The sequence below is a fragment of the Rhamphochromis longiceps genome, linkage group LG17 (assembly GCF_057381845.1).
Source record: "Rhamphochromis longiceps isolate RC_006_pf linkage group LG17, R_longiceps_female_GT1.1, whole genome shotgun sequence".
Lineage (NCBI taxonomy): Eukaryota > Metazoa > Chordata > Actinopteri > Cichliformes > Cichlidae > Rhamphochromis > Rhamphochromis longiceps.
Window position 1 is genome coordinate 41725503 of NC_140573.1, and position 72089 is coordinate 41797591.

Sequence of the window (72089 nt, forward strand, 5' to 3'; positions counted from 1 at the left end):
CCACCACCAGTAGGTTGCCTACAGGTGGTGGTCAGAGGGCACCGTTGCGGGTGAAGCGTCTTGCCCAAGGACACAACGACCGAGACTGCCCGGGGCTCGAACCGGCAGCCTTCCGATTACAAGACAAACTGCCAACTCTTGAGCCACGATCGCCCCTGTCATTGATATTCAAACCAAGACACTTTCAGAATTTGACCTTTCAAGTTAACCAGTGTAAAATCTAGCTTGCAAAATGCTTGGTGAGAATAGAATAGAATAGAATAGAATAGAATAGAATAGAATAGAATAGCCTTTATTGTCATTGTACAGAGTACAACGAAATTGGAGTGCCACTCCCTTGGTGCAAGTTTCAATAATAAATATAAATGTAAAATATAAAAAGTACAAAAAAAAAATCGTAAGTACTCAAACAATAGTAAGTACAATATATACAGGATAGCAGCATTAATATGATGACAGTATGAATAGCAGCATAATATAATGACAGTGACGGTATGGTATAGGTTCAGTTGTTTTTGTGCTTATTTACTACGGTGATAGCTCTGGGAAAGAAGCTATCCCTGAATCTGTTTGTCCTGGTTTTATGTGACCTGTACCGTCGGCCTGACGGTAATAGTTCAAACAGTTGGTTGCTGGGGTGAGAGTGGTCCTTGATGATATTGCCAGCTCTGCTGAGGTACCGAGAGTTTGCAGTGACCTCCAGGCTGGGCAGAGAGCAGCCAGTGATCTTCTGGGCTGTGTTGATGACCCTCTGCAGTACTTTCCTGTCCGCAGCTGAGCACCCTGCATACCATGTTGTTATGCCGTACGTTAGGATGCTCTCTATGGTGGCTCTGTAAAATGTCACCAGCAGCCTCTCCTCCAGGTTGTTCCTCCTGAGCACTCTCAGAAAGTGGAGACGCTGCTGGGCCTTTTTTTTTTTTTACCACCGCCGTGGTATTTGTAGTCCAGGAGAGGTCATCAGAGATCTGCACGCCCAGAAACCTCATGGAGTGTACCCTCTCCACACAGCTCCCGTGAATGTAAAGTGGGGCCGGGTCTGCTCTGCCCTTCCTGAAGTCCAAGATAAGTTCTTTAGTTTTCGTGGTGTTCAGTTGGAGGTTGTTAACTGAACACCACTCAGTCAGTCTGTTGACCTCATCTCTGTAGTCCGACTCATCCCCCCTTGAGATGAGTCCAACCACTGTGGTGTCATCCACGAAAAGTGAGTAAAGAGAGTTATTTAAAAGTGAGGTGAAGGAAGTATTATTAGAAGTGAGTGAAAGAATTCATGGTTTTGTTAAGCAAGGCTGTCTAAGAAATTGACCACATTTAAAGGGAAACTGTGGCTCAGCTAATTTGCTTTCCTGATCAACAAAAGAAGAGAGAGAGAGACAAAGGGGTGTGGCAGAGAGAGAGAGAGAGAGAGAGAGAAGCAGACAAGATGCAAGAAAAATTAAAGCTGCAAGCAGCGTTATGAGGGCCCTCGCACCCCGGCGTGTCGAGCCACGCCCAACACCTAAAACCAGCACGTCCGATGTGATGTCACATTGATGGAATTCATGCATTTAACCACCAGCTAACAATTCAACTCATTCATTCATGATTAGTTAGTCGTTCCACTAGGTGGCGCTCTAACCATTATGTACAAATGGCATAACAAACACTTCCAAGCTCGAGTCTCATCACACCTGAGACGTTTGGGAGAGATTGGACATTGTGTTTTTGAGTGACAGCAGATTACTGCTTTTTGGCGAGTGATTCAAACTCTAAGTGCCACCATAACCACCCCGTTTCCCTGGACGTAAAAAGCTTCGCAATTTAACATCACAAAGGTCTTTAGATTCCACACACTGGAGAATGGTTCAATATGATGAAATCCCTTGGAGGAGTTCGTCAAAGTATGAAGCCTGAAAAGAGGGGAAAATGTCGCCAAAATTACACATTAATTTTAAAATGGCTGACTTCCTGTTGGATTTGGGATATTGCTCCAAGAGACTTTTTTGTACATCTTGATATTTTCCATAAGCTTACCAGGTTTCAGACTCATAGATGAAACACAGAGCTGGGGCTGATGTTTTGAAATTTTGTAGGGGGCGCTGTGGAGCAATTTCGCGCTATTCAATGAAAATGATCACATGACAACAAAGCCTACATCCATTTGGAGGTGTGTGCCAAATTTCAAGCCTCTATAAACTTTCCAAGCCCCTCAAAAGCCACTTCATCTTTCATGGTGAACCGCGTTGCCACCAGGGTGCGCCGTTCAGTTTAAAGTCACAATTTTTGCACTGAAGCATCACGAGGGACTGATGGTGATATTCACCGCTTTTGAGGTGGCCAAGATGAATCTGTGAAAATCAGTACAACAAAATTAAAGCCATGACATTTCCTGTTGCCACTAGGTGGCGCTGTCCGTATTTCCGACAATGGGCACATCAATCTGTTCAGGGCGGGTCTGACATCATGCCTGTAAAGTCTGGTACTGATCAGACTGGATTTCATTGAGTTATACTAATTTGTTTCTTCATGGCATGACATTAAAGTTCGCCACGCCGCTGGGGTCACACCCTTTTGCGAAAAGTCACAGTTTTCACTGTAACCCAAGACCAACTCCTTAAGGCTTTTCTGGAGAAATTTGAGGCTGCAGATGTCACCCATCACTATACTGTACCCCAAAGTGTAAAACATGACATTTCCTGTTCCCACTAGGTGGCGCTGTCCCTTATGTCAAATATGGCAGTTGAAATATGTTCAGGGGTGGAGCCTTATCATATGTGTGCTCTTTGGTCAAGGTCAGAAAATGTATGACAAAATGAGAGGCAATAAGATTTTCATGGCGAGTCATCGAAATTCGCCATGGCGCCACGGCCTTATAGTATTGTGAAAACTCAAAAGCTCCGCAATTTAACATGGCACAAGGGTGTAGTTGACACTGTCCAAATTTGAAGCTTATAGGACCAAATCCCAAGGAGGAGTTCGTTAAAGTTCGAGGCATGGAAACGGTAAAATCAGAGCCAAAATGTCACCTTCAATCCAAAATGGCGGACTTCCTGTTGGGTTTAGGACATTGCCATAATAGACTTTTTTGTTCGACTCTGAAAGTTATATAGGTGTACCGACTTTCAAACATGTAGGTCATACCCATACCGGGGGCTCGCGTTTTTCATTTTTCTAGGTGGCGCTACTGAGCTAATTTTCCCTGGCCATGTCTGAGAACATTAAAATACGTAAATTTTCACCAGACCTGACGCGTGTGCAAAATTTCATGAGTTTTCGAGCATGTTTAGGCCCTCAAAAGGCCAATTCATTTGCCGAAATAATAATAATAATAATAATAATAAACAGAGCAATTACAATAGGGCCTTCGCACTGTCAGTGCTCGGGCCCTAACAAAGAGGAAGCGGTGAGGAAAGGTGGCAAGGAAGAATGGACTGAGTGCTTTCTAAAAGTGTGCCAGTGGGTTTCGGATGAAAAGCCACCCCCCCCTCCCCTCTCTCTCTCACACACACGCACGCACGCACGCACGCACGCACGCACGCACACACACACACACACACACACACACAGGCAGGAACACTTCATGCCCTTAAATGTATGTCGACCAACAAGATTTTTATTGTCAATTGTTCAAACATTTATGCTTATATTAACTTTTTATTTTATTTTAGAAAAGCCGCAGGTATTGTTGTTCCCCCCCCCCCCCCCCCCGACACACACCCTTCTTTACGTTTCTTTTTCTTTGCTTTTTTAATTGATTTAAATGTTAATCGGTTTTACTTCACTGGCACCTTTCCCGCCGGACAAACAGGTTTCTCTCCAATTGTCTGGTCTCCCCTTACATAGCAGCGGGGGACAAGTGTTCACTCCCACTAACAGAACAGGGAGCCAACGGTGTTTGTAAGACGATCAGCTATCGATGGATTAAAAACATCCGCGGAGCTCCGGTGGGTTTCTGAGCGCACGCGCAGATATTTCAGCGTGGACGTGGAGTTTCTGGAGCGCGCAGATATGTGGATCTACCTGTGACCCACAAAGAGATGCGCTGTCAGTCGGTCGATACTGGCCGCCATGTGGACAGGGCAACAAAATCCAGATAAATTAGATTACTGGATTGACCGCAACAGATTATAGTTCTCCTACTTCCCCGATGCTTGACGACAAAACAATCTGAAAAATTAGACGGAATTTGAAGGGAAACAGGGAAAGGTAAGCCTTCTGATTTAATTAGTGTGTTTATCCCATTTTTTTCTGCGGACTGTAAATATTCAGATTATAAAGTAGTTTAAGGATTTCTGCAGGAGGCAAGACGAAGGTCGCTATGTAAAGGTGAGCTCCGTCATTGAAGACGCACGGGTCATTCGTGTAAATAACGAAAAGGATTTTTATTTGACGTTACATTCTAGTGTACACTGAAAAGAGAAACCTTCTGGCACTTGCTTCACCTGATGCATCAGACAGTGAGTCTATTCAAAGAGCTTTGATTGTGTTTAGTGAATGGATGGGCCCAGCAGCTTTAAATACCAGGTACAAGACTCCTATTATTATTATTAGTAGTAGTAGTAGAAGAAGAAGACCACCACCCAAACCATTAGAGATGGATTTTCGTTGTTGTTTTGCTTAAATTATTTCTTAATGGTCACTTTGATGAATTTGTAGTTACAACAAACTGGTTATAAAAATGTATAACTTACTAACATATCACATTTCAAAGCTTCAGTCCACACCTGATATGTGATTCTAGTTGTGTCAAACATGTCAGCAAATGCAATGGATCTTTAATGGTGCAGCACAACTAATACACTGATTAAATAAACAAGTGCGAGACTATAGCAACAGTGAAGCTAATGCAGTTGTTTTTAATCCGAATTACAGTCTCTACTCGTTTTTCTGCGCATCAGTCCCACTGTGATTGTGTCTAACCTGCATGCAATGTTATATAACAGCCAGTCACAGTCTCTGACCGCAGGGCCCGAGCAGGAACTTTAGCAAGAAGCAAACTCACTAATAGGGACGACTTTAATCAGGTGATATTTAAATGGACGGCACAGCCACAGGGAGGATGTTGTGAATATCTGCCTGTGAACATAAGCTCATCATGGTTCAATCAATAGATAGTAACACCCTGGCTGTACTTTGCATAAAAAATATAGTGTTAGATGAATGTAGGTACTTTCATGTGTGACTTTGTGTTACAATATGTTAAAAAAAAGAGTCCTTCCCACTCTGCATCTATGTGAATGTGTCCTGATTGTGTTAAGACCTTTGTGTTCAGTTCATTTACATCAGGGGTGTCAAATTCGTGGCTCGGGGGCCACTTGCGGCCCACGTCACTTGCGGCCCGTATATTGACGTGAAGAAACATAATGCAATTTGAAGGGACTTCTTATGTTTGGGAGGATTTGTTTGTTGTTGAGTGCGATGCTAAAATAAGTTCTTTAAAAAGCCAAAAATGATTCAATATGAAGGCAACATGAGCAGAGAGCACAAACATGCTGAGGGATCGGCTGTCTGCTGTCACAGACTCATGTGTGCACTTAATACAAACAAAACAATAGCAGAAGTGATGCCACGTGTGAAAGAGAGAACGAGTGTCATTATTTGGTATTTCAATCAAAGGCTTCAGTTAGTTATGAGTTTGCAGTTTTGTCTTGTTATACAATATTTGAAATGTAAATTCTGGTGAGGGGGATGAGGGGGGATCGGACTATGTGACAGGGGGCGTGGTAGATGGATAAATGTTTATCTTTTATGCTTGTAAGCTGGTTCAGGTTATGATCCAGCCTCGCCAGTATTTTATACAAATGGAACAGGAAATAAAATGCGTCACTCCTTCTGCCTGATCAAAATGATGCCTTTTGTTGTGAGATGAATGGGCGACCCTCACTTATGTGAAAATGCCGCTCTCAGCCTCTTCCTGTCAGTACAGGCAGCACCGCACTGTTATTTGGAGAGTGGATGTGCCAGTATAAGCAGAAAGGACTAAAAGGGCCAAGCAGGAATATTGTTTTACGTTGTGCTTATAATCCCCACATGAAAACAGGAGCTGATGTAAAGTTGAGAGAAAAACGCAACAGTATAAAACTGTCTCTGCACAGTGCCATAGTTTCCTGTTTTTATCCAGAGACAGATTGTGCTCTGTGGACTTAAACAGAGAGACTGAGAGTATAATCCTTTCTAGTAGGGAGGAAGGTAGGATAATGCAGCCAGCAGAGACGCTTGCAGACCCTGCATGGCTGCTGTTGCCATAGCAGATAATCAACCAACAACTGATACTGCAGGAGGACCTGTGTAATGCACAGCGACACCTTTTGGGGGCTGTTTAGTTACAAAATTGTTGCAGAAGTTTCAAAAGAAGCAAGGAAGTAGAAAGGTGGTTGTATTGGAATTGAAGAATATGATATACAGTAGAAGAAGAAGAGCGTGCTGTCTATATGAGCTTAATTTACACCAAAGTAACACTGGCTTTTCTTTATTCATGAATATCCTTCAATAATCACTGAGCAACGCTTCAAAAAAAGCACCTTTAATCACCGATGGGTTGTTGTGTGGTTTTAACCAGTAGTGCTGCTGCGTGTTGCTCCTGCAGAGCGATCACATGGTGGACAGCTTTAACTCAGGGAGCTATTACCATCCGTTCATGTCTATTAATACCACGAAAGGCCGTGCTGAGTAAAGATGGTGATCAGTTACATCTGACAGAAAGCAGCAAGGCTTTAAGTTGTAAACAGATGCCGGGTTGTAAAGGCACCTGAACTTGTTTATTTCTCTGAATGGTACATTTAAGCTTCCCAGATAGTCAGTTGATGTAGAGAAGTCTTAAATGACATGCAGCATATATTTACTTAATATTTGCCATTTAACTCTGCTGTTTCTCCAAATGCATGTGCTTGATGCATGTATGCATGTGTACTGTGCCTTCATCTCCTCATATTCATCTTCCTGAGCGAATTTCTAATGACATGAGCAGAGAATCATTTTGCCATAGTTTTGTGTTCTTATTCTGGCTTAACTAGAGAGCTTGCTTGTATGATAAAGGTTCACATTGCTGCCTGTCTGCATCTCTTCAATGACCCTCTTCGCTCGTGTTTCTTATGTGTGTTTTTATGTGACTATATTCCCTGCAGACTGGCAGCCATGCTGACCAGCTTTCTGGAAGGTCTGCTCTGCTGCTTCACCTCAAAGCCGACCAATATTGTGGTTCCTGTAGAAACCTCAGAACCTGCTGATGGCTACGAGTTTGTGGAGGTAAAACCGGGCCGCATTCTGCGAGTTCGGCATATCATCCCCGACAGGCCGGTGGTGGAGGAGCCCACCGGGCTTGGTGGGAGTGTGAGCTGCAAACGAAAAATCACAGTTTACCGTAACGGACAGCTGTTCATTGAGAACTTGGGTGACAGGGCGAGTGCAGAGCTGAAAAGCTGCCAGAATGGAGAGACAGAACCCAACAGCACCATGGAGGTAGAACTGACGGACTGTGGTAATTCGTCGCCGCCCGTCAGCATTCCTGAGGCGAGATCAGACTCTCTCACGGCTGGAAACAACGGCGCATCCGACACAGCAGCAGCAGTGGGTGAGGCTTCTGCTGCTGGACAGACTGACCAATCTCAGCAACCCAGGAAGCGCAGGCGGAAGCCCAAGCGCACTGTGGTGATTGACTGTGAAAGGAAGATATCAGCCTGTAAAGGGACACATCCAGATGTGACGTTGTTCTTCATTCACGGAGTCGGAGGTTCGCTGGATATCTGGGGAAGCCAGCTGGACTTCTTTTCTCGGCTGGGCTACGAAGTGATTGCCCCGGACCTGGCAGGACACGGAGCCAGCTCAGCACCGCAGATTCCTGCAGCGTATACGTTCTATGCGCTGGCTGAGGATATGAGAATCATCTTCAAGAGATACGCTCGGAAGAGGAATATCCTCATAGGACACTCTTACGGGTGAGTCCCAGATCACAGCGTTCAAACAGAACACGGTCCGGAGGTCATCCAGAAGTGTTCAGGAAACCTCAGCGCCTCTTTGTTTCAGTCATTTGTCAGGCAAAGATCTGAGATCTTACTGGAGGTTCTGAAATATAAGAATTTACTCTGCAGTTTCATTAAAATTCAACATATTTAGATTTCATGAAGATAAAACAAGAATTTTACCAAACCAACTTCAAGCACTTTAACAGTCACAGCAGTTATAAAGTGATACACAAAAATGATTAAATACATTAAAAACAATCAAAAGTACAAAAATAACACCAATTAAGCTACAATAAAAACAAATACACTGGTTCAAAGACCACAAGGGATGAATAATTAAAAATGTTCAAAACTAATTCTAAAAATAGTTTTTTTAGACACATCATAATAAGCTATGGAAAATAAAGTTGCCAGTAAACAAAAGGTGTAGCAACATACAGTGGGACATGCTATACAGTAACAAAAGATATGTTAAGAAGAACTGTTAAACTTCTATAATTAGAGCTATAATTAAAACCACAAATGTAAATTATACAGCACAGACATTTAGTATGTGAATAACATATATATTTAATTTCAAAGGGACTTTCTAGTCTAACTAAATAAATGATTCTTTGCCCTCATAAGCATGAAACAATAACTTTGAGTAAAATACAACAGAATAAATGGTAAACAGACTGGTTCTTATAAAGTGCTTTTCTACTCTACTCAGCACTCAGGTAGCTTTATACAACTTACATGATTCATCCAAGCACTTTTTTCTATGCATATGTGCTTTCTGACTAACATTTACACTGATGGATGCATCAGAGAGCAACTTTAATTCATTTTTATTTAAATAGCACCAAATCACAACAACAGTCGCCTCAAGGTGCTTCATATTGTAAGGTAGATCGTACAATAATAGATACAGAGAAAAACCCAACAATCATATGACCCCCTATGAGCAGCACTTTGGTGACAGTGGGAAGGAAAAACTCCCTTTTAACAGGAAGAAACCTCCGACAGAACCAGGCTCAGGGAGGGGCGGGGCCATCTGCTGTGATTGGTTGGGGTTGGGGACTAACTTGGGTTTAGAATCTTTCCCAAGGATATTTGGCACCACCCACAAACCGCCAGCCTTCAGTTAGTATGTATGCTCTGCCTCCTGAATAAACCTGTAAACTGAATCTATGCCCATCCAGTGAACTCCTTTTGACCAGATTCTAATAAGTGTGTTTTGCATTGTATGTAACAAAAATTACATGGAAAGTTTACACGTAATCAAATTCCTGTAATTTCCTGCAAACAAATGACTTGAAGTCGGCATTTTGTGCATAAATACTTTTTCGAGTGTAGTGAATATAAATAATGCTAAATTTTATTCTGTCTGTTATTTAGCTGGGTCTTATGCTACACTAACTTCCTTTTACTTCCTGTATAGCCATTAAAATCAGTGTTATTGCTGTTAACTGTGATAATTATTGCTCAGTTTCTTACACACTATATTTAATCCAGACTTTAAAGACGTGCTGACTTGTGAAAATGTGAGCAAGTGAAAAAGTGAGGCACAATATTTGGACTCACACATAAAAAAAGGCCAATTCTGAACAGTAGATTTCAAAGATGACTACCACAGCATGATTACCTGGTTTTTTCAGTCTGTCCTGTAACCGGCCTGTTGTTCTTTTTGTCTAGTGTGTCGTTCTGCACCTTCCTGGCTCATGAATATCCAGAACAAATTCACAAGATGGTGATGATCAACGGCGGCGGTCCCACAGCTCTGGAGCCCAGCCTCTGCTCCATCTTCAACCTGCCCACCTGTGTGCTTCACTGCCTCTCCCCGCTGCTCGCCTGGTGCTTTCTCAAGTAAGACAGCGAAATTGAAAGATCCTCCAAGGAAGGAGGCACGACTCAGTTTGTTTTCTGTTTCTCTAAACAGTTGAAGTTCAGGTTTGTAGCCTCCTAAACATAAACGCAATGAGTCCAGTCAGATGAAATGTGCACACAGTTGGGTATTTTGCAGTGTTATACATTGCTTTTTCAATATTACATCATAGTGCCAATATTTATTTAAGACCAATCGTATTTACACATTTTGCAGAAAGAGTGTGAGTAAGAGAGTTTGACAAAGAAATAAAAGTCGTGCAGACAGTAAAACTGTCTGTAGTAGCAAATCCTGTTTATTGTATGTGTAATATCATGTATGTAGGATAATTCTTCTTATGTTTAATCTGCTGTTAAATTAATGTTTAAAATAATAATTTTTTCTTTGGTATAAATGTCGTCTACTCTGCAGGGCGGGCTTTGCTCGGCAGGGCGCCAGGGAGAAGCAGTTGCTGAAAGAGAACAATGCCTTCAATGTGTCGTCTTTTGTGTTGCGTGCCATGATGAGCGGGCAGTACTGGCCTGAGGGGGACGAGGTCTACCACGCTGAGCTGACAGTGCCCGTCCTGCTGGTGCATGGCATGCATGACAAATTTGTCCCTGTTGAAGAGGACCAACGAATGGCAGAAGTAAGTGGGGGGTCTCACACTTCCTAATGAAGCTATTATTATTATAAATAACAGATTGTTGACTGAAAACATCATTCTGTGGTGAAAAGGATAAGAAATGTGTCCCAGTTTGGAAAGAAGAAAATCCAGTTAAAAAACTTCATTAAAACAGACGTTCAGCTTTATTTATACAGCAACAAAGCACAACAACAGGTGCCTCAATGTGCTTTATATTGTAAGGTAGCGAAAACCACAACAATCAGAAGATCCCCAATGAGCAAGTGCTATGGTGACAGTAGGAAGGAAAAACTCCTTTTTAACAGGAAGAAACCTCAGAACCAGCTCAGGGAGGGGCGGGGCCATCTGCTGCAACCAGCTGGGGTGATTGGAGGAAGACGGGACAAAGACGTGGAAGAGCGTCATAATTTCAAAGCTATGTAATATAAGATAAGAATCATCACCTTGCTTTGTGTTTCAAGTTGAACTCTCTGGTGAACATTTGATAATCTTTCAGCCTGGTTCTTCTCTCTGATGAAAATAGCTGCTCTGCACGCAGCGATGAAATTAGCTTAGGAAACAGATCGTTCCCTCAGGGGTCGGTAATCAAAGCAAAGATAGAAATATAATTCTCAGGTGGCCAGAAAAACAACTGAATCAGTGCTTTGCTAAACAAGCAGCAGTTTGCAAACAAATTCACCGTAACAAGCTGAAATATGAAATCAGGTCAGTTTACAGCATCCAGTGAATGTTTAAAAAAATCAGCTGCTTTAACAAATTCTCAGGTAAACAGCAGCTAAAACGATGATGCAGCGGCTGAACTTTAGTGGCTGATTCATGAGAAGAGACACAGAAATTCATGTAAATGCCAAATCGTGTCCTTCTGTCAACTTACACACATAATGTGCTTGTTTTCCGCCCACTAAAAAGGACCAAAAGGTTTTGTTTGGATTCACACTTTGACTCTGATTCATTCATTTGAACTGTAGTTTGTTATTTGCAGAAATATTTGACAATATCATTCAGAAAGTGTTGAGCTGGTGATGAGTCTAACCTTTATTCTTATCCTTATTTTTATCAGATACTTCTAATGGCGTTCCTGAAGGTCTTGGAGGACGGCAGTCACATGGTCATGATGGAGTGTCCGGATCCTGTTAATACGCTCCTGCACGAGTTCTTCCTCTGGGAACCGCTGACCCTCCCAGCGCCAAAGAAAGAGTCCAAAACCCGTCCAGAGACCGCTAAAGCTCGAACTGATAACACTCAGGCGATAGCTGAGCCCAGCAAGGCCCGGCCTGCGACTGCTAAACCAGCCCAATGAAGCGGCAGCAGGTTCACATCAGAGCTGAAACACTGGTTGTTACGGTGAATCGTGGTCGGCCAGTCGGTGCATCACAAGCATCCCAGTGCATCTGGTGCAAGCTGTTAAACCTGATGATGAGCCAGTTAACTGGTCCTGCTGGAGGCGGGACACTCTGCAGAGGTCACTGATTCCAAATAAACTCCAACCACGTAACACACAGCAGCGAGGACGCGTTTGTGCCTTGAACTGATGCGTTACAGTGACGGTACCTGGATCGGGGAAGCACAAATGGAAACAGCCACGAAGGCAACGATGAAAACAGCTGCCAAGTGGGAAAGATGATAAACTGGGACAAGAACATGTGGCTCCTGGTTGAGCACAAGCTGTAATTAACAGCTGAGACTCAACCTTATGAAGTGTAGCTGGATAGTCAGTCATTGTTTTTATTCCTCATAAGTATTGTAAACCTTACCTGTTGTAAAGGTAAGCATGCGAAAATAACACAATGCCATACGCAAAATAACTAATTGAGAAGATGTTTTTTGATGAAAAACAAAACCTCCATCCATTGGCCTTTTTCTTCTCTCTTCTCTTCTTCTCACTGATGCATGAAGCTCAGTGTAGCTATGAAAGCAGCTGCTTCTGGTATTTAATAGAAATGCATTAATGGGGGTTTGGGGGGGATCCAGAAAGAAGTGAAAGTAAGTTTGCTGCTTCTGAGACATCAAGAAAATGATGTTCAATCGAGTGTGCACGGCTAAACTTAGCAATGACTGCAGGTCATCACTGAGTCCTACATTTACAGGAACAGCACGATCGCATGTATGCAGCGAGGTGTAACTGCAGCAGGAAACGAAGCATGTCGAGCACTGCAACAGAGAACATGTCCAAGCTGAACACCACAAAGTATTTGCAGACACTATTGATTGTGTAGTGCTGCTACGTGTCGGTGCTGTAGCACCTCTGAGATTTCATTCCTCACTAAAACTGACTGAGAGTCGCTGACAAACAGCTTCTACGTGTCCTTTATTACACTGTGTTGTGTTATTGTGTCTGCTGAATGCACACAAAAGAGTTTAGCTTGGAAACATGTTACTGTCCAGTGCACCGACTGTAACGTTTGAGTCCTTCGTAGTTTAACGTGGACGTCTGTGACGCCACAGCGTAAACAATCAACACTACGAAGCTGTTAAATCCTCTGTGACTGTAAAGGTTTAGTTCGTTAGAGGATTTAAATTCTGGCATTTGCTGTGTTCACAAACCCTCACAGGGCCTCAGTCAGCTGTACAGGGCACAGATCTCACCCTTTTCTTTCTTTTCAAACATATTTGATTTTTTAAATTCGTAGGACAGACTTTTTATACTTTTGACTTCAGGTTAGGATGAATGTTTCTGAGATTCAAAGCAAGAAATGTTGCTTTTGATTCAAATGGAAGGAAACTGTCTGCTTTGTGTCTTGTGTGTCTTAAATTTTGTAACTGTTGGCCTTTGTCAAAGAAAAACATGATAAATTATTTACATGATCACAGTAAATGTGAATTTTCAAAAAAATAAAAGATAAATCTTCTGTTTTTTCTACATTTGGAGCAGCTGCCATTTTAATTTTCTTAAAATCAGAAACAACCTTCTTTACAGTTATATTGTTGCACACAAACAAACAGAAGCTGTCCAACCACAGCGAATTAGCAGTGGGAGTCACAACGTCCCCCCCACACGTGCTCGAGGATTAAAGTGCTGACATCTGTGCGAGTATTCACAAAGCTTCCAAAGGTACAAACAATAATCGAAACTGTAAAATCTTGATATTTCTCACATGGTCCCGTCAAAGTTGAGACTAAATCTCGATAAAACAAAAGTAAAGACATAAAAACTGCTTCTAAGGTGAGACTGAAAGAAGGACTTAAGAGAATTTTAAGCAGAGAGGAAACAGAATATTCATAGTTCATATTATTCACTTAAATCATATTTATCCATTTAAGCAAAGGAAGATCCAAAGCACAGGTTATGCAACACAGCCAATAAAAACAAGCCCAGCGGTTCTCACACATTAAATAAATGTAAGCAAACTATAAATGTCAACAGTGAGCAAAGTTTCTACATTTTTAAGGCAGAATGAATAAATGGTAAATGGCCTGTATTTGTATAGCGCTGTACACACTCACACACTGGTGTGAATGAATAACATCCTATTTATTGAAATGAGATATTTCTATTTATGCGTTTTAAAGAGATTTAATTATATGACTGAGTCTATTTTTTGCACTGTCAGTTTTCTATTTTGTTTTCCCATCTTTTGAAACAATCACACACTTAGCAACGACTTTTGATGAAGCTCGAGGTTTTGGTTTCTGGCTCAGAGCCGCCCTGAGACGAGCTGAGACGTGTTATTAGTGTGTTCTCTCTGATCGGCCGCTCAGCCCTGAAACTAATATGTAGAAACAAAGACACGTGTATGATTTTAACCTCCTGAAGATTTGAGCTCGTTTTCACATTTTTCTATTCAAGGAAAGATCCAGAGTAAAATGTCATCAGGTAAATTTATTGCAAACGAAAAAGAAAACTGTTGACCCAGTCTGCTCCACGAGTACGTTACTGGTGTGACTCAAAGAAACTCAGCACAACCAAAAAATGTTGATTCAAATGTTGCTCCAACTTCATTAGTGGGAGAAATATACAACAGATACTTCAAACCTTTCAGTGTTCCTGTAGTAAGAAGCTGAGTGAGGAACATATTTATCTTTTAAAGATATGCTTAACAAAGCCGATGACAGTGAGCAAATACAACGCATAAATACAACTGTAATAAAAAACGCAGTGTGCCATAAAACACTGACTTTAACTAAATGTTCAAAAAATGCTTGTTACTATGTATAAATGAGGAAACAGAAGATGAACTAAATAACAGCGTAGAGGACAAAACAACTCGTCTGCTGTATATTTCAGATTTAGTTGTTAGACCCCTTTAAATATCCAGTAAAGGGTCCAGTTTGATGACAGCTGTGCTGGTAAACTTTGTGAAAAGAGAGAAATTACATTTGCATTCAGAAACATTTATAACTTAATTTAAATCAAACACTTTGGAAACTGACGTGAGATATTTGGTCAAATTCTTCCACAAATCCAAAAGTTTTACAACGTTTATACATTCATAAGGTAATTTAAAAAAGCATAAAACTGAAGCGCTTATTTCCATCAGTGGACACAGTCACGGCCGGCACCCTCACACCTCCACCGTGACAGTGGGACCGTTGCTGGTGTCGTCCAGTGGCGTGGTCTCCGTGGGTGGGGCCTCTTTCTCCGCCTCCTCTTTCTTCTCTTCTTTGTCAGGCACCAGAGGAGTGCTCTCTGCTGCCGCCTGCTGCTCGTTGCTGGTAGTGCTGGCTGGCTCCTCAGCCTTGCCTTCGTCTTTCTGCTCGGCCGCTTTCGTCTCGTTGACGATCTGCACCGAGTCGGCTGCAGAGGCCTGCACCGGTTTCACTTCCCCGTTTTGAACGGGGAACACGGCCTCCACGGCGTCATATATAAACTGGTATTGCTCCTGTTAGAAACACAGGAAACAAATATTGTTTCAGTGTGTTTCTTGTTAGAGTGAATCTTGCTTTCTTTGCTGTCTTACACACTTCCCTAAATAACCAGCAGGAAGAATCCCACAAACACAACACAAACACTGAACCGATACTACTAAACTCTGTGTGGACAAGCACGGATATCACAGTGCTTCATATCAGACTTCTACTGTCGCCACAAACTAGTCATTACAGTTTCCAGCTGCTGTAAAAGTTCACATAAGCCTGAACACACTGCTGAAAACAGGCAAAATGCAACAATGACTCAAGTTTACATCAGCAGCAGGGAGAAAACAAATGGGCGTGGCTTTTTCATAGATTTGTTATCAAATAGAAGGCAGAAATGATCTTTATACTTGAGCTTACTTTTGTTTTTAAAACAGTAATATAAAATATACATTTCATAGTGAGCTAGAACAGGGAACTGGTGATGTGCAACGCTGATCTCTGGTTATAAGCAGAGTGTGAACGATTGTGTTCCTCTTTCTCACCAGGCTGGAGACCATGCGCTGTCTCTCTTTGCGCAGCGTTTTGACCACTTGGAAAACATCCACCAGCTTCTCGCTCTCAGCGTTGTCCAGCACGTTCCACAGGGCGCAGAAAACCCCCGAGCGGGACGAGCCGTCGCTGAGGAGCACACAAGTTACAAACAGGAGTTTATTAATTTATACATATCCATTTATGTATTAGACAGCTGTGGGCCTGTGAAGGACATCACATGAAAAGTGGATCTGTTGTCATAGGAAATAAAAATATAACTAATTAAACATCAAACAAAGGATTTCCTTAAAAGAATAATTGATGTTGGGTTAAATTCATGGGAATACTCAACTATTCCTGATCAGCTGACCTTTACTGTCTTTCACACTAACATAGATGCATTTTACTGTGTACACTCGGTAATCACACTTTGTGTGAGGTGTCTTTAGAGAGTGCTGTTGGGAGTGTTCACACTATTTTTATAACATATTCATGCCTGAAAGGAAATCAAATGCATGGTTTCCTTGAAATGAGGTGAGGCTGCAAAGCAGGGTGAGCTCATTTTCATCAAGATCTTTATCTAAAATTTGCAACGTAAATGATTGCTGCATTCATGCATGCTCTGTCAACTGTAGGGCTTGCACCAAAACATGTGGCAGCATCTGTATATGCGCAGAAATGCAGCTACGTAGCTGATTTCTCTGTTTAAAAGACATCCTGCTGCTTAGATTTTACCGAGCTCTTTATTTAAAAACACTGATCAAAGGGACACTAGTGTCCGCCCTGAAACCCAGCGAGATGGAGAAGTCGGCTGTTGCGACACATTTTACTGATCTGAACGCTGAGAACGATGACTCGTCCTCGCTGCGTGCTGCCCCGTTCTCATCTCGTCACTGAACTGTTCCCCGTGTGTTCTTACTCGCAGTGGACCACTATGGGGTTGTTCCTCTGTGATCTGCTGGTGCCGCAGTTTTGCTTGATGTCCTTGATCATGTCTGTGAGGTCTTGAGGTTTCTCCGGCACCTCCTCTTTGCTCGTCCACTTCAGGAACTGGAAATGGTTTATCTCCCGTCTGTCTTTCCTCTGTGGATAGAAGAGGACGAGAAGAGCACAGCTGGCTTACAAATGTCCGGTCTCATCAGTGGGCGAGGCTCGCTTACAGAGGCAGAGTAGGTGGCGGCTGTGTTACCTTGACGTGGCGGATCTGCATGGTGCGTCTGATGAAATTTGGCGAGTTGTCTGTGCTCGTCACCTCCACCTCAATCTCCCCAAAGCTCTTCTTCTCTTTGTCCCAGTAAATACAGTCCTGTTGAGCAGGAGAAAACAAGCATATTTACCACATGTACATTTAATGTGTATCACTATAAGTATGTTATCAGAATCAGAATCAGAATACTTTATTGATCCCTGGGGGAAATTATTTATATTGTATGTACCGCGTCTCCTTCACTGCTGTCTGAAAGCATGACGACAGTATAAACTTTCTTCTGGTAAATCATCGACCAGAAGTCCCCCGTGGTGTCTGCCAGTGGGGTCTGCGCCACTATGAAGACACGGCAGCCCCAGTATCCCTGTGTGGGAGACAAACACATCGAGTCCAAACATAGAAGATGAGACATTTCGTTATCTGGTGCAACAGGAAAGAAGGTGACAGGAAGCAGTTTGTCACAGTTTGACATCGGCTGGTATTTTTAGTAGTTTACATAGAAACGGGTTCATAAATAGGCTGAACGTTACCGTGATGTGCGAGGCGTTGATGTATTGAGTGGAGTCTTCATCCTCTTCATCTGAAGAATCTTCCTCCTCATCGTCTTCGTCAGGGTCACTGTCCTGACTTCGTCCTTCATCCAGCTTCAGGAGCACGCGGTTGAAGTCATCTGCAGGTTTGATATGAAAGAAGTGGAACTGAGCAGATGTAATCTTACATGCGAGCACACGCGTGCATGCAAAGCAAACTCACAGGGGATGACCGACGAAGAACGATTCTTCTTCTTGTTTTCTTCGGTCACTCCTGTGTTGAGCGTCCTCCAGTTTTTAAAGGTGGGGAGTCTCTGCAAGATCATTTTGTCTATTAAAACTTTGCTTCCATCCAATCCATCGTGCAGGATGTGATGGAGAAGAGGACGACAGGCACACTTGATGATATTTTTAGATTTCAGACGTTTGTGCTACATCAATGTTTTAGGGTCATTTACATTATTCTGTCAGAGCTCTGTCAGACACTCTTTACGTGAGTTCTCTGTGACTCACTCAGCGACTTAAACACGATCAAAGCTGCATTTTCGGTCCCTCGCACTGCTTTTCTGTAGTTTACAGCTATAAAAGTGATAAGATACGGCGTACCTCAAACTCCTCCTCCATGAGCGTGGGCTCGTCGTCCAAGTTTTTCTCTTTGAGCGTGTTCATTGTGCTGTGCAGCTCAGACAGGCTGATCTCTGTCTCTCCAAACTGGTTGTGCTCCAGCAGGGCCTGGTGAATCAGGATGTACTGGGCCTGTGTGCACACAAATGCACTCATGTTAATGCACGAGAGACAAACCTCGAATGTGCCGCAGCATTTATATCTCATTTACCCTCATTTATTTAATACAGGATTTTAAAAAATGAAGCTTTGTTTATGTGCAGTGTAGTCAGTGTATGTACATCTAACACGCGGTGTTCCTCACATACATTTCTTTACACAGTAGGTGAAATATAAAGGTGAATGAGTCTATAATACGAACATGCAGACTAAAGAACAGGACCACATGTACACACAGAGGGCTGACTGACACAGAGCTGCAGATGTAGGTGAAGAAAAAGAGGGCGGGGCCAAACACAAAGAGGAGAAACAAAAAAAAAAAAAAAAACAGGAAGCAAAACCGGAACAAGACAGGAGATAATAACACCGAGGAAGACAGGAAATGACAGAAAGAGTACGGTGTACATGTTTAAAATACAACTTTTTATAAACATAACATTTTTAAAAATATATTAAAAAATATACATAATATATACAACTGTACATATTTAAGTTTAGCTGATTTAACTAATTGTTAATCTTTGTCATATATCCTTCCATCTGTTGTTCTGTCTGTCTGTAGATGCAGATAAGGTGATTCACTTTCCTGAGAATTGGCATCAAACTCGTTGTATTTACAAGTATTCTTCTGATTCACACACACACACACACACACACACACACACACACACACACACACACACACACACACACACACACACACACACACACACACACACTTTACCTCGACTTGGACCATGAGGCATCTCTGTCTGCGGAGTCTGACCACGTAACCGTAGATGTCCACTCTGCCCTCTGACTCCAGACCTTCCATCATGGCATCGATGCCAATGTAGGTTCCTGTCCTGCCGACCCCCGCGCTGCACGAGAAAGAAGTATCACCTATGAGTGCCGTTGTCTTATTTAACCTGATGTACAATGACGCACTTTAGATCTCAATTAACAGCTCGTGTTTTAATCTGAATTAAACTACGAGGCGGTGATCTGAAGAAGTAGGTGTGGCTACAAATAGACGTCCATCCAGTCAGACTTTGCCTAATATCAGCCTACAGATGTACTGACATGGCTGATGGAACAAAGTGAAACAAACATGTTAACCTGAGCCGAGCGTAGAGTGTGACCTCTTCATACCTGCAGTGAACAACGATCGGCCCACTGAAGAAATTCTTGAAGGCGTTGACGCGCCGCCTCAGTTTCAGGAGGAGGTGTGGCTCTCCAGGGACTCCGTGGTCGGGCCAACTCATGAACTGGATGTGGGTCACCTCCCTCTCTGAGTTCTTCTCTCTCTTCTGCAGGTGCAGTTATTGAGATAAATGTGCATGCTGAGCAACACTTCTACACAGATATGATTACAGACATTAAACACTTTTACAGTTTTGTCGGTTCAACATGTGACGGAGGCTTACGTTTGTCAGGCTGAGACGGCGGATGGTGTAATCTGGGTAGTGGTCCTCTGAGTTCAGCTTCACAATAAACTCCTCATAAAGCTCAGTCTCTCGGTCAGGAGACGGCCAGTACTGAGCACATTTGACCTGTGAAACGATGTGAGAGGAGAGAGGCTGACTGTCGCTCAGTGAGGAAGGAGAACGGAGCAAACAATACGAAGGTCTAAGATTTAAGCAAATCAGATAAGAAGCTTCTCAAAGAAAGGATATTTCTCTGTGACTCATTTTAAAAACTTTAAACACGATCTTACCCTGTTTCCCTCCTCACATCGTGTTACCATGACGATAATTGAGGACTGCTGTTCCCAGATCATCCTCCAGAAGTCATTTATAGTTTCTTCCTTTGGTCCTGCAGCGAGAACACCGTAGATAAGCATCATACATCACAGTCATTCAGTGCAGCTGTGTGAAGGACGGGAGCGTGACTTTACCTTGAGCTGCGATGTACTTTTTGGACTCTTTGAATCCCTGCAGGAAGAACAGGAGTGATGTTTGACTGTTTTATCGAACAGATGTCATGAACTTTATGTTGAACAAGCTGAACATTTTTACATACGTCAACGAAGCTGGCGTTGATGTAGTCGCATCCTGGCTCTCCATTTCCTGTGGTTAGCTGGACACGGTTATAATCATCTAGTTCAAGACAAAAAATAAAATAAAATAAATGATGACAGTCTTCACAGTGACTCTCAGTGATTTTGATAACATTGATCAGCTCACAGGGCAGAATGTCCACGTAGCGGTTCTTGATAGAATTGCAGGACTTCTTGGCCTCTTTCACCGTGTATCTTGAGAAAATTCTTGGGATGCTCTGCAAGCAAATATAAACTGTGTTATTTACAGACAAGACCCAGCACCCATTCACACTCTTTCATCTCTGTACTAGGCCAAGAACAACAAGCCTTTGTGTTTTTATATTGACTCCCTCACAGCCTGTTGTAAGCGAGGGAATAAAAAATGGTAATAATAATAATTAAAATAAAACCCGAGAAAAAGCTGATGAATGAATTTACCTGAAACTCAGCCAGGAAAAGTCTCCCCTCATCAGCGAGCTTCCTCTTGTAGGTTTCGAGCAGGACCTCTGCTGCGATCGGCTCAACAAGCAACAGGTTTTCTTCATCATCTACAACAAGCAGTCAGAAAAGCAGAGATTATTACAAATAAACATAATTATATCCAACCACTGATTGTTATCCATATGTGTTTCATACAATATTAGCAAGCAAATATCAAGGAAAAGGCTTTAGTTATTTCATGTTGTGATCATGGATCTTACACATGAGTGACTTTAGGCATTTTCTTACTATGGCTGTGCCTGGCCTACGCAACAACCATGTGTTGATCTTTACCTCTTGGCATTGTTCATGTGCACTGTATGGTCAGCATCATTCAAAATCACAGTGAATCTCATTACTAAGAAAAGGAAGGTATTTTACATGCTATGCTTCTGTCTCTGTTATCATCTTCATCCTAAATGTAACATCTTTCCTTTTACTCAGCAGACATGGTTGAGATACAGGCTCCTAAAGGTTTTATTGAGTCCTGCTGCTGTATATAAACGTACTTTATAAACAGTGTGGAATATCAGCACATTTAATATCCTTTAATTATTATCAGTATGTGAACAGAGGGAAAAAATAAAATGACAATAAAAAAGCTCAACTCACTTGTTGTTGAAATAAGATGAATATTTTCACCCAGGTCACTGTGAAGAAGTTAGAAAAGACAAAGATTTTGAGTTGTATTCAGCATCTACATAAATAGTGCGATAACATTATAAAATCGAAATGAAAAGGCAACATGAATTTGCAATTTGCAATAAATTTTGCAATTTATATATAAAGATGTGTAAACAATACAAAAAAGAGGGCTGATTTCAGAAAAAGTAAATGATCAAAAGCAAAAGTTTCCTTACTGGGACTGTCTGCGTTTTAAAATGTAGATCTTATAGATGACAAAAAGCAGAGCCACAGACGTGAGGATGATGAGGAAGACCAGAAACCCAATAACAGCTTTGTCGTTGTCTGTGAAATAATATTAAAAATTACATTTACATGAAAGACAACATTTGTAGAAACATGTGTGCTTAAAATGAGACGAAGCATTTATGTCAGTAAACTGTATCATTAATGAAAACAGGACGTACACAAAGTGCTGATTTCACTTATTTGAGGGATGCTCTCATAGTGTCCGTTGTGAGCCGTCACCTTTAAAGACAGAATGTCAGTTCACTGTGAATTACAACATTCAGGAGTCTAAAATAATATTTATAAGCATAATATCTTCTTTATTAAACCAAAAATGTTGGATTTAACAAACCTTCACTTTGTAGCTCGTAGAGTAGCTCAGATCTTTGAATTCGACTTCATATTTTGTACCTTCTAGCTCCTTCTTTGTCACTTCCTTATCATCAGCTGTATTTAGACGTATTATATATTTTCCCTCAGGTCCGTTGAATGTAGAGGGTCTGTGCCAGCTCACTTTGATCGTATTATGTTCGTGAATGTGTAATTTCAGCTCAGTGACTGCAGCAGGTGCTGTAAGAGAAATTTAAAGGAAGCCATATTTAAAGTAAAAAACTGACAGACCTGCGACCCTTTGCTGCGTTTCCTTCCTGTTTATCTTCACTGCTCAAATATCCAGTGACAAATCAATTCTAACATTATGTAATAAAAAGTTTGATTACTTACTTCCAACCTTAGTTTGCAGTTTAACTTCACCCCCAGTGGAAACTTGAATCTCGTTGTATTTGGCTTGGACTTGACAGGTATAACCAGTAAATGGATTTAATCCAGTAATAACACACGTTCTTCCATCAGGACTTGTGGCTGTAACATAATTTCCATGAACCATGTGAAGTGTTATAGATTTAAATCAACATCATCATGTTAAGAAACTGTAAATGACAAATGTCAGGTTAAAGTTTCACAAACACATCAGCTGGTAGTTCTGTCAGCTGATCCATAAACTGGCACAAACCTGTTTCACTTACAGTCTGTTCCTGCTGACATGAAGCACTGATGCTACAAGCTTCTCATAGAAACTACGTACATGTCAGAAAACCAACAGACTGACAAACTGTTTGTTGCTTTTTATAAAGACAATTACATTTCAAACATCAGATGTTACCTTCTAACAGCTCAAAGCTTCTCATCATTTCTTCTGTGTGAAAAAGTGAACTCGACTCTGATGTTTCAGTGTTTATTCTGTTTTATATTTGCTATTTATTTTAATAACTGTATTTATTCACACCCAGTCAGAGGTTTGGTTTTTCACCTGCAGTCAAAGCATCATGAACATAAACACATAAGAGGAGAAGCCGTCTCACTCACCTTTACCTGTCTGACCATCACAACTGCAGTCATAAGAAAGCTTATGAAGGCGGGGAAGGACCTGTTGACAGTTCTTACTGGTTGTTTCCCAGCTGAGCTCAATGGAAGTACTGGTTAAATCCTTCTTTATGTTGGTTATTGTAAGATCTGTTGGAACAAAGTAAACATCAGTAACAGTGAACAGCGTTTCCTTTGCTTCAAACTGTGTGAGAATAAAAGCTTTTATTTTGATGAGCTAAAGGAAATATAAACTCACCACAATCAACCCTGACGTGGACAGATGGAGTCGTCTTATTTATGCTGATGCTGTTCTGTAAGATCAGACCAGCACAGCTGTAGTCTGTGAACGGCTCCAGCTCAGACAGTTTCACATCAGCTTTGTTATTTTCTGAGGAGACACAAAGATGACGTCATTGTTGGTCCTCAGTGTGTGAACATTCATCCTTTGGGTTTAGATTCAAACGTGAACACATTCAAAGAAATAAATCTGAACAGATTCACAGAGAGCACAGAGCTCGTGTCTCTAACTCGTAAAGTTTCCTTTTACCTGAACAGGTGTAACTAACTGAGAGGTTTTTACACTTTGGTAAATCAGGTAATGTTGTGGTAATTTCTGCAGGAAGTCCAGTGGGTTTAATCTGCTGTATTTCACTGGGATTTAAGAAATCTGTGGAAAAAATGAATGAAGACAAACATGATTAAATGAGGTGTAAATGTTTGAATCTCAGAGCAGACGTGGACTCGTTCGTACGTACCAACACTGATGCTTTTGGTGACGTTAAAGGAAGAGCCTCTGCACTCTCCTGGAGTAAAGGTTACAGTCAAATCTGAGCAAATGTCCTCGTTAGCAGGTCTGACACAGAAAGTCTTCTCATCATTTCTACATCGTACAACTGAACGGTTATTTGGTGTTGATATTGAAGAGCTGATGTTCCAGTCACTTCCATAACAAACATATCCGGGGATGCAGCTGGTTTCAGTAACGTCTCTTTCACCTGAATTAAACAAGTGATGCACAAATGTGTCAGTTTATAAAAGATTCATTTGTTAAGTTAAAAGAAGATGGATGTAAAACACAAATATATGAATTAATTGAACTCACTCATTGGATCTGTTCTAAATTTATTTTCCGTAGAGCGACAGAATATTTCTTTTCCAGCATCATTTAATGAAAGTGTTTCAGTAAATGAAACATTAAGACTGTAATCAGTGCACGGCTTCAGGTGTCCAGTTTTCCCCACTGGGATTTGATTCAACTGATCAGCTTGGATTATCTTTCCAGTCTGTGGTCGGCCTTCTTCAGAAACAGTCAGTGTGTAGTTACCACGGGGGTTTATTTTAATCTGCAAGCCAGACGTGTTGTTGTTTGTGACATTGTAAGAACCTGCAAAATGTTTGTCAGTAAGAATCAGTCAGTTACACTTTTTATCTCAGATAGTTTCTTCATTCTGATGTTGACCGTGATCAACATCATGGTGAAGATGAAAATACATTTTCTATAATCAGTGTAAAAATACTTTCATTGTGATTCAGAGTAAATTTAGAGAGAAATGCTGAGCAGCAACAACAGTGTTTGAAAACATTCAATAAAACTGATCTTTTAAACTGATACTCACACTGTGGAGAGGCTGAGAGGACACATTTCAATGAGATCAGAAAAGAAGAAAACAAATCATTAGTATATGATTATAATTATGCAATGAAAGTACCAGAAACACCTCAGAGCACCTTACAGCTGCTGGTACCTCAGAGGTGTTGTTGATCTCTGTCTGTACACTATATGTGAATTCAACAATCGTATCACAGTCCTGCATGATAAAAACAGAAACGTCCAACCTTTGGTCGTAGCTGCCACTGTGGTGGAGGGTGGAGTGACTGGAGGTGAGGTCTGGGTGTGAGAGCTGTTTGCCTGAGAGGCTGGTTGGATGCTGGATGTATTGGATGTGGGTGAGGTCTCTTTCGAGGTGATTGGAGGAGCAGTGACTGCTGTTGGAGAGCATGCTTGGAGTCAGCTTTAGGCAGAAAAACCTAATGACAGCAGTCTTACCTGATATGCTGTTTAACATTTTAGGACTTTGACTTGTAAAAATAATAACTAATGCAAAACCTGAGCTGAGGCTGAATACATTACCAGATATAGTAGTTGAATTGGATTCTGGAAATGAAGAGTTTGATTGGGTGGAGGTGTTATTTGGCAAACTAACTGAAGAGCTGGAGGTGGTTGGGATGACTGTGATTGTGGAAGCAGGTGCTGTGGAAGTAGGTGCTGTGACCGTGGAAGGATTCACAGTGAGTGGAGGTGAGGTGGCGACTGACTGGTTTATTACAGGATCTGCACCCGTGCTTGGAGGTGAGGAGGCGACCAACATGTGTGTTACAGGATTTGTGGTCATGCTTGGAGGTGAGGAGGCTGAAACATTTTCAATCCCAGAAAAAGAAGTAAGTATGACATCATGATGGTATTTTCATCAGCTGTGAAACGTGCTTCATGTACAGTTTTCCCTCCTCTCAGTATCAATATGCTACTTTTATATCTTTCCCCTCATTTACACCTACATATCTTTTCATGTTTGGGTAAAGGTGGATTTAATGTCACTGTGAATGTTATCCTATCAATAACTTAATGCTTTAGATAAACATAGTATTATCTTCTGTTGTACAGGTTAGACAATCATTGACTTACAAGTTACAATGATGGATAGACTTGCGTGTGCACGACTCTAACACTTGGAAAATCTAAATCTCATCAGTACTTTGGACTCTATGAGACACAATAAACCCCAAACATGACAGTGTACGACTAGAGCTACACACCAGCGGTCCCCAACCTTTTTTGCGCCACGGTCTGGTTTAATGTCAGACAATATTTTCACAGACCGGCCTTTAAGGTGTCACTGATAAATACAACAAAATAAAATGATATGACCGAGACAAAACCTGTGGCATTTTGTAAATATAATAATAAACGTGTAATTGTGTAACTTTATTAGCAGCGTCCTCCTGAAATGTGCCAACAACATTGAGAGCAACATCCTCCTCACTGCCCCTTAATGCTCCCTGGTTGCTATGGTAACACGTAAATATTTCTTACTACAACATGGGAAAGACCCCGGGAAACTGAGTTAATGATAAAAACCCTGAAAACCATGAATTTCACACCCGAGCCTCAAATCACGCAGCCCGGTACCAAACGACCCGGACCACAGAGCGACTGGAGACCGCTGGTATACAGCATGTTAATTTACTTTCATTCAGCTTCACAGAGGGTAAAAAATGATTTGGAAAATACTTGATCACATATATGTGATTACCCATTCATGGAAAATTATCTGTGCAAAACAGCTGCTATATGAAAACAAGGATTTCACCTTTTTCACAGTAAACCTATGATTAAATGAAGACAAAGAACAATACATTTTACACATTTTGCAAAAACATAACTGTTTTTTGTTTTTGGTGTTTGCGTTTAAATTCTGTCTGACACAGATGACCCAGATCGAAGCTTCTGTTCATCAGTTTAAGTAAGAAGACACATGTCTGTCATTTCATAGTAAGTGTTTGAGGACTGTGTACATTTACACATGAGGCTGAGGGAGATGCATGCTACATCAGGAAGCACAGCAGGGGGACAACTGGAATTAAACAAGTCTGAAAACAACATAATAAGAAGTAAATGTTATAAACTGAATAACATCATAAATATATTGGAACTCACGTTTGTTGTCATCTGGAATTACTAGAGACAAGAATGTCAGAATTAGTGTTTTGGTCATGAAAACATTCACTGTGTATGCAGGAAAACACAAACAAACAAAAACACAAACAATGAGTGATTACTAAATATTTGTCATGATGACTACGAGAAGTGAACGACTATAGAGATTCAATAACATGATAAAGTATAATGGTACTCACTTGTGGTGGTTTGAGCTGTAATTAAAAGAGAAAAAAAGTGTAAATCAGTTTGATTGTGATTAAATAATTTATTGTATTTGCAGGAAAAAGAAAACAAAACACATAAACAACCAGTGATTACTAAATAGTTTTACACATCTGTTGAACACAGCAGGGTGAACTTTGTTACCCAGCATCGTGTGGATGAGGTATCGCTGCTGTGTAACCTGGTTGCTATGACACTGTGACAAAGAGCCACAGTTGCTATATCAGAAAGCAAACCGCAGCTTCCTGCCTGCACTCCAACCTAGAACCGCCCCATACTTACAACACTGGTGTCGGTTTGGCCGCGTCACTGAACCAGACACAACCAAAAATACATTTTTAACCAAAGTGTTTCAATAAATACGGTTTCAGATAATATTTGTCAGGTATGAAGTTCTCTTTTGTTCTTTGTTTCAATTTCTCTTCTCCTAAAATCTGTATTTTCGACATTACAAAGAATAAAAAACAAATAAACACATTTGGATCATATTCACAAGTACATGAGTTAGTTTACTTTAAATGGGTTTGTTGATGTTGTCCATTTGTTCTTTATAACAATAGAAATGAGAACTGAATGACTGGGTGATTGGGGACAGTCAAACAATGAGACTCAGGATGTGGTTTTGGCGCGTTGTTGTTTCACTCAGTCGTGCAGAGATGCAACATGTTTGCAGCGACATTTCAGCGCCTCGCACAAACGCAGCTCATCGATTATTCGTTTGGAGATGACTGCAACAGGTTTAGTGAAGGTTTATTTATATCATAACTATGTCGTTATGATGTGTTTGAAGCCCAGGAACGTAAACATAAAGAAAACCTTTTCTTCACTATTTAAAGTCGTTATTTAAACTGGTTTTAAGTGTTTTCAGGAGAGTAGGTTTGTGATTTGCATGACAGTGTTGTAGTATTATGACAATCACAAATACAATAATGTGATTATCCCTGAATGCAGTAAAGACACAGACACAGTAACCAGCTCTGTCTCTAATTCATTGATTTTCTCTGTTTTACTGTTTTTCCTCCGTCTCATGTTTTGCGTTCACCACAGAGTCCTGCTCTGTGACACTCTCCTCCTCCCAGAAACGTTTTAAAGTCATGCTTAACATTTCTGACCTCATTTCTTCATTTTACACCCTGTGCTTCCCTTTTTTTTCCGCAAGTCATTTGCTGCGCGGTGCCTCGGCCTGCTCGGCCCGCGCTGCGCTGCCAGGAAATGAAGACGACTCAGAATGGCACACGGAAGTGGTCAAACTTTTTGATCACACTACTGCTGCTGCTAATGCAGGCGGCCTGTTAAACAGGGCCCAGCTTCTCTCGCCCAGTTTAAGCAGAAGACGCGTGAACTTTGGTATTTACTACTGAGCTGACACACGCGTGTAGTAATTCTTTAAAAGTAGTGAAAAAAGCAGGAAAATATAGAAAAAGATGAAGAAGTCGAGCAGAGTTTTAAACTATTTTTAAATGCGTTTAATATTAAAACACAATCATACACTGAGAGACATCTTTTTGGGAGATGTCTTTGAACTTTTTAAGGGACTTTCATCTCAAAGAGACATTAGATTAATAATGGCACAATCAAATTTAACTTTATTGATTAAAAACGTGGCTGTTTAGCGGTGTTCCTAATATTTTGTCTGTAACGATTACACGTATAGCTCGCTAAAGATAAATAATAAAGGATAAAATCAAATGTTATTAAAGTGAATTCAGATTCTTTAAACGTAATTAAGTTCATGTAACTAAATAAAAGTATATCTGCATTTATTAAAGTAAATATTTAAACACAGTTCACAGTGTTACGATGAACTGATACAATTTAATGTAAAAATCTGTTAAACTGTAAAACAATGTTAGTTTAATAATAATAACAGTGAGTTAGAATAATAATATTTCAACATGAGTGCATGATGAGTATATAGTACAATAATTAAAATGAGATACATCACTAAACAGAAAATTTTGACATTTTGGTTTTGGACACTTTTATGTATTTAATTTTTTTTAATAACGGCTGATCAGTTAATTAATTAATGTGACTGAAAGGAAAACAACAATCATGTTTTGGGTGGATGATGACACACCTTCACACTGGCTGGGAAATTCTGTATGTTAGAAACGAACGAGCCAGACTGAGGGCAAAGACGATAAATGACAGATTTTATTTCAGCTCATCAGCACAGACTGGCTGAAAACAGCTGAGTTATAGATGAATTATGAGTGATGATGGAGGCAGTGAGGTCAGTGTAACTCAGCGTGCACACGTGCACACGCACACACACTGAAATGTTTATCACACACAGCACCCACAGTCACTGAGGTGAAGAAGCAGCTTGCAGGGACACACCCCAGAAAATGTCTCTGCTTTCAGACAGACACAGCCCCCCCACCCCCACAGTTACACACATACAGTACACAATCACACATTCATACGTGCACGGTATCAAAGCAGAACAGAAACACGATTGCAAAAATTCCCAAAGCACCAAATAAAAGCATATGTTTTAAAGAGCGTCTTCTTCCTATTAACAGCCGCCTTTGATTGAACACGAGTGTTCGTTCTTTTGCCAAAGGGCTCAGAAACCTGTCATTTTTAAGCTTTCACATCACAGGCGTGTGCAGTTCCTGTCTGCTGTTCTTGGGGTTGGAAAGTTTAAGAAACGTGAAGTAGCTCAAACGCGGATGCATCTCCAAAGCGTGCCTCGGTTTTTATTTAAAAGGTCACATTTTGCTTGATGATGTTTTACAGTTTTCAAAAAGTAAAAAAGCTTTTCAGCTGACAGATTCACGTCTCCATCTCACACAGGGATAATAATCCTCATACACAATCACAAGCTCAACATCCGACTTCAAACACAGCGAGTTTAGGGGGGAGACTTCATCACCTACATGATTTGCATTTGCAGACGTTTTTCTGTTATTTCTCCTCAGTTTACAGACACAGAGAGAAACTTCAAAGTCTTTCTACAATCCTTAAAGAAAGCAGCACTGAGAACACTGCAGATGGTCACTTACAGTAGGTCAAACCGATGATCCCGGCCCAGAACAGCATCTTCAGACCCCAAAGACCTGCCATGTCCAGGAGTCAGGGTGTGTACAGCCACACACCGTACAGTGAAAGCAGCCGGCAGGTCGTCGCACGCCAAAACCTATTTCCAAATCTTACCTCAATTCTAACCTAACATAGAAAAAGCTGTCTGTGTTAAAGCGACATAAGTTCTCTGTCTTATCGGTTGACACAGCTTCCTGGACTTGTTCCCCAAACTCTAAACCTCGCCTTTGGTTTCGAGTCGAGCAAGTGGCAGTGACGTCACACTGAAGAGACTGCCTTTACCTTAACGTCTGCTGACAGGAAGCATCATTTCAACTACGCCACTAAGAACAGGAAGCCTTCGCTCGTCTAATGTTCACTTGAATTTGATGAAGGGTGAAATCGCTCTGACCTTTGAAAAAGGAGGCTGATAGCTGCCAATACGGTCAAGATTTCAGTTTTAGGGTCGCGTCTGACATATTAGGCTCAAATAACACGAGGCACACAAATGGATGATGAGACTGATGAGAGCACGGCGAAGCCTCCAGGTTAAAGTTTCAGGCCCGAGTAATTTCTGTTTTATTCTTGTTAAACTTCAGCAACTTTGCTTGTGAGACGCGAGACAGAGAGTTGTGAAACTTCTTAGAGCACCTCGTCTTTTTCACTGACTCCTCCCCTGCAGGCCCACGACAGCTCGTCCGTGCAGTCAAAGCTAACAAGAACATATCACTGCAACGTGCAAGAAACCAGAGGCAGTCTTTCCTTTGTTAAACTCTGTTCTCTTTTTTCTTCTTCTCTCCTTCTAAAGACAGAAAACACACGGCCATTGGCTCCAGAAATGAATTTCTTCATTGCTGCAGTTCATCTCGCGTGAACGACATTTATAAGAGGCGTTAGATCTCTTCAAAGTCATTGATCGAGGATGGTGTTTGATCACCACGCTTTGCCTCGGAGCCCTAAAATGCTTTACTTCTGTTTACATACACAAGAAAATAGGGGATAAAAGAGGAAGGAGGGGAGTCGAAAACTCTCCGGGGAGACTCACACACTGGGGGGGGGGAGCTGATGTAAAAATGGATGAAACACAGTCAGCTTTTCATGCTCTTATATGAAATAATGCAGGGAACTAAGCAGAGCCTTCTTTGTGCTGAGACGGTCGTACTGAGCTGATAAAACCTTTTACTTAAACTTACACAGCACACTTTGCATGGCGTGACAAGCTGATATGAATCACACAGTTATATATAGTCTATTTAAAAAAGAGCAGCAGTCATCGTCACATGATCTCCTTAATGTTTTCAGTCATTTTGAAGAAGAGAAAGTTTCTTCTTTCTTTCACTCTGAAACATTCGGTGGAAATTAGTTTGACTTCACAAACCCGGCAGAAACATTGTTTCCGACAAAGACATCAGCTTTTTTGTAAAAAATCTAAATATGGATTTCCTCCTAGACAAATGAAACACATGCATTTGGCTGTTTCCACTTCTCACAGTGCAGATTCTTGTAATCAGGAAGTGACTCTTAAGCAAACAGCCCAATGTTCATGTAATCAAATTGAAGCTGTTGTTACAAATAAAATGTGTCACTGCAAGACTGCATGAGGAGCGCAGTGTTGCTGTTAGTAGCTACACAGAAATGTAACCAGCGTAACCGCATGTCATTCATTAGATAGACACTGTATTTAGAAATGAAGAACATAATGTACCACGATGAAACCTGTGAATGTTGCTCGTGTTCACGTGTACGCCCTCCCCCCTCCCTCGCCAGACAGAAAAATACTTTTAATCACATTTAACTGCTTAAAATGCTGTCAGCACTCGAGCCTTTCAGAGCGAAACGATCGCAAAATCGGATTAAATTATTTTATCACAAGATATAATTTAAATATGATCTTTAAAGTATGTGCAGTCTGTTAAATTTAGTAAGAAAAGTTTTGTTGTTTAAAAAGTGAACAGTTCCTCCTGAGAAACCACTGAAAACTTGGGTTTCTTAAATATTGTATCAAAGTTAGATTGTTATCATTATGAAAAGAGAAAGAAGAAGTCGTCTGGCTACCTTTACCATCTATTGACCAACTAGTGACATGGTTACATGTAACATGGTTTTCTTGCAACAGTGGTTTTAATAATAGGACAGCGGAACAGTCCAAAGAATTACAGCCTCCTGACCGTCAGTATCCACGACAGGAAGGCCCGAAGCATTTTGTAATGTGACATAAATGTTACATAACAAACTTGTGTTTTAGTCAGGGTTAACAAGTCGGCAACAGCTGCCACTGAGGCAGGTGGAAAAGAGCCTGGAAGGCTGGAGGTATGCATTGGAGAGAGGAGGAGGAGGAAGGCTGAAGATGTTAATATTTTCATTGGGAGTGAAAACGATGGACAAGTTCAGACATTAGTATGTCAGAGGGACAGCTCAGCAGCAGAGTGTAACGAGGCAGCAGCTGCAGCTGGAGTCCAGAGACACGAGCTTCTCGAGATGTAGCTGAGCATTGGGGAAAGGAGCCACACTGACAGGAACTTCCACCAGGCAATGCAAATAAAGACAAAGATGTTTTTTCTGCAAGTTAAAATATTTCAAATAAAAAAAACCCGCTGGCTTCACACTGCACTGTGAAAACCATAAAACCATTAACTCGTCATCAGAAATAAAATAGACAGAAAGAAAACAGGGCCTGTGGAGAAACGAACAAAATCACAGGACTTCATTGTAAATTCTTAAAATAAGTTCCTGTAGCTTGATTTCACCTCTCAGTTCTTGGTCCCGTCAGCTCTAACAGGTGAAAGTGCATTCATGCACTCACATTTAGGTTTGGTGTGAGAGCTGTCTGACACCAAGTAGCAAAATCTGGCAGTTAAAAAAAACGAAGCAAAGCCAAAGTCACTCTAACGGTCACTCGTGACACACACAGCATTGAAGCACGTTTACGGTCCTCGCGGTCCTTTTTTCACTTTAAATTTTCAGGGTGTCGTTACATCAAATCATTCCACACACATCCACATCAGAATATGTACCCAGCAGGATTTTTATTTCCCATTGAAGTCTGATGTGTTTTCAAAGTGCTCCTTTTATTTTTTGATCACACAATCATATTTAAAATTTCCCCACGTGCCCGTGTGCTTACAGGTCTTTATCCTCCAAGCTCAGGTCCTCTAACAGCAGCTCGGAGGTGCTGCGCAGGATCTTTGCTGTTCTGGACAGAGATCTTGGGTTTCGTTCCTGGGATCTGCTAAAGCTACTCGCTCAGCTTGGGGGTCAGTGCCCCACACGAAACTGTTGCCTTCATTCGCCGCATCATCCTGATCTCGTCTCTCACCCTTTGTACTTCGAACTTCTCTTGTTCCTTTTACCTGATGGTGCTTTTGCTCATATAGCTACATCTATCAGTACGAAGCTCTGCCTCTGCTTGTCCACCACGACTGTGTCTGGTTGGTTAGCCTGTTTGTCCTTCTGTATGTGGAAATCTAACATACAGACAGACAAGATCTAAGTTCAGTCATTCTCAACCACCATAGGGGGCGTGTCCTATTTTGACCTCAGGACTTACAGGCCATACAGATGTTGCCTGCTAGCATCTTGTACCCTGCTGTTATGTGCTGAATAGTCTCAGATTGTCTCACATCCCCACTGAATTTCTGATGGAAGCTCATAGTTGATCTTGTACAGTTGTAGGCATTCTAGGATCCATGTGTGGGGCATCAAGTCATAGTGCCATGGTCCGTGGCCCTATGTCTGAGGAGTGTGTGGGATGCCCTGGTGGCCACACCCCCGAGCTGGGCCATCACCTGCACACCTGCTTTCCATTCTGGGCAATTACCTGGAGGACTCTGTAACCCTGCGCTGACGGATGCTCCACACCAGTCTGTTAGTCACCCCTCAGTGGTAACTAGGCTTCCCACAAAAGCTTTGTACATATGTGTCACTTGAACTACGTTAATTCTGCCTTCGTGTGCCTAGGTTACGATCCAGCGTTTGTGTCTGCCACCTGCCTGCTCGGATCACTCAGTCTGTCCTCATCCCTGCCTCCTCGGATTCGCTTACCACGGACACACCTCCCCCCCTTCCGAGTCCCACTGTCCCGCTCTGATCGTAAGCCAATTAGTAAAGCCCTGTCTTGTTGTGTCTTTCTATTTCCCGGCTCACTAGTATTTTCTCCCCTTTCTGTTGCATCTCCCACGGTCCCGATTATGGCTTCCCTGTGTCGTTTATCTTCCCGGTTTTTCTTCAGTTCCTCGTTTTGCTTCCTTGGTTGTTCCGGGTCACCTTTTGTTAAAGCAATAAACTGTTTCTTGCTCGCATTTGACATATTGAGGCTGCTGTTGGATCCCGCTTGTGTGCGTGCACTGCGGTGCATGACACATAGGCTTTCTTATAGTCATTCCAGGTGGTCCACAGGTTGGTGAGCCTGGTCTTGCAGTCTTGGGTGACTGCTCTATTAACCAGTAGCTGGTGTTCCTGCCAATCCCTTTCTGTATTGAGCCATGTGCCCCATCATCTTAGCCCCTATGATGCCTGACAGGAGCTTCCATGTGGTGCTGAGGCAGGTTATTAGTAGTTGGATGGGACCGGACTGATTTTGCCTGATTTTAGGCATTTTGGGTGTCTCTCATCATTTAGCATTGGGTTCATTTGTGCTGCCAGATGCTCGTGGAGTGCAGTCAGCTTCTTCAGCCAGTAGGCGTGAACCATGTCGGGGTCTGGTGCTGTCCAACTCTTCATACTGAGACCCTTTCTTGGGTATCTGCCACTGTGATGGTTACTGGAGATTGCTGTGGTCTGCTGTTAGAGCTGCTAGCCTCTGAGGTTTGTTCTTTCCCTTCCTTCATCCCACCTGTCTGCAGCTCCTATATTTGCTACCTTCCCTCTGCACTGCCTTGATCTTCGCCTATAGTCTTCTTCTCCATGGAGGGTATTGCTCCTTGTGGCTGTTGACCTTGTAGCATCTCAGTGATCATAGCTGCCGTGGTGTAGATCAGCTGATTAGTCTCGGTGATGTACCAGTAGGGATTTTTTTTAATGCTGCATCCACATCTTCTAGTAGCCCCTCAGAGGGTACTTCTTGGTAATAAGCCATGAATTTCTAGCTTGATCATGATCTCTGAGGTCAGCTGCTCTTGCATTCGCACTTTCAGTTGTACTGATCACAGACGAGTGCAAGGAGCACACTGATGAACAGGCCTGACGTACCACCGTTTAAAGTGCTGGAACAGCTTTGCAGAAAGTAGACAGATAACCAGGTCTTTACACACTGCAGTTAAACGGTTAATGAGGAACAAACGTGTCAGCTAGGAATCCAATAGGAAATGGAACTGGGCCCACCTTCAGGAGGATTTTTTAACCACAAGCTCAGCAGATAGAAGGTGAAATTAAAAGAGAGAGGCAAAGGAGTAGAAGAAAGAGGAAGCGAAAGAAAGTAGCAGCGAGCATGAAAGACATTTAAATAGAGATGTTGGCACTTGTATGTGCAAAATTGCTGTTTATGGTTTAATGCTCATGCCTGTTTAACAGCGTATTCAATACTGTAAACCTTTACAGTATTGGGACCCCTGAGAACAGGGGACCCAAATGCAGGATCCAAAGAATAACTCAATCTAACACAACATGGTATCAGAAACCAGACACAAAGAGCTTAAATGACACAGGACAAACGTGAGAGGAGGCCCAAAACGTGGCATAGTGCAGCACACTTTACTGGACATGTAGGTAAGTGATGGGGACGAGCTGGGTAGAGACGGTGTTAAGGAGAGAAAAATGAGAGAAAATACAGACGTACAGATGGTTTAGCAAAAAAAGATTGGAAATGGCTGCAGTGAACACGAACTTTAGCATCTGTCAGCCCTTTGTCTCCTTGTACTCCACCCTATTCTTAAAGATACGTTGGAGGAATATGATCCATTGTCCAACCTCCTAAAGGGAGCATCCAAAAGAAGAAGAACTGAAGGTGTGGGTACTACGAACGTAAGTTTATGGCCTGAACTGACCTTTTAAAAAAGGAATTCAATACAATTACTTCTTTATTTAAAGTAACTAATCATCCTGTCTCACACAAACGTAACAGAGATCTGTGTAAAAGTTTTATCCTCATTCTGGGTGAGAAGAGAACAGAAGCCGTACCACACTGTTGTTTGCTATGAACCTTTGTATGAAATATATAACAACACACATGACTGCAGTAAGACTTCAAGGTAGAACTGCTTTACTTCTTTTTATCCATCACACACATTGGCATACTAAATGAAAGCTTTTCTTTGAAGTGAGTCACACCATAAAAATGACACACTGCTACGCTGCCCACTTGGGTTTCTCACTGCTATTTCTAAAAAAAAAACCAACTAACCACAAATTGAAAACAGAAGTCACATGGTCTGAGAAACGTCTCAGTCAGTGGAGTCAGCAAACAGCCATGTCCGCTTGTGAAAGCCTCAGACCTCCTTTTGGTACGAGGCTGATTAAAACCACGAGTATTTTACTTTGGAATCAACTGGAACCTTTCACACACTGATGGACTTTATTAAGTCCCCTCATCAGCCAAACCTGACCAAAACCTACAGTGTATGTGCTTTCATGACACCTCGACGAAAGAAAGAAACAAAGACCTCTGCCTCATCTTTGCACTGCACAAAGCATTTTATCAGAAGCATCAAAAAATAACACCAACTTCCACAATTTCCTGCTTTCTCACGAATTACTTCAACAATCTGAAAGCATTTATTCTAAATGACCAACTTCTTTTCGATTAGTGCAGTGCTTTCTGATGCTTATATACATATTTAGAGATTGGTATCCAATCATTTGACTCGTGGCTTTATTTTGCATCTTAATGCAGACTATTAATCATTTTTGACATTTTCATTATTCAGCACTAATCGCTCTTGCACGCGCAGGACAAAGTTGTGGTTTTGGGATGATTGTTTCTAAATGTCGACAAGCTCAGCTGTCATTGAAACTATAGTTAAAGGAAGAAGCACACTATACTACAGTAAAGAAAATTAACCCTCAGTTTATGTACAACGGAGGCTTCAGGTTTTATATCACAATATCACAGTCGCCTCAAAATGCTTTATATTGTAAGATAGACCCTACAATAATACATACAGAGAAAACCCAACAATCATATGACCCCCTATGAGCAAGCACTTTGGCGACAGTGGGAAGGAAAAACTCCCTTTTAACAGGAAGAAACCTCCAGCAGAACCAGGCTCAGGGAGGGGCGGGGCCATCTGCTGTGATTGGTTGGAGTGAGAGAAGTAAGACAGGATAAAGACATGCTGTGGAAGAGAGACAGAGATTAATAACAGATATGATTCATGCAGAGAGGTCTGTTAACACATAGTGAGTGATGATGAAACACCCAGTGCATCATGGGAATCCCCGGCAGCCTACGTCTATTGCAGCATAACTAAGGGAGGATTCAGGGTCACCTGGTCCAGCCCTAACTATATGCTTTAGCAAAAAGGAAAGTTTGAAGCCTAATCTTGAAAGTAGAGATAGTGTCTGTCTCCTGAATCCAAACTGGAAGCTGGTTCCACAGAAGAGGGGCCTGAAAACATACTTTAGGCAAGCGAGGCCAACAGTTATTTAGATGTTGTTCTTCGTTCTTTTATGACCTCCTGGAAGAGTCAGATGGTTCATCAGTGTTCTGAGTTTTCTCCAGTTGTGGATGACGGTTCTCACCGTGGTTCAATGCAGTCAAAGCCTCAAACGTGGCTTTTTAACCCAGCTTAGACTGTAATGTCCCTACTTTACTTTGTCAGGCTCTAGTTAAGTGAGTTGGTCCTGGTGACGCCGGATCACTGTGTCCCTGTATTCTTCATGAAACTTCAAACCTTCTCCATCATTATTCATTTCCTGCTGTTAATATTAATGCAATTTCCTTCTGCCTCTGTGGGCTCAAACATACGTGAGTAGAACTGGATGTGGTGCTTTGTCACATCAGTGATGCTGCTGTCCCTCAGGGTCTGATGTCACTTTAAAAATGCCACATGCCTGCCAGGATCATTGTACCGAGATTAGTGAACAAAAATGAAAACAAGCCTTCAATGAATTTGTTACAGTGAAAGAGAATTTTTAAGCAGAATGTACAGTAAGCATTTTGCAAAAGACTCAAAAATATTTTATCATCTCATGGGGCATCTGGTGTGTGTGTGTGTGTGTGTGTGTGTGTGTGTGTGTGTGTGTGTGTGTGTGTGCGTGCGCTGGATTAAAGCACTAGAATGGCAGTAAAACCTGTTCCATCCTGTGTGCTTTGGTGCTGTATAAATAACATTGAATTGTTAAACTGTGGAGACAATTCGAAGCTCTAACATAAATATGCTTTAGGATGTGGTTACTGTGTGACTGACAGTCACTGGCATATTAGAGCACAGTGTCCCTGCGTTCTCACTCCTGTCAGTACGTGTAGTTTCAAATAACCAAGAAACCCAAAATGCAAAGACTGAGGCTTAAAGTCCACAAACCAAAAAATCACAGACAGACATTTTCTTACAGTCAGCACAAACTTCCCATTAAAATACTTTTATACTGCACCGTAAGTTTACCAGCACCTCATCTTAGAGCTCTCATTGTGCTTTTAATTGGTGACGAACTTTCCTCTTTTCAGGAGGTGACTGGATGAACAACAGTCACATGTGGCCTTTGATAAGGTGCATGATAATAAGGTTTACCATACATAGTAACACTTATTATTATTTGCACTACACTTTGTTCATAATACTCCAAAAACTATCACACACCATTTTCTTTCTTTCTTTGGTGAAAAGCTGTGGAATCAGTTCAGTTTTCAAACTAACATCCAAAGGTTAAACTAAACCACGTTTATTAAGATCTTACTCAAACTGTGATTTCCTCTAAACTTTACCAACCCCTGGTTTACTTTTATTTAGTGGCTCCCTGTTTCACATCCATCAGTCAGAAACTTGTGAGGCTGAAAGGTGAAGGGAAACAATATGTCGTCTTTCCTCCCACTCGACAGAACTTCCTTTGTTTGGTAAGATTTCAGGGGGAAATACTGATCTCACCTCAGACGGGGTACATTCCTGACGTGAAGCACGTTAAAAAAAGAGAGAAGATCTGTTTTATTGTACAACTGTTATCAGTCAGCAAATGTAAAAGTCATAGGAAGACTGAGGTCAGATAGATTTTAGTGCGACTGTGGCTCAGGGGGTTAGGGAATCGCATCTGTAACCGGAAGGTCGCCGGTTCGATCCCTGGGCTCTCTGTCCTGGTTGTTGTGTCCTTGGGCAAGACACTTTACCCTACTTGCCTACTGGTGTTGGCCACAGTCTGCCCCAGGGCAGCTGTGGCTACAACTGTAGCTGCCTCCACCAGTGTATGAATGTGAGAGTGAATGAATAGTGGTATTGTAAAGCGCTTTGGGTGCCTTGAAAAGCGCTATATAAATCCAATCCATTATTATTATTTCCAGCTACTACACAGCAGGAATTAACATAATTCACAGCGTTAACAGTAAAACTATCTCAGGCCTCTATTTTAAGGTCTGAATGTTTAAGTAGGGGACGAGGAAGAGGGGGCGGGGTTTGAATGAGAAGCCGTGCCACAGCTTCCCCAATTTCTTCTGCAATTTTGGGTTGTTGCATCAAAGTTTCATCTTCCTTATTCTCCTCTCCTCCCTCTGCTCTCTAAAGGTCTGAGGGGCGAGACGATGGCAGTGAACATATTATAGCGGTGCTAGGACACAAACTATCTACTGAAATGTGCGCCGTTAGTTCCTCTGTGCAGTCACAGCTGTGACCACAGGGAGGTGAGATAAAAATGGATTGCTAGCGATGCGTGTGCATGCCTGTGCATGTGCTACACCCAGATAGATGCATGCAGCTTCTTCTCTACTCTTTGCACCCTGCACCTACACTTTGTGGGTTAAGGGTTTCAGATGATGCATTTTTTTTTTAATTTGGGCTTTTGAACATCTTCCTGTTGTTTTGAAGACTTTATTATTTTTAGATGGTTGACAAAGATTCCAGCCACAATGGAAACAACACAATGGAAGCAAGCAAACTAATAAAAATATATCTATTGGCAGTCTTGGTTTCTTTTCATAAAGATACAAGTTTTCAGGAAACCTGATTAAATAGATTTATTTTTTGTTTCACCGTCAGATTCTGAGCAAGTACAAATAAGAAAAGCAGTTGAGTTGAGGGAAGAAGATTGACTCTGTCTTTATTACAAAAGGTCTAAACTTATTATAAAACACTTGCGGTAAACTTGGCGTGCTGTGCTATTTGCATTGATAGGTGTGCTCTTAAAAGCATCTAGCGCTAAAAGCTGCGCACCATGTAGGTGGTTACTACAGCCCAGAGCTCTGGATATCCGGCTTTGGACTTAAAATACACACTGACACCATTTCACGTTAGCATGAGCCATTAGAGCACAACAAGACCTGCTCACACATCAACACGTGAACTTAGAAACTTGTACTCTCAGTTCTCATCAGTGTTTCACCGGATCCAAAAGAAACAAACGTCCTTTGTTTCTTTTCACATATTTTCCCACGTAAGACACCGAAATGGAGACACGCTTGTTTGAAGGACTGTGCTGAACGATCGCTGTCAGAACCTCTTTTTACACTTCCCCTTTCTCCTTCCTGTCTCGGCTCTCTGCTGCGCTCTGTGCGCACTGTAGCACTACGACATTTATTTATGCAAACACCGAGTACTTCCACTTGTAACGATACGTTCACTTTCAAGAAAAGTATTTTGCATTTCGTCTAGTTTTCGAATCTCTACAGTAAATTGGTAGCAGGCTTAGTGTTTTGTCACTCGAGCCTCCACAGTTTCACAGCACGCTGGTTTTCTGTGGTGAAGCAACAGAAAACCACTGGAGGGCAGTGTGGCTTCACGTTGCGGCACAGCCGTTCCCTTTCACACATATCTCTCTTCTGACTTGTTTTTGGGAATAGCCAAGTGGCTGAATGCATTTTATACACACACAAACATGTGTACGCACACATACACACCCGCTCAGTGTTGCGATTTGGACTCCTTTTGGTTCCTCTCTGCCGATGACTGACAGGTTCTTAACGAGAGCAGCCTAGAGCGTTTGCCCTCCAGGCCTGTACATCAACTATCAACATACAACACACGCACACACACTCCCATATTTATACTCGCACACACACACCCACAAACACATCTACTCTCTCTTTCTGCACGCATTCTCCATCCCACTTCTGAGCCTCAATCAGTTCGTCCATTGCTGAAGGAACGTTTGACCGTCTCCGGGAGACATGGCAGGTTTAGCAGCATTATTTTGTCTCTATGAAGCGGCCTTATCCAACACAGAAGGAATGTCAGCTGCACCATTGTTCGATACGGTTCAATACAAACACGTTACGGCAGCAAACAATACGGGCTGGTGGAGGTGCAGGTGCACGAACGAGTGTGTCTGTGCTGTGAGGGCCTCGGTGATGAGATGGCATAGCTGGCGAGGTGAAGATGGAAACCCGGAGAAGCACATTTTCTCCCCCTCCATGCCTTCATGATTCATCCCTCCTCTCACCTCTGTTACCTCCTTTCTTTCTGTGAGGGAGCGAAAACCCAATTAAAATACTATGTGGATGGATACGTTGAAGAAAGACATACCTCCTCCATGACATTCTCTCTACCCCCCGTGCGGTGACAGATCTGGTGCATTGAAAAGGAGGTGGAAAAATGTGCAGGCTCCCACCCTTCTGCTGCCATTAAATGTTGATGTATAGTATCAAAAATATATGTACGATATGTGTATAAATCAAAATCTGCTGCAGATTCCCTCACACGCATGCATAGGCTATTATCCTATAGGTTTGTGCAGGAGATTCCCATATGCCGAACAAATAGCCGAAACAGAAGGAGGTGGAGGATGCATCCATTTTTTACATTTTGCACACGCGTGTGCGTGCACGCAGGAACACACCAATGGAGTCATGTCTTCCATGTCTCCTACCCCTCTTCCCTTCCTCCATTCTTGTTTTCCTCTTTTCCCGACCCAACACGCGGCCATCCCAGGAGATCCTGCTTCCTGCTGCTGGTCTGGGCCTCTGCAGCACACACACCTACACTACTGTACACACTGCCTGCATCTCTCTGCACGCACATACGAACTGCCAGTCAATCAGGCAGCAGCGCAGTGCAGACCTCACTGCCTCTCTGTTGTGGGGGTCAGGAGCTGGATGTCTGTGTTTGTGTGAATGTGAGCATGTACACAGACAGACACAGGGTCAAGGGGCTGGATGAGACCCCCTAAATACTATATGCGGCTGATACTTACCCGCCTTAATATTGCAACAAAGCCCCTCAGGATGGTGTGTGTGTGCATATCCCCAGCTCAACAACTCTAATCTCAAATCAGCAACAGTGCAGGAATACAAACATCCCTATTAAACACTTCTCCCCTGTGAAGACATCCTGAAGGGACTCGGCTAACTGCAGTAAACACAGCACCCTTCAGTGAGAAAGTCCAGGGAGTCGGCAGTAACATCGTTCTCACGCACACACATCCGTACAAATCCAGTTCTCGGCTTTGAGTGGCCATTTAGAAATCTGGACGGCAGTTCACTGACCCAGCACTAACGAGGCAGCTAGCCCGGCCTTTAAGGATCCGTGTCTCTTATCTAGTGACCACACAGAGACGGCTATCTCCTGACCGCGTTTGACCACCGGCTCGACTGATTAGCCCGTCATCCAGTCAAGATACAGTAAGCAGAGGCACAGTCATGACCACGCGGCACATAATTGCTTTTCCGTGTAGGATTTATTTTTTTCTTGAACAAACTGCGTAATTTTCTAGAACTTTAACGTGAACGTTTTACAGTGTAATACAACAGCAGTGTGAAATCCCAGTCTAGCATCCTGAGAGGCAAACAATCCAGGGATCTCTCCACTATCTGTCCAGTTGGATTGGACAAATGGTCAGTAGTGGTAAGATGGCAGAGTGGACATGTGATGGCCCAAGTGTCAGGGACTGGGGATTCACCCGTTTAATGAGGATCTATGGCCTGGACTGATAAATTGCCCTGACTGAAAGGCTGTGACAAGTCCTAATGCTCACATGTATAAATGATGTGGGTGGGTGGGTTGTTGAAGGGGGTGTAGGATGTGTGGCTGAGTGGACACAATCCTCAGAGAGCGTGGGTGGGAGGAACAGGCCAGAAGCTGACAAATGGTGGAGGACAGAAAACCGCAAAGTGCTCCCAGAGCACAGAGAAGAGCAAAGATATGCAAAGAATGGCCAAGGAGGCCTTAGAAGTAAATGCGTGTGTCATTGCATTGTAGAAATACACCGTAGAAGCACTATGACTATTTTACTCTGGAAATTTAGCCACTGCTAACTAACCATACAATCATACAATCTCATATTTCCCTGTATGCAGAGAGGACAGCTTGTGGTTATAGTTACTGTCGATTTCTTAGGCTGCATCCACACGTACACGGGTTTTTGAAAACGCAGATTTTTCTATGCTTTTGGGCCCAAATCTCAACGTCAGTTTTGAATAAATTTAATTAAAAAATATTAATTTATGTATGCTGTATGCATTTTGTTCATTCCTAAGTTGTGAGTCTACACAACAACAAAATGCTGTCTTTTGTTATTAACATGTGAAATGATGAAGGCACTTGAAAAATAACACAAATTATCTGCCTTTCCAGAAAAACAAAAACGTTTCAGAAGTACTTAATGTTTTGTGAGGGGACAAAAACCCTGTTTCCCTCCCAGGCTTCTAGACTTCTGATTGGCCAACATTTCATTTTAGCGATGACAAAACTGCACGTGTGGACGGGATTTCAAAAAAACGCGAAACGGAAAATCTCTGTTTTCAAAAATACCCGAGTACGCGAGGAGGTAGCCTTAGAGAGCAGTTAGCAGGGAACCAACAGAAACTTGAGGATGTTCTTGTCTCCATCCCTCTCGGTGGTTTTATTCTTTGTAAGTTAGTTAGTACTCAATGCCGTTTTCTTTCTGCTGAACAGTCGAGTTAGCTGTTTTCGCTTAGGCTAACTGGATGCTCTAATTTTCCACATTTAAAGGACATATTCAGCAGTGACATCCATCCTCTCACTGAGCCAGCTCTATCAGAAATCATATTTCCCAAAGCATCAATTTGTCACATTAAAAACTGATTTCAGGGCAAAAATGAAGTAAAAAAGTGCATGCAAACATAAATCATTGTTTTATTTTGATTTGCATTGATGGAAGTGGCATTTGTACTCCCCTGTGTGGTGATTATTCAAAAGGCTACACATCTGAAACAGCAATGCAAAAAGCACACTCACACTCACACACACACACACACACACACACACACACACACACACACACACACACACACACACACACACAAAGCCTTTGTTATGTTGAGAGCATTTGTCTCTGTACGGCAGAGAGGGGTTAAAATCCGACTGAGTCGATATCACTGGAGAATAACAGATTCAACTCGCAGTCTGAGTGTGTGTATGGGTGTGTGCTTGTGCACGCGTGTGTGTGTTTGTATGTGAGCAACACGGCGCCTTGGGACTTCCTCCCTCTTCGTCTGCAGCCCTCAGTTGAAATAGAATTGAATAGTCTGAATCCTCAGTGGTATATGTTCACAAAGTCAATACCAACTGTTAAGTCTCCCCTGCATTGGGGTTAAGGGCATTACCATTTCTGAGGAAAACACACACACACACACACACACACACACACACACACACACACACACACACACACACACACACACCAGATGCCCCATGAGATGATAAAATATTTTTGAGTCTTTTGCAAAATGCTTACTGTACATTCTGCTTAAAAATTCTCTTTCACTGTAACAAATTCATTGAAGGCTTGTTTTCATTTTTGTTCGCTAATCTCGGTACAATGATCCTGGCAGGCATGTGGCATTTTTAAAGTGACATCAGACCCTGAGGGACAGCAGCATCACTGATGTGACGAAGCACCACATCCAGTTCTACTCACGTATGTTTGAGCCCACAGAGGCAGAAGGAAATTGCATTAATATTAACAGCAGGAAATGAATAATGATGGAGACGGTTTGAAGTTTCATGAAGAATACAGGGACACAGTGATCCGGCGTCACCAGGACCAACTCACTTAACTAGAGCCTGACAAAGTAAAGTAGGGACATTACAGTCTAAGCTGGGTTAAAAAGCCACGTTTGAGGCTTTGACTGCATTGAACCACGGTGAGAACCGTCATCCACAACTGGAGAAAACTCAGAACACTGATGAACCATCTGACTCTTCCAGGAGGTCATAAAAGAACGAAGAACAACATCTAAATAACTGTTGGCCTCGCTTGCCTAAAGTCAGAGTTCATGGTTCAACAATTGGAAAGCGACAATAAGAACAACAATAAGAAAATGGCATCCATGGAGAGCTCATGGTGAAAGTGACTGCTGACTGAATGAAACAACAAGGCTTATCTCACATTTCTCCCCAAGATGTTTGGGAAAATATAATAGTGTGACGGTCTGGGACTGTTTTACTGCTTCAGGACGACTGGACTGGACGACTTGCTGTTATTGATGGAACCACGGATTTGGCTCTCTGCTGGCAAAATCCTGAAGGAGAACATCTTCCAGTCAGGTGGGACCTCGAAGCTCAGGCACACTTGAGTTATACATCAGTGTATAAAGCAATGCCCTGAATACTGGAGTGATTGACAGAATCTAGCTATTAATGCGCTGCTATTAATAACTAGTGCATTAACAATATTCACCAGAAACTCAAAGGGACCGCTAAAGACAGGACACATCAACTCACTGATCTACCCGACTAAGGACTATAACAGGAAACTGGGATGCTAGTTGGATACATGTGGCAAAGAGAGGGAAGATGATCCGGACTAAAGTAGTGGAACTGCCTGAAGGTAGAGTAGCAGACATACAGGATACAACAATTACCTGGGTATCCAACGGACCAATGGGAACTATGATAAAGGTGCACAAAGATCAGCCACAGCCAAATAGCTATTGCAGGTACAACAGACGCTGACAATCCAGCTCAACAGTAGGAATAAGATCCACGCCACCAATACATACGCCCTACTGGCCTTACCAAGCTGGAATAATAAGATGAATGTAGGAAGAGATAGATATCACTGATGTCAAGACATGAAAACACCTCCCAGTGCACGGGGGTCTCCACCTGAAGTCCAACACCCCGAGGCTCTATGAGCAACAGAAAGAGGGAGGGCGAGGATTAATGAGTGTCAGAGCCACAGTTCAGACTGCTCATGGAAGACCAAGCCGCTGCATGGGATGCACCATCAACAGAGGAAGAGGCTCACATTAAGAAATCCTATCAGTGGCTAGAAAAGGCCGCCTTAAGGGACAGTAGAGGCACTGATCATGGCAGCACAAGAACAGGCCCTGAGCACCAAATCCACTGAAGCTTCAGTTTGCAGTTACAAACTGTGCAAAGGTGCTCCAGAGACACTAACAAGAACAACCAAGTGGATGGGATAGTGCCACATATGGATTAGAAGTCCCCAGGTCCCGATGGTAGACACCACCAGAGGTGGCAAGATTATGTACTTAAGTAGAAGTTTATATACTTATGTTAAAAATACTCTGTTAAATCTGAAGTTCTGATTTAACTTTTTTACTCAATTAAAGCAAAAAAAGGTACACTTGAGGACCTTTGTGCAAAAAAACCTTGTGCTATGTTAATGCAATAAAATTGTATTAGTGCACGTGAATGCAAACTTAATTTCAGTCTAGATTTTGATTCTAATGAACTCTAATGTACTCAGCTTGAATCAGTTATGCAGAATATGAACATGGAATAAGAAGGACTTTACAATTTTTTTCAATTACATTTTTTAAATTTAATTAAAACAAATTTAATTAATTTTATTAAAATCTATTTTCTGTTGCCGACATATTAGAAGGTGAATTTCTCTCCACACCTAAACAGGAAAAAGAACTACAGCCCAGCCCATGCAGCAGTATATTAATGACTAACCTCGTACTGTGGATGGATTATCTCAGTTGTTCTCCTGACTGAAGTTTGGTCCGTTTACAGCATCCTGCCATGCGACTGCATTTGTCCCTAACCATCAGGAACCTTCACGTTAACTTTTATCGAGGGGAAAAAAGTTAGCGTTCATCCTCCAGCTTGTTTTCAAACTCCATTGCGGTTTATTTCACACCTGAAACCTTTAGTAAACAATTAAACAAGTAAAAGAAAACTGCAGTAAATTACAGGTAATAAAATAAACTACTAACTCTTTTATGCTGCGTCCGCACCTACACGGGTATTTTTGAAAACGCAGCTGTTTCGTCCACACGTAAACGGCGTTTCGAATCACCGAAAACTGAGATTTTTTAAAATCTCATTTTTTGCGTTAAAGTGAAGACGAGGAATACAGAGTTCGTCACGCAACGTCAAAGGTATGTGCCTTTTTCACGTCACGCTGTGCACCACGTTATTGTTTATATGGGATGAATTGCAGAACGGCAGATAGAGACGAAATACTGTTAATCTGACTTTCTGCAGGTTTTACACGCAGTTACTGTCCCTCCATTTACAAAGGCAGAGGCGTCACGCTGTGATTATTTTACATGTAGTTGTTTTTTCCTGTGTAATAATGTTCAACATTGCTGTCAATACATTTTTCAAAAATGCCTCTCTGTGCAAAATGGGTTCAAAAACATAAACAGCTGTGGGATCCTGTTTGTCCGTGATTTGGAGAGCCCAGCGCTGCTCCTGACACAGGGGAAACTAATTCTGTCGCAGAGACCTACCTCGGCACTTGTGCAGGTGAAGCCAAAGGGAAGATTTGCTTCACCATATTTTCTAGTCTTTGGCTTGGAAGGAAGTTGGTTTGGAAACATCAGCGATGCTTCATCTCCTGCTTTGCGTTTGTGTGGGCACCCCGTCAAAAACCTGTCCATGATGCAAGCATTCTTTTTTTTTCTTTTCATACCACACCCCCCCTGCAATGGCTCTCTTTGGCCTCTTTATGTTGTTCGATGCACTAACCCTGGTGACTGATACACTTTTCATGTGTTAGGCAGAAACAGGTTCGATGTTTGAAGGCCTGCAGTGACTCCCCTTAAAATGTCTTAAACCAAAGGTAAAGAGCCCGTTTTGAAGATGTAAATGTAAAAAGTTTGTAAAAAGTACAGACACCTGAAAACTACAGTAGCAAAGTAATTGTACTTCATTACTTCCCACCTTTGGACACCACCAGAGGTCGCTGAGAACAACAGGGCTAAGGCCTCATGGGACCAATGATACATAGTGATGCTTTATGAGGAGCAGAAGGCCACAGTTGTAACAGGAACATGAGGAGCTGTAATACTGAAACTGGAAGAGTGGCTCCAGCAGATTTCTGGCTCAGCATCGAAGCCCAGGTAAGGAGCCTCAATCTAGATCTTGTATTAGTATATCTATTTTTATTATGTTTTTACTATTAAATCCCACAAATGTCACTTTGTTTCCCAGCAGCACTCTAACCCCCAACACTGAACCCATTAATCCAATGTATGCCTTTATTGTTCTGACCTTGTGAGCTATATGATGTTTACAGGTGCATTAAATATTTTTGCGTTTTATCTTATATCGTGTTGAAATCCTTTAAAGCTTCTGTGACAGTCTTTGTACCTCAGACACATATATATTCAGGTTAGCCGAACAGTTTGCCAAGCACCGTACATTCAGGGCTCTCCGGGTCTATGCAAACCTACATAAAGCATCGAGCTGCTCTGTAGCTCAGGTGTAGGTTAGTTCAGTATGCACAGTGTTCACACAGCGCTTCCGTGTAGATCCACAATAAGTTAATTTGGGCTCATTTGCTGCTCAGTGTGGTAGCTAGCATTTATGAGTGGTGCTTCCTCTAATACGTCCTGCTGGTCATTAACGCAGACCTTCTACCATGAGCGCAGTGTCTCATATGAACAGTCAGCCATAAAACCCCAGGCTCTGTCACTCAGTGTCATTTAAACCAGGGCTGATTGGAACTATCTCTGGCCTTTGCGTTCTCATCCTCCTCCCCGCTTGTGTTCTTTCCTGGTTGGTTCATGAATAATGAATGAGGATATATGCAGGCTGGAGCTCAGATATTAATGGAGCTAAAAAAACAGAAGGAGAACCATCCTTTGTGCTGCCAGCCCTTCCTTCTCTGAGCTGCAGCGAGCTGCCCCTGCCCGGTTGCCCCTTCTCCTTACCTTGCCTTTTCCTTCCTTAGTTTTTCTTTCCTTCTGCTGCCGGTGGGCCGAGATGAGACATCGCTCAGCCTCTGTTTCTCTCTTTAATAGAGTTATTCCCGTCTTTTTTGGCTGTCACTGTGGGGGCAAAAGGTGGACAGTGACTATGAAATGAGACAGGATAACTTTCAAAATGTAAAAAAAAGAAAGTAGACAAAACTGTGGGAGATAAATGAAAAGTTGACTTGGCTTGAAAGTGCAAGGTGGCTATTGTCTGTTAGACCATCTCTCATTTGTTCAAGGGCACAGCACTGAGCTTCCTCCTTTGTTTGCCCTCATCCTGTCTTTATTCCAGCCTTTCCATGATCTGTTGACTCTGGCCAGAGAGGCCCCTGGCCAAACTGTGGCATGCGAGGGCTCGAGGTTCAGTGCTGTCATGTGGAGGTCAACTGAGTGAACGCTGGTCTCACTGTTATCACCCTGCTCCAGAATTTTACAGCTTTTCTGTAAATAAATTGATCGAAATAAAATGTGATTTATTTTCCAGCAAATCTAAATCGGTTTGTAAAAAGCAAAAAAGCAAATTCAAAAAAGAACCAGCTTGCTGAAGCAGTCCATGTGGCACGAGTAGGCTGGCAGTCAGCAAAGTCTGGCCCCAGGCTGGCAGAGTCGCTGCCCATCCTTGGATGACTTGCCCAATAAGGCCAGAGGGCACAGATAATGGGCAGAGTCTTCTAACCCTTTATTTGTGCCAGAATGTCTCCACGTTCAACAATGGCAAATCCACACCTTATAAGGTCACACAGAGTCACAATTCTGTGGTCCAGAAAGCTGTGAATTGGCTGTGGATGGAGGGGCGTGGTATTCAGGCCAGACCGAGTGTCCTTGACCTCTGCATCGCAGTCAGAACCTGGTTTATTTAAAAAAATGAACTTTTGGCACCCGAGAGAAACAATCAGACAGTTTAAACATGAATGCAGCTCATTCGGTAGAATCAAAACAGCTTTAAAAGCACAACTTTTTGGGATCAGACCTTTAAAAACAGCGGTCAGTGGATTCAGTCACTCATCACTATAATCGCGTTTTCTCACAGGCACTACTTTTTTGCACAGTTTTAACTTTGCACAACTTGTTAATAGGACTTGCAAGTTGGCAGCACTGTTTTGCTGTCCACATACTCCAAAGACTCATATAAAATATATTTCTACCACGCAGCAAGGTTTTGATCTCGGAAGGGAAGCAGAGTGTCAGTGAAATACCGCTGAAAAGAAGTATAGTTCAAAAAGTTTAAAATTTAACTTTCTGTGCTCGCTCGGGTGAGCGTTTCAGCTAATTACGCACAAATCCCTCACGCTCACAGCTCCAATCCACCGGCACCGCTGTCTCGGCAGAGGACAAAGAAAACAAAGGAGACTGACAAACAAACAGTGAGTGAAAAAAATATAAAAGAGAGGAAGCTTTCTTTCCATATAGCAGCTGAGCTGAGGCGACAGTGGCGTTTAATCAGTTGGTATTTGCAGCGCCGTCAGCGCGAGCAGCCTCGGCGGTGCAGCCCTCTGATCAGTGCTGGGAGAGGAGCTCCCCACCGAGCCGCCGCCGCCCCTGAACCACAGGTCAGTCCTTGGTGAGTAGGTTTCATTCGGCTGTCGCCTTCACAGTACCATCTCCTTCTCTCATTAAGATACGGTGCGTGTCTGTGTGTACATGTGCACATGCATGTATTTATGGGCTCGTGTTTGTTTCTGTGTGTGGAGTGAATGCACCCCAGGACTAGCCTAAAGGGGATGTGAATTCCTGGCCTCCGCTGAGATACGGCAGTGCAGCTAGGATTTCTACCAGTGGGGGGGTTGTGTGGGTGTGTGTGTGCGTGCGCAAGTGTAAATGTGAGTTAGAGAGAGATGCAAGACGCATCAAGTGACTCGGTGCCTCGGGGTCAGACACACATACATGCAGAGAAGGAGCTGGTGCTGCGGCGGGGTAAACAAGAGCAGGCTGTTAGATCTCATCAGCCTCATCACACGCTTTATTATGCTGATTTGGGAGTATACTGTAAGCTAATCAGGAATCCGGGCGTCACGGGGGGCGCTCAGCTTAAAGGTTAGGCATATATGGAGAGAGGAAAACTAAACTCCAACTTTATCTGCTTACTTCCACCTTTCTTTTTCTTGTTTTGAAATCGCAAAACTGGAGTATCGTGGCACAGGAAAAAGTTGGAGCTGGAAGGTTGGCACCTTTCACCCGGGTTTAAAGGGTGCGCTTCATGTTTCACAGGTGTGGGGTGATTGGCACCAGAGAGTTGATGTGGACCGGGGATTTCGACTTGAAGTCAGGACTCTGCCTGCCTGTCGCTATATGCTAATATTGGCCTTTAGACAAATTCACAAAACAGCCTCCCAGGCTCATGTTTGTTCACTTGCATAAATGCATATGATTCTTATTCTGCACTGATTTACACCCCAACACGACATTGCAATGTTACAAAGTTCAGACGTCTATTAATTCTGACGCATCTGAAAAATATTTCCGCATTTATTCGATTTTAAAACATTAAAAAGTGACCCCTGGCTTTGAAGATGCGACTTTTTAATTATTTTCGTTAATGAATTTTTATGACAAGTCATCACTCATTTTAACCTTTTCCAAAAGGTGGATGTGAAAGAAAATACCGTTTTAATTTGGCTCTCTCTCGGTGACAGCCCATTAAACAAGCATGGAAGAGGAACACACGCTCACATGGAAATGTGGCAGATTAGCAAGTTAGAAAACAAGCGGCAAATGAGCAGGAATGCTGGTGAGAAGCGGGAGCGCTTCTTCCTCTGGTGACACATCAGAAACAAGAGTATTAATTAAGAGTTAAATGCAAAGATGGACTGGAACAGGCAAACAGCCACAGGCAGGGCTGTCACCACCGTCACCCAGTGTGAGCGTTAAAAATATAGGAACATTAAATAATAGAAAAACAGTGAGAGAGGTACGAGTATTGGATACGTCGACATTAAAAACAAGTCTAACTGAACATCAGACATGTAAACAATCACATCACTGCTGCACAGTAAGGCAGGAACAGTCGCTGCTGCTGTCTGAGAAAATTCATTAGCCCTGAAACTCAAACAGCTACACTCACACTAAATAAAATACATGCTGCGTTTTTTCATTACTGTGTCACCCTCTGCCAATTATAAATCCACTGACCTTCAAAAACCTTTTCCCTCTGGATCGGAGCTGCTTCACCAAAAAAGGTTCCACTTATATCTGGTTACTGTGCATCCAGGAAGTCTTCACAGCATTTCATCACACAGCCTTGCTCTAAAATGCTGCATACAATATCCCATAATAACAAATTTAGTAATAAATATACCATGTGCAAAGTGGCCAGGAGGCCAGTACATGGGATTGGACCCAAAGCAGACTTAACGACAGGAAGATTTTAACAAAGCTTTACTGAACACAGTGATATGAGATGGGAGACATGGGGAACGCTGGGAGGTCCTCTGACGTGGAGACACTGAAACAGACGGAGAGGGTGGATAAATCCAGAGAGGAGCCGAGGTTGACCGAAGGTGAGAATGAGTTTAATAGTTAAGGGATTACTCGCAGGTTGAAGGCAAGAGGTTTTCGAGGAGGGTAGCCGAGCGAACGTCTGGCTAAAGAGCAGGGCTTGTGAGGTTCTGACTTTATCGTTCCAGTGATCCAGAGGTGACAGCGAGCAGGTGGGACTGGTGAGTAGTTACGCTTCCAAGGAATGAGTTTGCAGGCTGGCTCTGTGAGTTCTAACAGGAGCGAGCAGCATCCGGTTGATTGCACTGCAGGTGAGTTGAAGCCGAGTCTTAGCAAGAAAAATGGAGGCACAAAGAGAAGAAGGTAAAGTAGAAGGAAAAACACCAGACACTCATTAGGATAATGACAATAAGTATTCATAGCTTACGCCCAGCCTGTTTCCACTGATCATCTGTCAGATGTTTCTACAACTTGATTGGAGTCTACCTGTGGTAAGTTCAGTTGATTGGGCATGATTTGGAAACGCACACACCTGTCTGACACCCGTCTATATCCACAGCTGACAGAGCATGTCAGAGCACAAACCAAACCATGTCCAAGGAATTGTTTGTAGACCTCTGAGACTGGATTGTGTTGAGGCACAGGTCTTGGGAAGGTTACAGAAAGATTCCTGGACCACTGAACGTGCCAATGACCAATGGCTTCATCCCTGCCTCTGATTCTGCATTTGGTTCCAGGTTAGACAATGATAACAGTTCACACCTTATTATCAAGCTCTAATGTTCAGGTTCAGTAAGTTCATTGAGATGCAGTGAAAAGGTCGTTAGTCACTGAATGAAATCTCATATTATAATAAGGGTAACTTGAATAAAGTAATTGGTTTTTAACAAATTTGTTTGCCTCCTGTAGCAAAACTCAAAAACTCAAAATGTCCTTTTGGGTTTTCTTTTGGTTTTTGCAGAAACCTGTAAATCCAGCACTTTGGACCAGACTTAGACATTAATGCAACCTGCTGTTGTTGCATTAATGCTCAGGTAACTGACTGGAGCTAGCTCTGAAGATCTGAAAGGATGAGTGATAACGTCGTATCAGCTGAGTCATCAGTCACACGATACTTGAATACGAGAAGTTCGTGTTCAGCTCATGGTGTGATAGGTAAGGACATTAAGTTACATTAGCTGTTGCCTTGCTCAGTTTATGATGAATGTGTGTATTTGCTATAATGCTGCAAACAGATGCAATGATTAAAACTAATTTTATCTGATTTAATATGTACAACAACCTTATGATGAGATTATTGTTACTTAGTTATCAACCTAACTAAGTAAGATAAATGTAACTAGGAATACAAAAAAGGTATGAAAGAAGAAACAGCCGCCCCGTGCGTCCGTTCATATGATCTATTTTGAAGTTTGGGCAGAACCTGAATAAATCATGTTAAACTTAAGAGTAACAAAGTCACTAAAGCAGCAAGTGGAAACATTACGATTCAAAATGAAACACTGAACAAAGTGATTAGGAACAACAACCCAACAAACGTCAGGACGCTTTGCTGATTCAAAACACAGAATAAAACAACAATCAGACCACACACGGTGCTCCAAAACTATATACGTATAAATATGGAATAATATTAAAATAATATCCAAAATCATTAAACAAAACACTAATAACTAAATAACTAATAAAAAATAAAATCAGTAGGGGGCATCAAAACACAACAGGAACACAATGACAAAAAGAAAATGCAAAAGAAGAACACAGGACAGCAAAAACCTGAATGTAGGTAATGAAACGACAGGACAGGATAAGAAAGAAAAAATACAAACAAGACAGAAAAGAAAATATAGAAGAAGGTCAGAGAGGAAACGATGAAAAACTAACATTAGGACAAAAAAGAAAGTGACAAAGAGGAAGAACCAAAAACAGGGAAGACGACGTGTTAGGACAGCAAAAATATGTTTGATACAGAAGAAATTCATGAAATACATAAGACATTACTTAAAGGGCCTTAACATGGAAAAATACGGGAAATAATTAAGACAAGCTGAGGAGGAAGAGACGGGATCAGAGAGAGCAATCATGATGATGGGAAACAACCAAAGAGGAAACACTGAATTAAAACGAAGAAGACACACGAGCAACAGAGAGAGGACAAAACAGGAGAAATTATGGAGACGCACAGCAAAGCAAACCCCAACAGTTAAACACGTTTAATGCAGTGGCCAGAAACCCGTGTGATGACCTGCCAGCTGACAGCATGACCTCGCTGTGGAGCTCCTCTCTGCCAATCCTATAAAAGGTACTATTTTATTTTTGTTCGTGTGCTCATGTATGCGCACAAAAAACAAAAGAGAAAGCATTTTGGAAAGCTTGCACACACACACACACTGCTCACCTGGAGGTGGTGGGTGGGAGTGGGAGGATGGGGTCTGTGTTTAGCTGTGGGCCCTGCAGACAGGCCGATCAAAGGCTCCTCAGTCTTTGTCTGCTAACGTTGAATAGACAATAGTAAAGAGGGCTCGCTTTGATTTCAGCTCACTTTTATTGATCACAGAAGAGCAGGGATTGAAATATGAGAGACAACCCTGAACTGGATTCTTCTTTAGCTATTGATTATATCCAGAACAGACGGCATTTCACGGTGATCCAAGTTTTTATTTTATCCCCTTTTTCTTTCTTTCTTTTGAACCATGAAAACGTGTGTCTGGCTCCTTGCCTGTCTTTCAGGTGCAGCTTGTGATACATTTTTTTTTTACCAGACAATGCCTTGTCTTAAGTCTCATTTTCTAACTACTTCTCAAAGTTGACATTCAAACCTTAACTAGGATGTGCTGACAGAGCCTCAGACTCCCTGTGTGCTCTCTCATCCATCCTAACTGCCTTCTTAGCAACCTTTAAACTGCAGTTTTAGGCAGAAGCTTTGTTTCCATAACTTCAGAGGCGGTACAGTCGGTGTACACAGGAGGCAGGGAACCAAGCACAGGGGGTGGAAGAGCTGGCTGCTGCACAGAAAGGACCGTGGGAACATGGAAACACAGCATGGCCAGGTACATCAACCCCTCCCTTTTTCCTTTTAACAGCACACAGTCATGTGGAGCTCTTGTCCCTTGCGTATAGGACCTAAACACATCTTAGCTTTGTCAAAAACACTCCTGAGAAGCAGACTGCGTGCCCTAAATCTGAGACCACCAATCATTTTACTGTCCCAGTCGTTACTGTTATGAGGCGAGATACAGAAATGTCTGTAAGCTCAAGTTGTGTGCACGTGCGTGTTGGCTTTAATTTTGCTTTGTTGTTAATAAAAGCAGTTCACTACCACAGTAATGAGAGGGGAAGTGCAGTATTATAAAATGCTGCATGAGTTATAGGTCTGAACAGTTATAATGTGACAGATGACTTTACAGAGAGCAACTCAACTTTGATCTTTTGTTCAGAAACAGATTTAAGCAACCACCTGTTTTTAAGTAAAGTGCTTAAAGGTCTTATGATAAGATAAGATATTAGTCTTTATTATTAAGCAGCAAAACTTTCCTTTTTCAAACAGACTCTTCAGGGCTGTCTAAGTTGAGCTGACAGATTTGATTATTGGAGGACAGCTAATATTTTGGCTAGAGTAGTTATTTTATCGGGGCTGAGCACATGTGCATGTGGCCACTATTTGGAAGAATGGCATACAATTAAATATTGTAGACGTAGGAAAACATAAAGCCTGTGAGCTGATCACTGCAGGCCCTGACATGATTCAGACCTACTGGCTAAAGAAGCTAACTGTAGAGTCCCAAGAGGCCAAAGGCCTGTACCAAAACTGGGCTCAGGTGCTGAACCAAGTGTGGAGACGGCTGTTAGCTTCACACAAGCTTTCTTCATTTTTGCACCGAAACATAAATGGCGTGGGAAACGTGACAGCGTGGACACAAAACACAGCAATGAGACAGACGTGAGATTCATGTTTAAGGAATCTAGCATGGAGGTCTAAGGCAAGCACAAGGCGAGGCTGGTGACCAGCTCCGCCTCATGACATCAAATTGTATGCAAGGACTGACCACTGATCCACCAGGACAGCAATGACATTGGACTCTCATTTGGACTGCAGACGTGTAGTCAGATGACACATAATGTCCTCCTTGTATATACTCGTTTACTGTATATAAAGTTCTGTCTGTCTCTCTTTTTTTTCTTTGCACAGTCGAGGAGCGTATCAGGTCACATTTCACTGCGTGTTACACCTGTATAACTATGCATGTGACAAATAAAGAATCTTGAATCTTTAGATGGTAAGAAGAAAGAAGAAGAAAGACGAAGAAACTAACTCAGATCATCACACTGCCAGAAAGCAACATTGCAGTCATTGAGAACAGCTACAAGTACCTGGGAATCCCACAGGCAAGAGCAGCAACCACCAAATACAGAGAGTTAGGCAAGTCCAGAAGAGTCACCAAGGGTCCATCACACCAGGCAAGACCCCAGGTGCAGGCTGTGTAAAGATGCCCCAGAGACAATCCAGCACATAACAGCAGGGTGCAAGATGCTAGCAGGCAGGGCATACATGGAACGCCATAACCAAGTGGCCGGCATAGTGTACAGGAACATCTGTGCCGAGTATAACCTGGAAGTCCCGAGGTCAAAATGGGAGACGCCCCCAAGGGTGGTGGAGAATGACCGAGCTAAGATCCTGTGGGACTTCCAGATACAGACGGACAAAATGGTGGTGGCTAACCAACCGGACATAGTGGTGGTAGACAAACAGAAGAAGACGGCCGTAGTGATCGATGTAGCGGTTCCGAATGACAGCAATATCAGGAAGAAGGAACACGAGAAGCTGGAGAAATACCAAGGGCTCAGAGAAGAGCTCGAGAGGATGTGGAGGGTGAAGGTAACGGTGGTCCCCGTGGTAATCGGAGCACTAGGTGCGGTGACTCCCAAGCTAGGCGAGTGGCTCCAGCAGATCCCGGGAATAACATCGGAGATCTCTGTCCAGAAGAGCGCAGTCCTGGGAACAGCTAAGATACTGCGCAGGACCCTCAAGCTCCCAGGCCTCTGGTAGAGGACCCGAGCTGGAAGATTGAAGACCGCCTGCAGGGGCGAGTGGGGATTAAAAATAAGGATATCTATCTACTTAAATATCTACTTAAAAAATATTTTACATATTCTTGATTTCTCTCATGTTTACATTTGCTTTGAGTATTTAGTGTCTTAGGTCTCATTCTTAGTTCACAGTTGGTTTCGTTTTATTGATCATTGTTTCTTCCTCCTCCATCAAATTCTCTCTGTTTAGTTTATTCGTGTGTTTGTAGTATTCATGTTTAGTTTTTGCACTTCTGCTTAATTTGTTTGTTTGTTGTTTGCTTTTAGCTTTGCTTCATGATCTTCACGTCTCCCCTTGTGGCAGTTCATCATCTCCATGTGTTGCCCAGCTCCAGTGCGCTCTAGTGTGTGTCTGTCCCTCATGTACATATCAGGCTACATTAGCAGTTCTGTATTTCCTCATTAGGTCCCCTCCTCCACACAAACATGCAGAGCGTGATTTCTACTTCCTATTTGACACCAATAAGTAACCATAGAGGAAGTAAGTCTTTAAAAATCGATAGCCGTGTGTGTGTGTGTGTGTGTGTGTGTGTGTGTGTGTGTGTGCGCGAGCGAGTTTGTGTGCATTTTCTACATCTTACACACCCCTTACCACCTATAAATTGTCCCTCTGGTTTCTTTTGACCATGTTTAGAATTTTTGAGTTTAAGTTAAGCTTCTGAGTTTTGCTCAGTGGTTTTTTATAACCCTCCTGTAGAGCAGCTGGATGGGCGATAGAGATGCAATGCATGCCTTTCAGGACCCCCCGTTGAGTTTAGTGGGTCACTTGGCTTATTATTTTGGCTCAGCTAACTCCAGGCTGCCTGGGCCTCCTCTGTGCTGGCTTGATGGATGCATGTTTACAGACGTGCAAAAGTCGTTCTAAATATGAATGAAACCTGTGTAAAGTTACTGAAGTTCAAACGTATTTTTAAAATGAGGAACATGACTGTGCTGCTGTTGCTGCCTGTGAGACCATCTTGTGATTTTTCTCTTCTTAAAAGTCGCCAAACATGCACAAAAAATATTGATAATCCAGACTTTAAAAAAACTATTTGGGCTGCGTTCAGCCCAAATCAGTGCCCACCAAACAGCAACATATTTCTGCAAACAGGGCTCACTTGCAAACAATGTAAGATTATTATATTTTTATAACTACTTTCTATAATAAACATGATGCATACAAACCTGAATATAAAATACTATGAAAACGTGATGTGTTATATGTTTTAGTTAATGTGTGTAATCCTTCCTGTTTTTCTGAATCTTATAATAAACAAGGTCATGATCTGCACGCTCACAGGAACCGAAGCCTTTTAGAGCAGGTTTGACAGCAGTACTTCCTCTGTCATCTCTGCAGTAATATTTCATTATAGAAATTCTGAAAAACAAGTCGTCAGATGAATGTAAAGGTTTGAGTTTGTGTTTTACTAATTAATGTTCTAATAATCTAATGGTAGATTAAATACATTTCCTGCAGGTGTTATCATTGTGTTTTCTTGCAGGACTCTTTGATGACTCGTTGGTTTCTCTAAGGCCTTTTGGTCTTTTAGGCCCACTCATATGTTTCTAAATGAGTCACTAGTTGAAGTGTAGTAAGAACTTTTCACCACAAGATGGACTTAAGGATGCATGGATTTGGGATGTATGGCAAACAGCTAGGATACAAACTGAATACTTTTCCAGTCACTACACCTGAACTGCAGAGCCACGTTCTATCAACCCATATATTTTGAAGCAAAAGTCTCCTTGAGGCTGGAATCACAGGTGAAAAAGAAATAACCAAATAACTTGCAGGTTGTGCAAAGTGCTGCAGCGAGGCTTTTGACAAAATCCTCCAAGTACTCACATGTCACACCGTTGTTATCTCAGTTACACTGGCTTCCTGTTAAATTTAGAGTCAATTTTAAGATCCTGGTCTTGACCTACAGAGCTGTGCACGGTCTGGCACCAGCCTACATCTTTGATCTGCTACAGCCTGATGTCCCCAGCAGGTCTTTGAGGTCATCTGATCAGGGCTTACTTGCTATAAAAAATACTAAGAGGAGGACTAAGGGTGATAGAGTTTTTGCCACTGTGGCCCCGAGACTGTGGAACTCTCTCCCCCAAACATTAAGAACTGTGGACTCAGTAGCTGTTTTTAAAAAACAACTCAAAACTCACCTTTTTAAAACTGCTTTTGGTTAAAGTTTTGCCTGTTTTATTTTCTTTTTAAATCTTTTTATGACTTGTAATCTTATGTACAGCACTTTGTGATTCTGTCTTGAAAGGTGCTATAGAAATAAAAAATTATTTATTTATTTATATTAATTCCATATATTTACTTTTGTGTGTTTTTACTGTGTTCAGGGCTCCATGGGAGAAATCTCTGGAGTTTATTACACGGAGAAGGCCAGTGCCCATCCCCACTGCTCCCTGGCCAGTCCTGTACATCCCAGTTTGATGGGTGGAATAGAGGGAACCTATATAACCTATGAGGGGTGGGAGGGAGGTAGAAATGGGATGCAAGGAGGAAAGAGACCATAAACACTCTGCTAAGCTAATAAGCTCAAGCACAGCAAACATTAACATAGTGGCAGAAAAGAAGAAAGTGGCCTCTGGAACAAGTGACACAATATTTTACCTGTGAGGAAAAAAGAGAACGTGTAATTTGTAAATGGTGACCAGGCCGTGCTTTGGGAGTTTTTGTAAAGCTAAAGTTCGGTGCAAAATATCATGAAAGGACACAAAACCTGCCATCTACAATCCAGTTTTGAGATCCTCCCCAGACGCCTTAACGCCACTCACATCCTGGGCCATCTGACCTCAGGAAATCACATGATAAGGTGGGGCCAGGTTTCACAATGAGCTCACCTGAAACTCTGGCTGATTGGGACCCACGCCCAGTTTCCCACCTTGGCTCAGGCGATTAGAGGATCATCAGGGGTCCTTTTGCCCCTCTGTGGGGGGAAACTCCCACTGGGTTTAAATCTGGGACTCTCCACCATTTGACCTTAGAACTGAAGAAGCTTCTAGGATGAGAGGTGAAACGTCTTCAAGTAACTTAAAGAAGTCCAGACGCTTTTCTTTGCAAGCTCCTTAGACTACGATGACCTGGATGACTGAGAACCTTCACATAGACACAAACCCTTTGTTAACTGCTACTACTTACTGGCATTTGTTTCAAAGCCTAATATGGCAAAATAGTGGTTTTGTTTTTTCACCCTCCATACTAAGAGGAAATAAAGCATCTTTGTGGTGTGTGAATAATTTTCAGTGGTTTCCACACATTTGTACATCAACTGCTGAACATGACAGACCTCTGCAGCCCCAGGACCCTGCTGTTCTGGGCTGGGATCATTGCTTTGACCAGCTGTAAGTAAATTTTCATTATTTCAAATTCAGACCTGATGCAGAATGTTGTAGAGGAAGAAAAGAGATGCTTTTCATAATGTTTTAACAGTTAATGTTGAGTAGTTGCCTTATTCTTCATTCGTCAACATTCGCCATCCTTCCCATTTGCATAGTTTATCTAAAAAAATATTTTACAGTATAATATGGCTAAAACACACACACACACCGTTATATATATAACTGTAATCATCTGCAAGCCTCGGAGAAAACATGAATACCTAAATATTTTATATTTCCAGCACTGGGGTAGAGGAAGAATTATAGAAGCAGCAATTCATCAGAAAACTGTGGATTTTAACAGTTTATCAAATAATCTGAAACTTGAGAAAGCTTCTTCAGTGAGGGTGGTTTGTGAATGCTGGAGAAAAAGTAACATGTTATCCGCATAAATGGGAAATAGCCTGTATTTGTAAAGCACTTTACTTGGTCCCTATGGACCCCAAAGCGCTTTACACTACATTCAGTCATCCACACATTCACAGCCACCCTGGGGCGCACTGACAGAGGCGAAGCTGCCGGACACTGGCGCCACCGGGCCCTCTGACCACCACCAGTAGGCAACGGGTGAAGTGTCTTGCCCAAGGACACAACGACCGAGACTGTCCAAGCCGGGTTTGAACCGGTAACCTTCCGATTACAAGACGAACTGCCAACCCTTGAGCCACGATCGCCCCATGAAGATGATTACATGTTCCACATTGTTCCATTTTACGCCCTTACAGGGACGGATCTCGGGAAATTTTCTTAGGGTGGCAAAGGAATCAAATGGGGGGGCAAAATCAAAGCGTATTTTTCCAAACATATGCAGGTGGTTACATATGGTTAAAATGTTTCAAATGCAGTAAGTACACACGTTTTTCATATAAATATAGTCTGTAACTTAATTATTTTCTGTAGCCCACATAGTTAAACACTTTACTTACATAAAACAGTTTTGATGTTATGTACTGTACAGCCTGTATAATAAATAAATATGCAGCCCAATAAGTATAAAATCCAGAAAACTACACAACATGGGGCGCTTCATTTACAAACACAGATCTAACTTAAGTTTCACACTTTTTGTTAGAAAATAATCAAATTGTTAAATGTTTAAATTACACAAAATGTCAGAAATCTGCACCGTCATGAACAAAAACTGAAACCTAATTTTTCACGATTTGTTAGATTAACCCTCTGAGGTCCAAAATATAACCGGTCATCTTTGACTCCTTTTGATTTTAAGTTTGTATTTCACCCTCAAGTTGTTTCATTTTATTTTTTCCTGCCTTGTTTGGCATCATTCCTTTCAGCTCAACCTCACGTGTCTGAGTTCAGTTGATTTTTCATTGACATACTGTATTAATATTACTGATCTGAAATCACACAAAAAACTTAAAATCCTAGTAGTAGTTTTCTTACTGTAAAAAAAAAAAACACAGACATGTTGAGTAATTTTTTTTTATACCTGCAAATATAGTTGTACATTTTGAAAACTTATGCACGCATTTTGTAAATATATACAACTATTTATCTAAAAATGCAGCCAATACACCTGCTGTCCTTTATTTTGTGCAACCATTTAAAAATATTACTAAAACTAAAATGAGAGAACAATCAGGTGTCCAATAAGATGCCGCACAAATGATGTGTGTCAGTAAGAAAAGAAAAGTTTGTCCACCAGAAGACAGAGGAGAAGAGGCAGGGATAAACCTGCAGGCCTGACAGCAGGTGTATCACTCCGCTGGGTTTCTACCTGGTGACAGTGTTTACAATGCAATGTGCCTTTGTGACATTCATTAGCAGATGGGCAGTAACGCATCACAAGTAACGTGTTACTGTAATCCGATTACTTTTTTCAAGTAACGAGTAAAGTAAGGGATTACTATTGCAAAAAAGGTACTTAGATTACCGTTACTTTCCCGTAAGCATGCTGCGTTACTAAAACCGCGACGTTGGTGACAACAGCTGTGTGCAGATCAACAATGGATCATATATCGAGTGCAGAGAGAGTATGAGCGTGCAGCGTTTAAAGCGTGGAAGTACTGACCTTACTTTGAGTTTGATTCCATAAAAAGTGACAAAAACATTAGTGTCCGCTGTGCGTGGGAAGAAAACTTCTTTTTACAGCGAAAAAACCCCTAAACTTCCAAGCAAGCACCGAGTAGCTACGACGTAATGGGAAACTCACAGAGAAACTCACGGATTCTTCCACTGACCGCGGCACACCTGCACCAGGGTAAACCTCCGCCTACCCCACTCCTGCTTTACAGGTGAAAATAGAGCAACAGGACCGCTGAGTCTTTGACTTTATTTATTTTCTGCTGTGTTTTACTTGCATCTATTTGAAAGACTGAGTGTAAACACAAAAAATATTTTATTTTATGTGCTGGAATGTGCAGAAAATAGGTTTAAATGTTAAACTAATTTATTCAAGTCAGAGAATGATGCAGATAATTACATTTTTGCTTGATGCATAAAGTTAAAAGATTAAAACTAATAAAACAAGTTTTAAAAAGAGACTTTTTTTCATTTGATTACATTTTATATAATGTGTAGCGGCAACCTTTGGTCCGTTTTTGCCGCTTGTGCAGGACGTAAAGTTTCTGACTCGTGCTTTTCTTGAATCGCTTATTTGCCTTTCAGTAGCAAAAATGAGGCGAAGGTAAAAAGGGCAAAACATTTATTCTCCATACAAACTGAAAAATACAAACAAATGCTTCTGATGGGAGCTCTGTCTACATTCCCTTTATGTTCCAACGAAAACAACATTAAACGGCGACGGTCAGAAAACTGTTGCTCCACGTCCTGCCTAACCTTTCCTCCCCCCCACATGTGGGCAAAATACACACCCCCTTTACGACATCTATCAACACTTTACAACAACACAAAAGACTAACAAAGCAGGATTACTTTATGGAGCGCAGCATATTACATTATAACATAAAATGATCAAGATCATAACTAGAAACTCAAAGATCATAACAAATACTTAAATATGGCCTGAACTGTTTAAGCTCCAACATAATGGATGAGGCAGAAAGTAGAATTGGGCTGACAGATCTATCACTTCATCACCTATTCAGGTTGTAAATCATCTTTTTAAAAGGAACTAAGTAACTAATTACTTTTGAAAATAAGTAATCAGTAATTAGTTACTGATTACTTTTTCCAAGTAACTTGACCAACACTGTTCATTAGTGCCCTCACTGACACACAAAACAAAAATCCACGACTACACGACAGACTGTACACTCCACGCTAAACGTCACAAATCTCCCACTTCTAAAAACTCGCTCGCTCGTTCTGTCTCGCCGCCATTACCGTCACTCCCAAAACTTTCCCGCCTTCCTAAACAACCAAATCCCACGTGGTGACTTTTTAAAAAATTGGTCGATGTGGTGCATTTTGCCACGCATAGGAAAGAGGTGGCTTCCCCCCCCCCCCCCCCCTTTCATTACTGTTTTCACGCTGTCCTTAGAAAATGCTTAAAAAAACCAACAAAAAACATGATGACAGCATTTAGAAAAAAGCATGGCTTATATATTTTTTTTATCATAACTCTCGATTTACTGGCCTGTAATTAAAATTTTAAAACTTTGAAGTCCGAACTTTCAACAGACTGAAAGACTCAGCGTGGCTGCAGCTTGTTGCTGTGTCAGCTTAAATCAGTCATGTGATTTGGAGGTGCAGCGTGTCCGTGGACCACAGAGGGCTGATAACACTCACTTTCATTCCATTTCCAGAGCGCAACAACCAACCACCTGTATGAAATCTGAAATTTCCATGGTGTTGTTCAAAATGTGGTCTGGCACAATCCGCCCCTGCGCCCTTAATCACTACATCCTGTCTAATTGCTGCTTCTAGTGGTTCTATAAAAATTGCAAACAGTGGGGAGGAGAGTGGGCATCCCTGCCCGGTGCCCCTCTGGAGACAGAAGATGTTTGGTCATTTGTCTTGACACATCCTTCCAGTTCGGGTCGTCTATCGGAGGCCTCGGAGCTTGAGGGTCCTGTGCAGCATCTTTGCTGCCTGCTTGGGTGTTGTTCCTGGGATCTGCTGGAGACACTCGCCCAGATTGAGGGTCACTGCACCGAGCCCTCTGATAACCACTGGGACCATTGTTGCTGCTCCAGCTCCTCTCTTACATAGTGGTATTTCTTCAGCTTCTCATGTTCCCTCTTCCTGACTTTGCTGTCATTCAGTATCACTGCAGACGTTTCCTCTGCTTGACCACCACTATTATGTTTGTCTGTATGTCGAACAGGATCTTAGCTCCCTCTTGACCACTGTAGGGGGCGTATTGCATCTTGACCTCATGACTTCCATAGACCATACTTCTTAGGTAAGGTAAATATTTTGTAAGGTAACCAGAAATTAACGTTCTTAGCTAAGACAAGCAGTTGGCTCTCAGGGAAAGCCATGTTCGCTACTTATTCTGTGCACATTAATGAATTTACCCAGACTAAAGAAATCACCCTGAGCTTGAATGTAGATTAAAGTCATTGCTGTAGTTCCGACATTAGCTCTCCTGCTCTGACTGAACTAAACTGAGGGATGTTCAGAGCTTCAACTGAAGATGAGGAACTGAAGCAACTTATATGAGAAACAGAAAAGTCACGGCTGCTCAGTCACTTACTAACGTTACAGTTACTTTTAAGGCTGGACTCTCCTTCAGGTCCTGTGCACAACTAATTGTTAAATATGTGCAAACAGCAGCATGTTTTAATCTTCACATCTGACAGTGGACAGTAACACCTTTTCCTTTTTTTTTTAAAGTTGCACTTCAATATCTCGCCATGACAGATTTAAGCTGATTCACTGAGGATTAAAAATAACTCTCGCGGTATTCCTGCCTGTGCAATCACTTTGTTTCTAGCTGATATCTCAGTTTGTTACTAACACAGTTGATGTCTACAAAATAAAAGAAACAGGGTTAAATTTGCAAAGACTAATATTTATGTACTGGAACCAAGTCAAAATGTATGTTTAATCTTTCACTGATGTTAGTGTGTATGCGTTTAATTATTTAATTATTTATTCCATTTTAAAAGCACCAACGACTCAAATGTATCTATCGAACAGACGCGTATAAAATTAAAGACAAAAAGTCAAAGACATTAACAATTTATGTAACTGTAACTATATATGAGCATTAATAGAAGTCAGTTTAGTGTTTAGGAAAGCTGTTGGTCTCAGACCTCTGTTTCAAACACTTTTTAAAGGTCATAAAAAGACTTAAATTCAGTGTTTAAAACAGAGGCTTCATGACGAGGGCGTGACATTTTCTAGACCAGTGGTTCTCAAACTGCGGTACGCGTACCACTAGTGTTACTTGGGCTCTCTCTGGTGGTATCCAGGAAATCTCCAAATTTTTTTTAAGATTAAATAATACACCATTGTGGAGGTATGCAAAGGAGACATGAGAGTTCCCGAGGCTCTTCTGGGAGCCGAAGTCGACCGCAAAACATGTCCCCAAGCGTGAGTCCTCTATGAAGAGCAGCCTTTCCTTATCGCCAGCAGTCGCGGCCGCTACAGAGCACTGGCGGGCCCGTTTCCCTGGGCCTTAAAACTGCAAAGGTGGCAGGGTGCTGTCACGCTGATGGTAAAAACACAGCTCTTTTCCACCGTGCCGCGATCCCAGCCACCATCGATGAGTCGGAGGCTCGGGGGAGAATAGGTGGGGGCACGGGAGATGCCGTCGGTGAGTCGGGAACTATTGCCTGGATACCGAAGCTCCTGGTAGCCAGCAGAATGCGATCCGCTTCTTCGGTGAGTGGTAATCCTTCGCGGCCAGCAGCGAGGAGGGAAGATGTAAGAGAAGAAGAATCCGCCGTCATCTGGTCCTAGCAAGGACCGCGTGCTCTCCGTGAGCCCAAGAGCAACACCATCAACCAGGCCCGAGAGAGAGAGGAGTTTCTCGGCGTCAGAGAGGGAGTAGCGCCGCAGCAGCAGCGCCCTGAGAGCGGGGCATTTCCCTTGGGTGGAGGGATCCTGGAGGAGGGTCATCACATGGCGGGTGGACAGCGGATCCAACACATGATGGTATTTCATGTCGTCGGATGAAATGCACCTGTTTGCGTACGTGCCGTCAGGTTTAATCATTGGCTGTTTGGTGAATCGGGGAAGTCGATTTCAATTTTTTAAACCCAGGCCTACTAATCTCAGTCTCTCGCTGGACCTGCTCCTGTGGTGGCCAGCACATGATGGAGTGAGTAGGAGCTGTTGTCCAGCATCGTCCTTGTCAATTATCTTGGACATCTGCCTCTCCAACACCACCTTAAGGGAGTTCAGCTCCATCCCCACAATGTTATTGACCTTGCAGGTCAGTTTATTGAGTCTGTTGGCATCTGCAACCCTCATCCTCATAGAGTGCAGTGGTGTTTTTAACCCAGTCCAGTTCATTATCAGAGTGTACTCTGTGGTATTTTTGGTTCTCCACCATGTCCACATAGAGCCCCTGGATTCAAACAGGGGTCACTGGTTTCCTGCTCCTCCTAAAGTCTGCAATTCTTTGATCTTTGTCACACTGACAAAGGAGTCGACCACAGCCCGGTGCTCTGTCTCATCACCATCAGTGATGCATCCAACCACGGCTCATGACTACAGGTACACGACTGATCACTGTTACAGTGACTGTAATAAGAGGAGTCTCCCTGGTTTTAGTTCAGACTCTCAGCCAATGAGCTGAATAGATTTTATTTGAGATTCAATGATAATTAAAATTTTAGAAACACATTTGATTTCTTAAAAGAGAGCACCTCACGGGGATTTATTATTGTGTATTGTTTAATTCACTGTAAATAAATGCACTGCATTATTCGCACAAAGTTTCGCATTTTGGGTCCTCCTTCCCCACACACCCACGGTCTGCCACGCAGACCATGACAAAAATAAAACTCAATCTGTCTCTGGCCATGGTGTATAGGTTTAGCCTACTCTTATGCTTGTGTCTCTACGCAGCTGTCCAGGAAATGTATCAATATGATGTGCGCACGTTATGTATTTCGTTGCCACAAATGCCTAATTCGTTGCCACGTTATACCCAATTTGTGCCCACTAATTAGCATTTCGTGCGCACGTTATACCTATTTCGTGCCCTTGAAATAATATTTTGTGGCCAAAATTTATTTATTCTTTGGAGCATGTCATCAGAGGGGCTCCGTAGGTTCCAGAGGTATGGAGAAAAAAATCAATTATTTCTCTATTTGCTAAGACCACAAAACCTACTGTCGCTCTAACATCCTTAGTGATGAAGTCCTTTGAAAAATGTATCAGGAAGGAGATCCTGCAGCAAGTAGAGAAGCTTATCGACCCTCTACAATTTGCAAACAGGCCTTGTAGAGGTGTGGATGATGCAGTGGTCACTCTGTTGAATTTCCTTTATCGTCATCTTGATGGCGCCAAAGCTCATGCTCGGCTCTTATTTATTGATTTTTCTTCAGCTTTTAATTCTATCCAGCCACATCTTTTAGTTGATAAGCTTCTTAACCAGTTTAAACTTGATTTTAATCTCGTTGGTTGGATTTTAGACTTTTTACCTGACAGATCTCAGTGTGTGAGAGGAAACGGCTGTTTTTCCAAACAGCTGAACTCTTCTACTGGCTCACCACAAGGTTGTTGTCTCTCTCCTCTACGGTATATTTTGTACACTAATGACTGTCGCAGCACACAGGCCAACAGGCCAACAGGCATTTCATTAAATACGCAGATGACACAGTCATTGTAAGCTTCCTTCATGGTGAAGAGGATTCCCATGGGCCTGTTGGGGATGAGTTTGTTTCGTGGAGTGATCAGTCCTTCTTAATGATCAACACCTTGAAAACCAAGGACATGGTTATTGACTTCAGGAAGTCATCCCCCCATCCTGCACTAACAGTGGTAAATGTGCAGCCATTGAACTGGTGGACAGTTATAAGTATTTGGGGGTTGTTCTTGATTAGACTCTGTCCTTTGAGTCACATCTTGCTACAGTGAAAAAGGTTCAGCAAAAACTGTTTAAGGAGGTTGAGAGGTTTTAATGTTTCATCTGAAATGATGACTCCTTTTTATAAAAGTTTCATTGAATCTGTTTTAACCTTCTGTATCATTGCCTGGTACGGTAATATGTCCTTGAATAATAAGACCAGACTTAACAACCTGGTGGCTGGTCAGATTTCAGGGAGGTCTCGGGTCCAGCTTGTGGACTTTTATAACAGGCAGGTGCTGAGGAAGGCAACCTCTGTCCTGTTGTGTGCAGATCATCGTCTCTTTAATGATTTTCAACTGCTTCCATCAGGTCGTTGTTATAAGTGCCTGCAGTGAAGACAAAGAGACAGACTGTCTTTGGCACCTGCTGCTATTATCATGGTTAATAACACTAAACCACAAGTGTTGCTGCCATTGCACACGGCACCTTTTTAATGATAAAATGTAGGTTGTTTTCTCGGGGCTTATATTCTTTTTTGTGTGTATGTGATGTGTTTGTTTGTTTGTGTTTTTTTACATTTCTGTATGGACATACTGCAAATCTATTTCCCGTTAGAGACAATAAAGTTACCGTTGACCACTGTCAGTAGGGTGGTGAGCACGCCCTGCAGTGTCAGATTTGTTAAAAACAAAACAATTCAACTCATTGACTCTGTCCTCACCGCCCCCACCTCTGTGGTGTTGGATGGCATGGCTGTCTTCATGCAGCTCCACACCTCTCGTGCTGTAGTTGTCCTTAGCCGCTCTGATCTTGCCCTTTTATAATGCCGGATGCATCCATGATTCGATGAAACACATCAAGCTACACTCTCGATATTCCCTCTGACACCATGCTAGCGCTGTTAGCTCCTCCATCTTTCTTGCTAGCAACCGAATGTTTTCTTTTATATTAGATGGGAGACACAGTTTGTACCTCCTTCTTTCTTTAAACCTCCCCTGTCTCGTCGTCTCCCTCTACATCCACGCTGTGCTTCTCCAGATTTCATCTGGTAGGTCCGTGAGACTGGCCGACAAGCTGGCGGACATCAGGCAATCAGCTGACCTCTGGAGTAAACAGTGCGTGTGGTGTGTAGCTCCTGAGCCGCCATCCCAAGTAACAGCTCTGTGGCAACAAGGAGAACCAAAACTCTCTCGATCCACATGTTTGAAAAGAAAGAATTATTGTTTTTGCAAAATGTATAAAATTTCTTGTTGCTTGTGTTCATTTCATCATAACATGAAATCCTTATTTTCATATAGTGGCTGTTTTGCACGGCTGATTTTCCATCAGGAAAGTGTAATCACATTTTATATGTGATCAAGCATTTTCCAAATCATTTTTACCCTCTATGAAGCTGAATGAAAAAAGATTAACATGCTGTATAAGTCTAATTATATCTGTGAAGGTTCTCAGTCATCCAGGTCATCGTAGTCAAAGGAGACGCAGATGCTTTTCTTTGCAAGCTCCTTTGACCAAGTCTAATTATAATTAGAGTGGTTCATCTTATTCACTAATCTACGGAGCCCCGCAGGGGACATGGGAGAAAAAAAAATTGGGGAGAAAAAAAAAAATTAGGGAGAAAAAAAAAATTAAGACGGACTTTTGCGAGATCTCGCAAAACTCCAACAATGGCGGCAGCTACTTAGTTGTAATATTACTCTTTCTGGGTCACAAAATACACTTTTAAGATATTTTGAGGCGTGAATGTAGTTGTGTAAACGTCAGATACCTGCTCGGTTTACAAGACATCACATATTTGCAAAAGTGCTCCGACGTTTTTGGAGATCTGACACCCACTAGCTCGAAGCTAACGGGAGGTCGAGACCTACTACAGCCGGGAGGAACACCGCTTTCCCGGCACATCGTGCCTCGACCTCCCGCTCGGCTTCGAGCTGGCGGCCTCCGAAGAATGCGGCTAAAACTTTTGCGAGATCTCGCAAAAGTCCGTCTTAATTTTTTTTTTTCTCCCATGTCCCCTGCGGGGCTCCGTACTAATCTCATCTTATACAATAAACTGTCAAAGTTTATCCTCACATAGATGTTTTTAAGCTGCGGTTTGCTTTCTGATATAGCAACTGTGGCTCTTTGTCACAGTGTCATAGCAACCAGGTTACACAGCAGCGATACCTCATCCACACGATGCTGGGTAACAAAGTTCACCCTGCTGTGTTCAACAGAGGGATGTGTAAAACTATTTAGTAATCACTGGTTGTTTATGTTTTGTTTTCTTTTTCCTGCAAATACAATAAATTATTTAATCACAATCAAACTGATTTACACTTTTTTTCTCTTTTAATTACAGCTCAAACCACCACAAGTGAGTACCATTATACTTTATCATGTTATTGAATCTCTATAGTCGTTCACTTCTCGTAGTCATCATGACAAATATTTAGTAATCACTCATTGTTTGTGTTTTTGTTTGTTTGTGTTTTCCTGCATACACAGTGAATGTTTTCATGACCAAAACACTAATTCTGACATTCTTGTCTCTAGTAATTCCAGATGACAACAAACGTGAGTTCCAATATATTTATGATGTTATTCAGTTTATAACATTTACTTCTTATTATGTTGTTTTCAGACTTGTTTAATTCCAGTTGTCCCCCTGCTGTGCTTCCTGATGTAGCATGCATCTCCCTCAGCCTCATGTGTAAATGTACACAGTCCTCAAACACTTACTATGAAATGACAGACATGTGTCTTCTTACTTAAACTGATGAACAGAAGCTTCGATCTGGGTCATCTGTGTCAGACAGAATTTAAACGCAAACACCAAAAACAAAAAACAGTTATGTTTTTGCAAAATGTGTAAAATGTATTGTTCTTTGTCTTCATTTAATCATAGGTTTACTGTGAAAAAGGTGAAATCCTTGTTTTCATATAGCAGCTGTTTTGCACAGATAATTTTCCATGAATGGGTAATCACATATATGTGATCAAGTATTTTCCAAATCATTTTTTACCCTCTGTGAAGCTGAATGAAAGCAAATTAACATGCTGTATACCAGCGGTCTCCAGTCGCTCTGTGGTCCG

The 72089-nt window shown here is 42.1% G+C and overlaps 2 protein-coding genes across 5 annotated transcripts; one reads left to right on the forward strand and one right to left on the reverse strand.

The window, feature by feature from the left end:
- The first annotated feature begins 3926 nt into the window (after positions 1-3926).
- abhd8b (abhydrolase domain containing 8b) lies at positions 3927-11780 on the forward strand. Its single transcript, XM_085386143.1, is given in 5 exon segments — positions 3927-4185; positions 7104-7913; positions 9618-9788; positions 10219-10435; positions 11493-11780. Coding segments are annotated over 4 exon segments (1476 nt in total). The 5' UTR covers positions 3927-4185; positions 7104-7113.
- A 1523-nt stretch (positions 11781-13303) lies between these two features.
- ptprc (protein tyrosine phosphatase receptor type C) lies at positions 13304-30276 on the reverse strand. Of its 4 annotated transcripts, none has more exons than XM_085386564.1 (32): positions 30009-30276; positions 26973-26987; positions 26773-26793; positions 25189-25467; positions 24894-25040; positions 24674-24685; positions 24160-24441; positions 23813-24052; positions 23605-23724; positions 23314-23445; positions 23058-23204; positions 22416-22553; positions 22045-22262; positions 21872-21932; positions 21641-21749; positions 21393-21430; positions 20739-20848; positions 20446-20536; positions 20282-20358; positions 20157-20193; positions 19977-20074; positions 19687-19812; positions 19412-19569; positions 19005-19140; positions 18104-18253; positions 17721-17811; positions 17498-17637; positions 17197-17331; positions 16950-17066; positions 16680-16843; positions 15772-15907; positions 13304-15252 (listed from the first exon to the last, which is right to left on the reverse strand). In XM_085386564.1, the coding sequence occupies exons 1-32, from the start codon at positions 30067-30069 to the stop codon at positions 14935-14937; spliced, it is 4104 nt and encodes a 1367-aa protein (XP_085242690.1). In that variant the 5' UTR covers positions 30070-30276; the 3' UTR covers positions 13304-14934. The 4 variants fall into 4 exon arrangements, with proteins under 4 accessions (XP_085242690.1, XP_085242689.1, XP_085242692.1 ...); XM_085386563.1 differs by having other exon boundaries at positions 24894-25043; XM_085386566.1 differs by lacking the exon at positions 25189-25467.
- Between the last annotated feature and the right edge of the window lie 41813 nt (positions 30277-72089).

What these genes read in the sequence shown, in the direction of transcription:
- ptprc (XM_085386563.1), bottom strand. Translation starts at nt 30,069, where the DNA reads ATGGCAGGTCTTTGGGGTCTGAAGATGCTGTTCTGGGCCGGGATCATC. An exon ending in CTACGTGGACATTCTGCCCT is followed by an intron (nt 20,359 to 20,445) that starts GTGAGCTGATCA and finishes GTCTTGAACTAG; the next exon opens with ATGATTATAACCGTGTCCAG. An exon ending in TCATGGAGGAGGAGTTTGAG is followed by an intron (nt 17,812 to 18,103) that starts GTACGCCGTATC and finishes ATGATCTTGCAG; the next exon opens with AGACTCCCCACCTTTAAAAA.